At 45.6% G+C, this 71,710-nt stretch overlaps 2 protein-coding genes across 3 annotated transcripts in view; one reads left to right on the top strand and one right to left on the bottom strand.

The window, feature by feature from the left end:
• The window catches only part of SLFNL1 (schlafen like 1), a 7,907-nt gene extending 2,570 nt beyond the window's left edge, over positions 1–5,337 (top strand). The window contains exons 2-3 of the mRNA XM_054012073.1: positions 648–1,337; positions 5,206–5,337. Of these exons, the coding sequence (XP_053868048.1) occupies positions 648–1,337; positions 5,206–5,337 (822 nt within the window). The remainder of the gene's footprint in view (positions 1–647; positions 1,338–5,205) is intronic.
• A 9,693-nt stretch (positions 5,338–15,030) lies between these two features.
• On the bottom strand, positions 15,031–42,960 carry CTPS1 (CTP synthase 1). 2 transcript variants are annotated; one of them, XM_054011900.1, is made up of 18 exons: positions 42,783–42,960; positions 40,985–41,155; positions 39,938–40,038; positions 39,167–39,283; positions 37,154–37,237; positions 36,812–36,892; positions 34,396–34,547; positions 30,437–30,569; positions 28,974–29,062; positions 28,492–28,586; positions 27,214–27,276; positions 26,658–26,701; positions 25,486–25,582; positions 23,958–24,013; positions 23,770–23,866; positions 22,799–22,943; positions 20,180–20,288; positions 15,031–16,318 (listed from the first exon to the last, which is right to left on the bottom strand). In XM_054011900.1, the coding sequence occupies exons 1-17, from the start codon at positions 42,946–42,948 to the stop codon at positions 20,204–20,206; spliced, it is 1,776 nt and encodes a 591-aa protein (XP_053867875.1). In that variant the 5' UTR covers positions 42,949–42,960; the 3' UTR covers positions 15,031–16,318; positions 20,180–20,203. The 2 variants fall into 2 exon arrangements, with proteins under 2 accessions (XP_053867875.1, XP_053867876.1); XM_054011901.1 differs by having other exon boundaries at positions 20,198–20,288.
• Positions 42,961–71,710: the final 28,750 nt, after the last annotated feature.

The following is a 71,710-nucleotide window of genomic DNA, read 5'->3' as shown; positions in this document are numbered from 1 at the left end:
TCCAGCCTGACTCCCTGCAGAACACAGGCCAGAGAATTTCACCCAGTGATTCCTTTATCCAGGACAGTAATTTGTAGTTCTGCTCCGAGAATGGCATCATGGGTTCCATATTTGTTCGTTCTCCGTGACTCCAGCTCAGGCATGCTCAATCTACTGCCAAAAAGACGAGCCGTGTAACTGCCAGCGCTGCCAGGTCCCCCAGGACCTGAGAGTCAAGCTGGGCTCTTTTCCTTCTCACACATCAGCACCAGTTACAAAGACGCTGTATGGAACCCCCAGGCCTTCAATGGGTTTGCCCAGGGACAAGGGGGAGAATGAAGTAAATCGTTCTGTGCATGCTGCACAAGAAGGCATAGGCTCCAGCACCCTCGTCTCTCACTGGGCTGCTCTGACAGGAGTAAAAGGCACAGTAAGAAGTCGGCAGCTCTGCTGATGATTCTCACAGGGGGCAGATCTGAGCGTAGTCACTTGTTGCGGCAGGATTGCAATTAAATAAAAGGGCCCATGTGCTTTAAAGCCTGAATATTATTACGACTAGGGCCCTTGTGCTGCTGTTATAACGCTGGCTGCAGTCTTCCGTGTCGCCCCCACTCTGCGCTGTCTGTCCCTGCATGCACGTGACGTTTAATCTTTCTGGCTCTGCACAGAGTGACACACAGATGAATGGTGCCAGCGCCCCAGAGTCTCCCGTGCTGGGGCGTTTGCAGTCTGGCAAGAGCAGGCTGTGGGGGGCCGAGGAAGCCCAGCCCAGCCCTTGTTGGAAGGGCCCCCCTCAAGCCCGGAAGCTGATGGAGCGGCCGGCAGTGTTTCTTAGTGGCACCAGGTCAGACAGTGCCATCGTTCGGAGGGAGATCGTGGGCCAGGAGCGCTTGTTCTATGGAGCCTTCATGGGGAGCGAGACCAGGAATGTGGAGTTCAAGCGGGGTGGGGGGGAATACCTGAGTGTGACCCTCAAACACCACGTCCGGAAGTATGTGTGCGCCTTCCTCAACAGTGAAGGGGGCAGCCTCTTTGTGGGGGTGGAGGACAGCGGCTTCGTGCATGGGGTCATGTGTGGGCACAAAGAGGAGGACCGCATCCGCCTGCTCATCGACTCCATTCTGAAAGGGTTCAAGCCGCAGGTGTTCCCCGATGCCTACACCCTGACCTTCATCCCTGTGGTCAAAGCAGAAGACACCGGCATCTTCCTGAAAGTGATCCGGCTAAGCGTTCATCTGCCCAGGCAGCAGGGGGAGCTGCTGCTTTATGAAACGGACCAGGGGGAAGTGTACCTGCGCCGGGACGGCAGCATCCAGGGACCACTGTCTGGGAGCGCCATCCAGGAGTGGTGCAGGCAGGTAACTGGCATGCAAGGGCTGCTAATACAGCAAGGCAGCAAACTGCTGCTAAATACAGGGTGAGCCTGAGCTGCAACCAGTGATACTATTGCAGCCTGCCCCGCAGGGGGAACTGCAGCCCCCATGCAGAAGGGATCCGAGGTGGAATTCACTCCTGAGCAGAGTCAGTGCAAGGCTGAATTTCACCCATCTATGGGTCTGCTCTCACCAACGGGCCCTAGGCAATGCCATGGGAGATGGTTTGATCCCCAGACCCTGTCTGTCTACATACACGCCTTCCCTCACTCGCTCTCTCTGACAGTAGACTAGGTCACGTGGCTGGAAACATTTAATCACAGTGCTTTCCGATACCCACTTTGGCCGTTCCTTGAATTTGTCCATGTTTGTTGTGTCTTTGGCCCTTACAGCACATATGTCATGTAAAGGACCCGCATGGGCACAGCGGGGTCCAAACAACCGTGGTTATTAACTAGCCCCAGCTAGGGTGAACAGATAGCAAATATGAAAAATCGGGACAGAGTGTGAGGGGTAATAGGCACTTATATAAGAAAAATCCCCAAATATTGGGACTGTCCTCATAAAATTGGGACATCTGGTTACCCTAGCCCCAGGCAGCTAGCCCAGCTACACACACACATTGCTGATCTTCAAGGTCCTGGTGGTTTCTGAGACTGGAGACAGTGAGCACCGCTAGAGGGCTCACAGACTATTTAAAGGGATGTCACCCAATTCCTAAACATCACAATCTCACAGAAGGGTTAGGAGCAAAAATCAACACAGTGGAAAGTAATGCTCAGAATCCAAGAAATCACTGTTTAATGTAGCTCCAGAAAATGCAGTCATCTACCGAAGTGCCTAACACATTTTGCTTAGAAGTAATAATAAAACGATCACTCTTCATTTGGCAAAGCTGTACAATGCTAATGATCTTGAATTATTATAGTGTTATTAATTTAACCTGTAAAATGTAACTATATATTCCAATCTTTACTTACCTATAGTACAGTTGCTTCCCTCACCGCTGAAATGCAGCCCCTCTGAGGTGAAATATGGCAGATTCGCTAAGGCCTAGGGTTGGATTATGGTTAGGGATCAGGTTGGCGTTAGGTTGACTGTAACGTTAGGGTTAAGGCTCAGACTAGGGTTAGGTTTTGGCCTAAATTGCAGTTAGGGTTGGGGATATTTTACATTAGGTGAAGTTACTGCTCTGCCTAGGCCTAGGGTTAGTTAGGCCCAAATTAGGGTTACTTCTCAGGTTAGGGTTAGCGCGTTACTGCTCCGTCTATGCAGTGTTGTGGTAAACTTTTAGGTTAGGGTTAGTTCTCGGTCTAGATTTAGGATTAGGAGTATCTCTAGGGTTACTGCTTGGCCTACACCTAAACCTGGTTTAAGAGTAGGCACAGATTAAGGTTAGGGTTTGGGTTATTGCTTGGCCTATAGCTAGATTTGGAATTAGGGTTTCTTTCCAGCCTATGTCTAGTTTTAGGGTTAGGTTAGGGTGACTGCTCAGGGTAGAGGGAGCGGTACTGCTTAGCCTAGATCTTGTGTTAGAGTTAGGTGTTGGTTTAGGGTTAAAGTTAGGACTAGATTAGGTTTAGAGTTAGGAATAGTGGTCACCCTACACCCAGCATTAGCATTAGGATTAAATTTAAACCTAAATTAAAGTTATTGTTAGAGAGCATTCAGCCTAGGCACTGGGTTAGGGTTGGTGTTAGGGTTACCTCTCAGCCTAGGTTTAGGGTTAGCATTAGGCCTAGTGCTAGGTTTAGGGTTACTGCTTGGTCTACCCCTAGGATGAGAGCAGGGGTTGGGGGTAGGCCTGGGTTAGAGCTACTGCTGGCCCATATGCAGGATGAGGGTTATTGCCGTAGCATGCAGAAAGAATGGCTCGCCCAGGCCATATCACCCCCAATCCCTGCTCCAGCCATCTGCAAATTCAGGTCAGATGTGCCTGCCTGGGCTGGTTCTGGGACCCACCCATCCCCCATCTTCACTCTCCCCCCAGACCTCTTCCCTTATCGCTCCAGTGTTCAGACATCCTGTGTGCTGACCATTGTCTGGATCTCTTTAGCCATTTCCCCTCCCTGCGTGCCACTGCTCTTTTAATCTCACATCAAAGGCACTGCTCTGCCAGATCTCTCTAGCCTGCCTCTGACAGGCCGAGGCACCAGTGTGGGGGAGGAGTGCTCTAGAATGTAGATTGCCCCCCACCCCTCCAGAAATTCACACTCATCATTAGCAAGAGGGTCACCTTCATATTCTTTTAAGGTTTTTGTACCACCAGCTTTCTTCACTGTTCCCCCGACTCAAGGCTCCAGCACAGAGCTTGTCACACACAACAGGCAGGGCTACTGGTGTGGCCATCGCAAACACTGGCATTTTTACAAGTGTTTTTACCAGGTGTCCTGGCTGACTTCTAAACTGGGGGATTGCACTGTACCTCCCCAACAGGCTTCTCTGATTACAGGGAGGCACTAGCCCCATTTTAAGTGGGTAGTCTGATATTTTGCTTTGGGTCCATGCCCTCCCTTTGCCTTTCTTTTTGGGCTGTCATGTTTAGTTTAGTTAAAAGCTATTATTTTTATCACATAGGGACTAATAAAACCAATCACAGATGCACTGTTTGCACCCATACAGAAGGGGGGGACGCCATCTCTACAAAAAGCAGTCCCTATCCTAGGCAGAAATGGCTGGGCTTTTTCTTTTCTTTTCTTCTTTCCTCAAAAGCTCTTGTAGCCTTGCTCCCTGCTTTTACAAGCGCTGCTGCAGAGGTTGGTTAACACGACACCCAAAACCGGCAAGTCACCTGCTAGAACCTTAGCTGTAATGAGCCTGCAGCGTAGCAGCTTCGCGGCAGGTGTTCACCATGCAGTGTGTGAGGCAGGGAGTTAGGGCTCGATTCACAAAGGGGATGCAGGCATTGCAGTACTATGCGTGACAAGGTTAACTTCTGGGTGCCCTGCCAGCCAGTGGCATTCACAGCCCCCACACTCCCCCATGCCGTGCACAGGAAGTGTAGGGCCCAAGAGAGGGATTCACAAAAGCCAGCACAGGATCTGCCTAAGCTAGCCAGGAAGGAAATGCTGAGGAAAGGGGCAAGGCTTAGGGCTCAGCTCCACAAATGTACTTACGTGCCTAACTCCCCTTGGTCTGGGTCTTAGGCACCTGACAGGTGGGGGAGGGGGTGCCTGTCTCTGCAGAGGGGTCTCAGCCATAAACCCTCTCCTGGAGGTAGGTGCCTGAGCCAGGTCAGCGCTTTCTTGGGAAAAACAAGTGACTCCCTCACAGCCACTGGCCCCATGGGTTGGGCACTGAGGTGGGACAGTCAGGTTCATGTCCTCGCTCCAATGACCATTTAGTAGTTATACACAATGGAACAGCCTCAGTAGGGGAGAGAGACCCACCCCCAATAGCCTAGTAGTGAGGACTCTCACCTGGGTCCAATCCCTGCTCCAAAGAGAGGCAGCTCAGCGATTCAAAGCTGACTCTCCCACAGCCCAGGTAGCCTGGGGGCCAAACAGACAGAGACACACACCTGCTTTTTCCCCTGGCTGCCTTTTGTGCAGGCTAGCCATGCTCACAACACAACTCCCACAGCAGGCCCTGCATTCAAGCTCGTGTGAGACGCGCACTGGGGATTAGGCATAACCTGGGTCTCAGACCAGCTCATTAGCTAGCTACCAGGAGAAACTTAAAGGTTAGATGGCAACTGAATGGTAATTTTGGGAATGGCAGAGGTACCTAACTGTTGGACTTCAGCACCTAAAGAAGCAGTTAGGTACTGAAGTCCTTTTCTGAATCTAGCCTGTAAGTGCTGTGCCAGTGGCTCTTTCAGACAAATAGTGACTGTGCTGTTGTACATCCTCAGAAATGGACAGGAGAAGTGAGGAAGCTGGAAGAGCGGATAGAGAGTTTGATGAAGGAGAAGGAGAGCCTGCAGCAACAAATCAACCAGCAGCGGAGCCCAAATCCCAGATCTAGATTCTGCACCATCCTGTGAGTCACAACAGAGCAGGAGCAGCACTACCAGAGCCAGGGGAAAAAGTAGTAAGGAAAAGAAATCAGTTCATGTATATTTGTATAGATTTTGAAAGTAAATTCATTCCAATACAGAGCACTGGACTCAAGGGTAAGGCCTGCCTTGTTCATCTCTTGGCAGCATGCCGCCCTGCAGCTGATGGCTGTAACACAGCGTATTTGTTGCGAGTTTGACTCCAACTCTGACTAGCTGGATTTCATGCCATTTGGGAACCTGTGCATCACTGATCACTCTGACCATGAAGTTACAAAACCCCCGAGACTATGAACAGTATTTCCCTTGTGAATTCAGGTGGAAACTGAGACAGTCTAAGTCCAGGGGAGAAATGTTTTCAAACCTGGCTACTTAATTCAGCCAACTAAGGAAGTCCTGAGCACCCAGAGATAGTGATTTGGAACGTGGTGTGTTCCTCATCCAAACTGGCAACTGCATGCAGATGTGGTTGCCTCATCTAAAAAAAGATACATTGGAATTGGAAAAGGTTCAGAAAAGGGCAACAAAAATTATTAGGGGTATGGAACCGCTTTCGTATGAGGAGTGATTAATAAGACTGGGACTTTTCAGCTTGGAAAAGAGATGAATGAGGGGGATGTGATATAGGTCTATAAAATCATGACTGGTGTGGAGAAAGTAAATAAGGAAGTGTTATTTACTCCTTCTCATAACACATGAAGTAGGGGTCACCAAATGAAATTAATAGGCAGCAGGTTTAAAACAAACAGAAGGAAGTATTTCTTCACACAACGCACAGTCAACCTGTGGAACTCCTTGCCAGAGGATGTTGTGAAGGTCAAGACTAGGGTTCAAACAAGAACTAGATAACTAGATAAATTCATCAATGGCTGTTAGCAAGGATGGGCAGGGATGGTGTCCCTAGCCTCTGTTTGCCAGAAGCTGGGAATGGGCGACAGGGGATAGATCACTTGATGGTTCCCGGTTCTGTTCATTCCCTCTGGGGCTCCTGGCACTGGCCACTGTTGAAAGACAGAATACTGGGCTAGATGGACCTTTGGTCTGATCCAGCATGGCTGTACTTACTATGCAGCCACTCCAGCTTGAGTAATGATTTTGTGTGGGAAGCAAGGCCAGGCCTGTTTTGAGTCTTGGAGGTGTCTCACCTAAAAGGTGGTGGGGGCTAGGTCGAACTTTTCCTTCTATTTGTAATTTAAATAAGAAAGGTAGTGCTTTTCTTGCAGCACCCTCTACTCCCTTCCTAAGCATCTTGTGAAGGGCAGCATCAATTATCCATGCCCTGACAGGCAAATCTCATTGCCTACCAGGTGGCTTTCCATTGGAAGAGGGCGGGACATATTATGGGGGGGCACACGGTAGTGGGTATTATCATAAAGCAGGTCTATGATTAGTATTTAGAAGTACCACTGCTTTCTGAATATCTATTCTACTGCCTTGGGAGCTCGGCGATGCTCAGTGGCTTACCCCCACCTTCTCACTGCCACTGTAGCCTTGGACATATTTAGGTTTGGGAACTGAGCCTTCTGGAATGCTCCATAAGCAGGGGACCTTGGCCCAAAAATCAATCAGAACAACTATCATAGTTTCCTGTCCATCTGAAGGGAATTAGAGACATGCCATATTGAAGGGCATGTCAACCTACAAACTTTTGCCCATGCAAGTTATAGACTCATAGACTTTAAGGTCAGAAGGGACCATTATGATCATCTAGTCTGACCTCCCGCATGATGCAGGCCACAAAGCCGTCCCAACCCTTTCCCTTGACTCTGCTGTTGAAGTCCCCAAATCCTGGTTTAGAGACTTCAAGTAGCAGAGAATCCTCCAGCTAGCGACCCCTGCCCCATGCTGCGGAGGAAGGCGAAAAACCTCCCGGGCCTCTGCCAATCTTCCCTGGAGGAAAATTCCTTCCCGACCCCAAATATGGCGATCAGTAGAACCCCGAGCATACAGGCAAGATTCTCCAGCCAGACCCTCATTGGCCATTGATACTATTTACCAGCGATGGCACACTGTTCGTTTGACTAAAATCATGTTATCCCATTAAACCATTCCCTCCATAAACTTATCCAGCTTAATCTTAAAACCAGACAGGTCCTTCGCTCCCACCATTTCCCTCGGAAGGCTGTTCCAATATTTCACCCCTTTCACGGTCAGAAACCTTCGTCTAGGTGTATGCCTTGCATGGGTGCTGTGCATACTCACCAGGAGCACTTGTGTCAAAGCACAGTGCAATGCACCATGGGTAGGTATGCCAGTTTGCAACTTGATCGTGTCCAATGCACTGTCTTTTGGGAAGTTTTGGCCACATATGGTGGGACAGAAACAAATCACACAGGGGTGACTGGGCACAAGGGGTCAAGTTTCAATTTTGCAACTTTCTCCACAAAACAAGCCCAGCTCTAGCCCATCTATTTTGAAAATCCCACAAACCCACCTGGGACTTGTTACTGCCTGCGATCTCTGACAGCAGCACAGAGCCAGCACCGCTCTGCACTACTGTCATGAGCACTGCAAGCACAGGATGCATGATGATCCTCTGGTATTTGCAGAGCTGCAAGAGCTATGGGGAACGTGAAGATTTTCTGGAGTCAGATTGCCATGGGACTGGCAAGAACCACTTAGATTGTTGGTGGTGTTCATGGAACAGCTAAAAGGGGGGTGGGGTGCTGCTTCTGCACAGACTGGTGGGATCACATCATAATGCAGGTTTGGGATGAGGAGCAGCAGATGCAGAGCTTTCAGATGCAAAAGGCCACATGCCTGGCTCTGGGTGCCAAGCTCACCCCAACGCTCCCGAGCAGGGACTCCAGAATAAGATCTGCACTGAGAGTGGAGAAGCGAGTGGCAATTGCACTGTGGAAACTTGCGATGCTGGATTGTTACCAATCAGTGGGAACTTATTTTGGAGTAGGAAAATCTACTGTGGGGCTGCTATCATGCAAGGTCATTAATCGTCTCCTGCTGCAGAGGACTGTGATTCTGAGCAATGTAGAAGACATAATGGACAGATTTGCAGCTATGGGGTTCCTGAACAGCAGCAGAGCGATCGATGGCACATCTATCCCTATTTTGGCACCAGAGCACCTCGCCACGGAGTACATTAACAGAAAGGGCTACTTCTCTATGGTTACATAAGCGCTGGCGGATCACCAGGGACGCTTCACTGACATCAACATTGGTGGCTCAGAGGATGCATGATGCTTGAATCTTTAAGGACGCAGGACTGGTTCAGAAAGCTACAAACAGGGACTTTCTTTTCTGACCTCAGATTACCATTGATCATGTTGAAATGCCAATAGTGAGCCTAGGGGACCCAGCCAACCCTTTATTCCCCTGGCTCACAAAACCGTACACCTGCCATCTTGACGGTACTAAGAAAAGATTCAACTACCAGATGAAGACTGAGAGCTGAATGTGCTTTTGGTAGATTGAAGGGACGATGACATTGTTTACTCCATGAGAATGGATCTCAGTGAGAAAAAAACCTCACTGTTACAGCTTCCTGCTGGGTCCTGCAGCCTGAGAGAGGCAAAGGCAGAAAAGTTGCTGCTGGGGTGGAGGTGGAGCTAAGTTTGAACAGCCAAATAGAAGAGCTATTAGAAAAGCTCAATGGCTCAAGAAGGCTTTGAAACAGCACTTGACAGTAAGGCACAGTACCGTGTTGTGGCTAACTGTGCTCCACCTAGGGTGACCAGACAGCAAGTGTAAAAAATCGGGACAGGGGGTGGGGGGTAATAGGAGCCTATATAAGACACAGGCCCAAAAACCAGGACTGTCCCTATAAAATTGGGACATCTGGTCACCCTAGCTCCACCTGGCCTGGCAGTTTGGGGGCCCATTAGGAATTGTGCAGTGCTTGGTGCCCCTCTATCAGTACAATACAGACAATGCACCTATTACATTTGTGGTGCTTGCTATACATTTATGATTACCCTATTTGCCACTGATCCTGTGAGCTGTGTCAAAGCGTATAGACATCAGTAAGTGGATGCTTCAGTACCCCGCTACCCCTTCTGCAGCATATGTTGGGAACTAATAAAGAGGAAATGGAGCTTTATGAGTAACAAACACTTAAAAAAAATTCTGTGCAACTTAAGAGCAAATACTTTAAAATCTTAATGTATGGAACAGACCTGAGAGGGGAAGGAACATTCATGTCCATTTTAGCACATGCACATCAGTGTATGTGAAGTTGTGGTTGTCCTTGATGTCCTCTGCGGTGGAGTGGTTGTGGTAGAGATGTAGTTCCCTGGTGCCATGTGGGATAGTAGGGGGAAGTGTTATACTGGAGGTCTCCATGGACTGCAAAGGGAAGGGAAGTCCACAAGAGTCTGCAGCATCTGCCTTTGCTGCTGGAAAAGCCTCATTAGGTCCTGGTGCATCTCCCTCTCCTTTTCCTGCTGGGACTCCTGGGTCTCTCCCCTCTCTACTCTTTCCTTCTCCACACAATCTGCACTATCCACCCTCTGTGCATAGTCTGATGCCGCACTGGCTTGCAGGATCTCACTGAACAGGTCATCCTCCTTCCTTGGAGGTTTTTAAGGCCCGGCTTGACAAAGCCCTGGCTGGGATGATTTAGCTGGGAATTGGTCCTGCTTTGAGCAGGGGGTTGGACTAGATGACCTCTTGAGGTCCCTTCCAACTCTGATATTCTATGATTCTATCCCTTGCACCCTTTCTTCTCTTTATTTAGCTCAGATGGTCAGTCGGTGGGGAGGGGAAACCTCTCAAGGCTGCAATGGCAGCGGCTGCAGATAAAACCCAGGGGTACCGTTGTCAGTGTAGTCACAACCGAAAGTGAAAATTAAGGTTCAGAACTCTCTTCTCTGGCCCCCTAAAGGTTTCAGCACGACATGCCGATTGACACTTCTGCTCGGAGCACTTGTGCGTGGTGTTGCTCCCAGCTCCAGCTACGGCAAGCATGGCCTGCAGGCAATGATGGAACTATGAGGACAGGGCAGGGGCACTGAACCCTGGCACCTTTTCCACAGGTGGTGGTTCTAGCTGATCTCTCGCTCCTCTGGGGACCACAAGCAGACAGCACTGCTGCTGCTGGTGTCCTGACCGTTTACTGCAATGGTGCCTGCTGACATTATCTCTGAGTGGCGTGGGAAAACCTCCTACTGAGGAGGAAGCAATAAGGCTGCATCCCTAGAAACATTCGGGAGAGGATTGCTAAGTACCTCCATAAATGTTTTATTGAACTCTCTCAGAAGGATTCAAGGGACAGCTCTATGTACCTAAAGAATCTGATCTGCATAGCTTCCCCTGCCTAACAGTACAGGAGAATGAAAAGCAGATAATGCTACTTCTCTGTGTACTGCTACACTTTCTGGTATAAGTAAATTAGTGAAAAGGCAATAGCTGTGTCCTGCTAAGTTGGAGGCACAGTCACTATAATGGAAAATAAATTTACATATTTATCAGAGGAACGAAGCTTGCCCATGCTCAACTGCCAGGACTGCAGTGGAGTCTCATACAAGCCATGACTCATGGCATAGCTGGATCCCCTGCTTTCATGTCCCCCATCCTCCTCCTTTTCTCTCCTTGCTGTTCCCAGAAGGGGCATGCGACACGGCCTCCTCGTAGGTATCCACAGTGGTGTGCAGGGTGCCAGTGAGGTCTCTGGCACGCAGCTCTTTGTAAAAGCAGCAGGTCTGCCTCTTGGCCTCCCTGGCCTTCTGATAAGCCTGTTGTATTTCCTTTGTTTTCATGTGACACTGCTGGTAATCCATGTCACACCCCTTCTCCTGCATCACCCATGCAACCTGCTCATCGACGTCCACACGTCTATTGCTGGTCTGTAGCTGTGCCTGCAGAGCCTCTTCTCCCCACAGGCCCAGGAGATCCAATATCTCCTGCCTACTGCAAGCTGGAGTGCATGTGGAGTGTGTAGTTAGCAGCTCTCTGGTGTTGGCTCTCCACCAACTGCCAAGTGTGCTCACCAAGCTAGATCATCAGGAAAAAGCATTTCAAAAATTTGTGGGACTTTAAAGGATTGGAGGAGTTTTCTGGTCTCCCTGACCCCTGTGCAGTGGAGTGCACAATTGTGACCAGAAAGGTCAGCAGAAGGCAGTGTAGGACAGTTGCTGGAGGACTGTTAGGGTTGACATTGTTAATGCAGTGTTTACTTTGATGCTGCATCAACCTCAGTACAGCAACCATGGTTCAACGCTGCTCAGGGAAGTATCATTATGTCTGCATAAAGGGGCGCTTAAATCACTGGAAGACAAATTTAAGCATATGGACATGCAAGGCACTTTGTCAATCTAACTTTGTAGGCCTAAGAGAAGGGAAAGTACAAATAGGTTGAAGGTCACGCTGACAAGGAAAATAACAGCTATTAGCTACATGGAGAACAGCAGTTTCACACTAACATCAGTCAAGTATCAAAGCTTTGCATGTTAGTATGTGTCATAACTATAAAGGGAAGGGTAATAGCTGTCCTGTGTACAGTACTATAAATCCCTCCTGGCCAGAGACTCCAAAATCCTTTTCCCTGTAAAGGGTTAAGAAGCTCAGGTAACCTGGCTGGCATCTGACCTAAAGGACCAATAAGGGGACAAGATACTTTCAAATCTTGGGGGGGGAAGGCTTTTGTTTGTGTTCTTTGTTTGGGAGTGTGTTCGTTCTCCGGGAATGAGAGGGACCAGACATCAATCCAGGTTCTCCACATCTTTCTAAACAAGCCTCTCCTATTTCAAACTTGTAAGTAAATAGCCAGGCAAGGCGTGTTAGTTTTCCTTTGTTTTTCTCAACTTGTAAATGTACCTTTTACTAGAGTGTTTATCTTTGTTTGCTGTACTTTGAACCTGAGACTAGAGGGGAGTCCTCTGAGCTCTTTAAGTTTGATTACCCTGTAAGGTTAATTTCCATACTGATTTTACAGAGATGATTTTTACCTTTTTCTTTAATTAAAAACCTTCTTTTTAAGAACCTGATTGATTTTTTCCTTGTTTTAGATCCAAAGGGGTTTTGGATCTTGATTCACCAGGAGTTGGTGGGAGGAAGGAGGGGAATGGTTAATTTCCCCTTGTTTTAAATCCAAGGGGTTGGATTTGTTTTCACCAGGGATTTGGTGAAGGTTTTTCAAGGTTTCCCAGGGAGGGAATCCATTGAAAATGGTGGCAGCCGAACCAGAGCTAAGCTGGTAATTAAGCTTAGAAGTTTTTATGCAGGCCCCTACATTTGTACCCTAAAGTTCAAAGTGGGGATCTCAGTCCTGACATGGTGAATAGCGGTGGGATCATTTTAAACCCAAAAGCCAGTGAGATTTTTTTTTTCCTTCTAGCTGCTTGGAAAGCCGAGCTGGAAGTAGATAGATGCATATCTTATCTCTCCTTGCCTGAAGGCAGAGGTGTTAAGTTTTTTTTACAGGTCCTTTGTTAAGAGAAGGGTTCAATTAGCAAATGACTGGTAAAAGGTATTTACAAGCTGAATTGTTTTTTTTTTTTTTTTCTTTTTACATCCTCGGGAGTAGCTAGTTAGAAAGTTACTGTTAACTCTGCAGCAGCCAGAGCTGAGAGCTTCCCAGTTTGTCAACTGCAAAGGGGGTTACCCAGCACAAGAAAACAGGAAAATGACTACCAAAGAAGTAGCTAACAAAATAGAACTGGCCAAACTAGAAGCAGAAGAAAATGAAAGAAAACATCAGAGACTGCTTCAATTAACAAAACTCGAGACAGAGCAGAGAGAAAGAGAAGAAAAAGCCAAAGAGGAGGCCCACAAGAGAGAGATGGAGCTGAAAGAAAAAGAGATGAAGATAAAAGAAAAAGAGATGGAGCTGAAAGAAAAAGAGATGGAGGAGAGAGAAAAACAAAGGAAAACTAACACGCCTTGCCTGGCTATTTACTTACAAGTTTGAAATAGGAGAGGCTTGTTTAGAAAGATGTGGAGAACCTGGATTGATGTCTGGTCCCTCTCATTCCCGGAGAACGAACACACTCCCAAACAAAGAACACAAACAAAAGCCTTCCCCCCCCAAGATTTGAAAGTATCTTGTCCCCTTATTGGTCCTTTAGGTCAGATGCCAGCCAGGTTACCTGAGCTTCTTAACCCTTTACAGGGAAAAGGATTTTGGAGTCTCTGGCCAGGAGGGATTTATAGTACTGTACACAGGACAGCTATTACCCTTCCCTTTATAGTTATGACAGTATGTGAAAGGAGAAAAGATTGAGATCACATGATCAGTGCTGTCACCAATGTGTTAAGGCACCCAGGAGTGTCCCCTGTCCTCCCCCACCCCTCAAATCAGGGGCTGAGTAGTTGCCTGCAGTGAGCATGAAGCCCAGGCCATAGAGAAGCAGGGTGGATGGTTCAGGACAGTACTCTTCCCTCTGACACATAACTCTTGTGGGGCTAGGAAGTACACTGTCCAATGTTCATGAGACAAGACAAAACTGGTCCACTTCTCATTAAAAAGCCCAGAACCCTGTTGTGCAGGAGAATGGGTATTAGGAACAGAGTGCTGGACCATTTCTTCTAATTGTGCCTGGCTGATGAGTTCTGAGAGTAGAGCTTTGCAGGGCACTGCTGAAAAGTTGCCATGTTGTGTGGTAGGATTGGTCATTCTTCACAACTGGGTGATCAGAGGTGCCCCTTGTAATTGGTTAAGTTAAACAACATGGGGTTTTGCTGCTCTACAAAAGCTGAATGACATGGTTAGCACTGGCTACTTTCAGCCCAGCTGTGGAGAAAGCAAGAGTGCTCCAGTACTGGAGCATCTTATGCACGGAGTCTACTAAAAAGGGAAACTGACCAGAAAAGTCCAATCTTCAGCAGGAAAAGCTCATTGCCCTGAGAACCAGGCCCTAGTCCCTGATTCCAGTGACAACTCCTGTTGATTTGAACTGGGACCAGAGTTAGCTGCTCAGCGCTCAAGGGCTACAGCAGGAAGATAAGCCAGGCTGAGGTAGATGAGACTGACCATGCAATGGGAGAATAATAAAGGCAAAGATAGGGAAAATCCAAAACAAAAAGAATCACAGAGGGCAGAGAAGTGTTGATTCCAGTATTTGGGACATACTGATAACGCTGGTGCACTTGAACTGAAGTTCTGCTCCATGGTATCAGTGGGGCTGCACTAGGTGTACTTTAGTACTAAATACATCCAGCATAAAAAGGTGCTTACGCTTGCTAACTAATCCAATCTATTTGAGGCTATGTGGGTGCAGAAAGTTACACTTAGATATTACACCCCACACTGCTTTGGTCCTTTTTCCTGAAATCTGGAAAAAAACATGGTAGGCTCTGAGGTATCTATTAGACATTTTATGACCAAATTTTTAATTTTTCAACCAATCTAATATTAGAAAGGAAAATGATACACTGATAAAGTAAGATCACAATACTAAAGAATTAGTCACTTTATAGCGTCTATTTCAATATATAGAGAGTGTGTGTGTGTGTGTACACATGCACCCCCCACCCCCAACCTGTCCTATAATAGTAATGGCACATACAAACCACTCCAGGAATTCTTACCAAAATTCCTCTCAATAAGATGCAACCTTACAATGGAGATTTCTTAAAATGTTTATTTAGGAACAAAGCCTGGAGGGCTGTGAGTGTCATGAGGACACAGTATTAAGAAGAGTTTTCACACTGTTAGAATAGAGTTTTGAATGAGTTTGAGAGTCGGAAAATGTAAGGGTTAATACTCAATCAGGCGAGACACAGGCACAGCTTTGCCCAAACTTTAATGAACTGAAGAGGGTTTAGGACATATGACAATACAATAAAGAAACTAGCTTCCTTTCTTCTAACTTGCTGAAGACCAAACTTTGTTTCTCACAGTGTGGCAAAAAGGCAGAACAAAAAGGAATCACCCCATTTCACCCATCCCCTCCTCATCTCTGGCAATTTTGAGAATATTGTTAGTGGGCAGTGCACAGTTAAGGACTAAGCCAAATAATACTGTAGGCAAGTTGCTAAGCCCAACTTTTAGGACAATGGCACTTTTTATTGCATTCAGGAAGATGGACATGACAAAGAGGCAAGGGAAAGTTTCCCTTTAATTTAAAGTGTTAATAAAATACAGCACCTTGAACTTTTCAATCCAAGGTGAATAGCAATGAGAGCTTTTAAAGGCAGCATCTAAAAACAGTTCATCGTGTTCTTTTCTATACCACCCCCTTGATGCAAGGAGTTAAGATTTCCCAGCCCAAGAAGCAGCACCAGAAAATGCTGGCATGAAAGGGCTAAAAGTTATGCCTCATTCTGACAAAGATGGGGCTTCCTGACATTGTGGCATTTTTACATGATCTCAAGTTAATTACATCCCTGCAGAGTGACATGTCACAGTTAGGATCAGAGTTGATCATGTTCATGAACAGATTAACTCTTCTGTTCCAGGAACCAGATTTTCCTGGTCATAAGTTCATTGCTAGCACTGAAAGCACAAAAACCACCAGTGCCAAAGAGTTTTAAATAGTAGTTTTAAAAAGATAGGCTGCATAAAGCACAATAAACTGACATCCCACCTTTCCTAGCTCAGCTCAAGAGCTGAATGAAGGAAGCCCCAAAATTTGACCTCCTGCAAGAAGTTCAACTGTATGACCACATGTGGTGCTTGGAGAAAGCAGCCCAAATACCAAGTGTCTGAGACACAAACTCATGCTAGTATTACCGTGCATTAAGAAGCATGTGCAACTGGATTCTCCAGTGAAACTAGAGCCTGTTCCAGCATCTAACCTTCCTGCTTTGATTCTCAGAGATAGTCATAGCTGCAGAAAAGGCCCAGAGCTGCATGCGCCATGGCAAATGCTCCTCGGAGAGTTATAAGGATCGACAGAGGGGAACATTCAACAAAAGACAGCGAAAATTCAGAAAATAAAAAGGGACAAGATTTTGTCATAAAATTATAAAAACATAACTTAAGAAAGCCCATAGCTGACAGCGTTCAGGCTATTGCTGTAAGAAGTCTAGGAAGTCTAACAAAGACTCTGCTCCTCTTCTAGTGAAGATCCACCTGGACAAATAGAGAAAGGGCAAGAGTAGGAATTATTGAAGAACAAGAGCACCAGATTTGAAGTGCACAGTGGATTCCACTCCGCCTGCAGTGGTGTGACGGTCAGTGTACTTGCACCTCCCACCCCCATAGGAGTATGACATGTAGTACCTACCTCACTAGGCTCCTTTTCCCCAGAATAATTATGCCTGCTAGCTTATAGGGGGCATTATGACAATTTAAAAAAAGAAATGCATCATCTACCCCTTTGAAAGCAAGCTTGTTATACAAGACAGCACTAAAGTAAACTAGAAAACAAACACTGCAGAGCTGAAGAATAAAATCAGGAGATTTGCTCTCTTTTGCTAAGCAGTATCACATCTTATCCCAAGAAGCAAAATCCTGATTCCTTGGGCCAGTTATTAAAACAAAAAATGACAACTGAGTTAAACCCAGATTTATGTGCTAATGTCCCCACTAACCAGGCTGTGAGGGACATCAGCACAGAAATAAGTACAATGGCCTCTGGGAAGTCTTTGTATTTCCATTGATGATCTCCTAGAATGTGGCATCACAAGCACCAGAAGTCTCAATGCGATCCACAGTATCTGTAATATCACAGGCTTTCTGATATTTAGCGAGGGGAATTAAAAGTAATAGTAAGAGGTTTTACAGCCATATAAATAGGAAGAAAGCAAAGAAAGAAGAAGTGGGACCGCTGAAGACTATAGCCGGAGAGGAGATTAAAGATAATCTAGGCATGGCGCAATATCTCAATGAATATTTTGCATCGGTGTTTAATGAGGCCAATGAAGGTATTAGGGATACTAGCACCGTTACAGAGGGGCATACGGGATGGGGGATTACCGCATCCGAGGTAGAAACAAAACTAGAACGCCTTAATGGGACTAAGTCGGGTGGACCGGACGATCTTCATCCGAGAATATTGAAGGAATTGGCGCGGGAAATAGCAGGCCCATTAGCGACTATATTTAATGAATCTGTAAACTCGGGGGTAGTCCCGTTAGACTGGAGAATAGCCAATGTGGTTCCTATTTTCAAGAAAGGGAAAAAAAGTGACCCGGGTAACTATAGGCCTGTTAGTTTAACATCAGTAGTGTGCAAGGTGCTGGAGAAGATTCTGAAAGAGAAACTAGTTGAGGACCTTGAAGTTAATGGCAAATGCGATAAATTACAGCATGGTTTTACGAAGGGCAGATCGTGCCAAACGAATCTGATCTCCTTCTTTGAGAAAGTAACGGACTTATTAGATAAGGGAAATGCGGTGGACCTAATATACCTGGATTTCAGTAAAGCGTTTGATACAGTACCCCATGAGGAACTATTGGTTAAAATGAAAAACATGGGGATCGATATGAAAATCCAGAGGTGGATAGGGAATTGGTTAATGGGGAGAATGCAGCGGGTCGTATTAAAGGGTGAATTGTCGGGTTGGAGGGAGGTTACTAGTGGAGTGCCTCAAGGTTCGGTTTTGGGACCCATCTTATTTAATCTATTTATAACTGACCTCGGGACCGATTGCAAGAGTGGGCTGATAAAGTTTGCGGATGATACGAAGGTGGGAGGAGTTGCAAACTCGGAGGAGGATAGGGATACTCTGCAGGGAGACTTGAATGAGCTTGTGAATTGGAGTATCAGAAATAGGATGAAATTTAATAGTAAAAAGTGTAAGGTGATGCACTTGGGGACGAATAATAACAATTTTAGTTACAAGATGGGGACGCATTGGTTAGAAGTAACGGAAGAGGAGAAGGACCTAGGGGTCCTTGTGGACCGCAGGATGACTATGAGTCGGCAATGTGACGTGGCGGTGAAAAAAGCCAATGCGGTCTTGGGATGTATTAGGCGAGGTATATCTAGTAGAGATAGGGAGGTCCTGCTTCCATTGTATAAGGCGCTGGTGAGACCTCATTTGGAGTACTGTGTGCAGTTCTGGTCTCCCATGTTTAAAAAAGATGAACTCAAACTGGAACGGGTGCAGAGAAGGGCGACTAAGATGATCAGAGGAATGGAAAACCTGTCGTATGAAAAGAGATTAGAGGAGCTTGGGTTGTTTAGTCTGACAAAGCGAAGGCTGAGGGGGGATATGATTGCTATGTTTAAATATATCAGAGGGGTTAATACAAGGGAGGGAGAGGAATTATTCCAGTTTAGTACTAATGTGGACACGAGAACGAATGGATACAAACTGGCCGGGGGGAAGTTTAGGCTTGAAATTAGACGAAGGTTTCTGACCATCAGAGGGGTGAAATATTGGAACGGCCTTCCGAGGGAAACGGTGGGGGCGACGGACCTGTCTGGTTTTAAGATTAAGTTGGATGAGTTTATGGAGGGAATGGTTTAATGATAAAACATAGTAGCCAAGGAAAACCAAGCAATGGTACATGAACAGCATAATGGCCAACAAGGGTCAGGCTAGAGACTCTTGCCTATATGCTCGGGGTATTACTGATCGCCATATTTGGGGTCGGGAAGGAATTTTCCTCCAGGGTAGATTGGCTGAGCCTCTGGAGGTTTTACGCCTTCCTCCGCAGCATGGGGCAGGGATCACTAGCAGGAGGGTCTCAGCCGATTGAAGTCACTAAAACACAGGATTGGGGACTTCAACGGTAGAGTCCAGGGAAGGGTCTTGCGGCCTGCAGCATGCAGGGGGTCAGACCAGATGATCATAATGGTCCCTTCTGACCTTAATGTCTATGAGTCTATGAGATACTTTCAGTGACTCAAGGCCCCAAGAAAACTTTATGGAGGGAAAAAGTGTTTTAAAGAGTATTTCTGTTCCAAGTACCATCAATAACCTTTTTAGGGAAACCTACGCATATTAGTCTGGTAATTTTCTAACACTCTTCACTTTTACATTGCAGTTCCTTTGAAATGATAGCTACTGCGAGGAAAATAACTATCCTGATCCTATGTCTTTAAACAACAAAAATCCTCCCTCATTCTTGCAGATACTACATGTACGTGCACAAATTCTGCTTAATTTATTAGAAAAATACCAAATATGCCTACAAGATAGGTAGAAAGTCATAGCTGGGAACAATGGAGAAACTAACTACACCATGTTCAAACACCAACTCCAGGAAGAAAAAGTGACTTCACAAAACCAGTTACAACAATTTTGTTTTCCTGCAGAAGCTTGAATTTTAGGACTTTAATGAGAAAAAAACTGAGGTTTTAGTAATGACAATAAACCCGATTTTCACAGCTGCCTAGCATCTGCAGCTCCTATCTGAGTTGTGAGAGCTCAGCACCTCTGAAATTCTGGTTCATTGTTTTGACATGGGAACCTGTAGTCAGAACAGCAGCTGAAAGAGTGATAAAGACACCTTATCTGCCTTTAAATAAGAGGCAAATAGGCAGGTGAGCCTATAGATAAATACATGTGATCACAGCCTAAGCAGGTTAATTACAGGGCTTTTTTTCCTTCCTTTTGAAATGTTTCTCCACCACATGTTTCTAAGGTAAAGGTTTCCTCATCAAAAACAGCAGCTTTTTAAATCCTCAACTTCTCTCTCTACTTGGTGTAATATCTCATATAACGGTTCTATAGAATTAAATCTAGTAATTGATTCTGAGAGTCTCTTATTTCAAGAGTGCATAGTACATTTATTTAAAGAAAAAACACTCCTACACACCTTTTTGTACTTTGCTGTGTGCCCATTTTGCTAAGAAAGGGGATCAGAACCAGCGACAGCGTTTCCAGACACAAAAATACCATGCATCACTCATAATGCAGCCGGCATATATGCATGAGCAGTGCAAGCTGACTCACATCGTGCCAGTATTTTCCAGACTGATTTGAAGAATTCAGATGTCAGGAGGCAAGGAATGAACAGATAAAGGAGGAAAGAGACTGACCTCATGTTTTAACATTACCAGGAATTAGTCATGATTTACTGATGGGAACTTCAGTTCTGTGATCTCTGAGTCAGGCGAGCTGCTGCCACTTCTGTCGCTGTAGGTGTCCCTGTAGAAGTCAGATAGCTTTAGGAAAGGGAAGATCTAGCAGAAGATTACACCACAGGACTAGCCAGGCAGCCTAGTTCAATGGCATTTGTTGTTTTATAGTGAGCACAGACCCTTTAGAGATCAGTCTGCACATCATGAGTTAGTGGGAGCTGGCTGTAAGCGTAGCAGATTGCGGGTTCTAGATGACACTCCGCTGCTTGTCTTTAAAGGCAGGGATCATTCCATTCAATGGTTTTTACTTGCTTAATTTTGTGGAACAGCCATCAGTGGCCTGGCTGGCCTCCAGGAGCCACCACAGCCTGTCCCCAGGCACTACACAACCAGAACACCAGGGAGCTTGGCCTTTATTTACTTCTGAACAGAGTTTTTTGAAACCTGAAACCCTGCATGAAAGGTTAAGGATTTCTCCCAAGAGAGAAGTGCAAAACCCAGTAGGACACGTGTCAAACAAAGCATGTTAAGACTAAAGTCTGCAGTCTCTATGGGAATAAGGCTAAATCACAAGGACATGGTTTCAATGTAGGGGTCTATGCATTTCAAAAGCTATTTAACCCTCTTCATAAAGGCAAGCACTGCCCCAGTGACATGTCAGATAAGCTAGCCAGAACCTTCAGTATAACCCATTCTACTGCAACCCTTCCAGGGCAGAGGTCCTGCTGCCTTTAATCCGGAGTCAGAGCTATTTCATAGGAGCTTTGAAAACTCAGGAATGAGAAGAGCTGTAAGACAGGCACAGGCATCCTATGTGCACTGTCAGCTCCCCAAGAGCACATGCTAAGCATGGAAGCACATTGTACGTTGGTGCGATGAAATACAGACTCAGCACCAAGAGGTGAAGTGTTTAATCAGCAGTAGATTATAATGACCCAAGATGTTTCAAGTTACTTTTTCCCTCCCCACAGCAAACCGACTGGCATCGCCTGTTCTCAGTGCAGCCATTCCCAACAGCAGGCTTTGAGAAGGGAAATCTAAGGCCTTTTCTACAGTGTGGGGGGAGATTGATCTAAGTTACGCAACTTCAGCTACGTGAATAATGTGAATAATGTAGCTGAAGTCAATGTACTTAGATCTACTTACCGCAGGGTCCACACTACACCATGTCGACTGGAGACGCTCTCCCGTCAACTCCACTTGCGCTTCTCATTCAGGTGGAATTCAGGAGTTGATGGGAGAGCAATCTGTGGTCGATTTAGCGGGTCTTCTGATGCTGTAGACAAGCCCTAAGACACGTCATCTCAATATTCTCAACGTCTAGATATTTCGCCTTTACATTCTCTTAGTATTTTGGTTATGTGCCCGCATAGTTCAGAGATTCAAATGAGCAGGGTTGGAGTACGACTGCCAGCCATTTCCAGGTACTATTACAGAATCATAGAATGTCAGGGTTGGAAGGGACCTCAGGAGGTCATCTAGTCCAACCCCGGCTCAAAGCAGGACCAATCCCCAGACAGATTTTTGCCCCAGATCCCTAAATGGCCCCCTCAAGGATTGAACTTACAACCCTGGGTTTAGCAGGCCAATGCTCAAACCACTGAGCTATCCCTCCTCTCCTCTCACTGCTGTATGCAGGATCCTTGCAACTCCACCCAAGAGCTTCAACGCTTTTCTCATTGTAGTATACTATTGGGCCCACTTGTAAAGGACACAGCTTTTCCTGACACAGTCACTTGTTCCATGTGCTTTCTACTGTGCTTAGCTCAGTTATCAAGCGGTCTGTTGCCTGCTGTGCCCTGCAAGCATCATTTCCCTGTGTGTCTGAAGGACACGACTGCTTCCTCTTTTAAACCAACAATATCTGTTGATAAAGGGAGGTGTCACCAACCAAAGGGTGGACTTTTTTGTATATTGGCCACAGATCTGCTGTCTGTACTTAGAGTGCAGTACATGGGAATAAATGGGAGTAGGTATGTTATTAGAAACTTATTCCAGCATATCAATCCCTCTGCAAACTGGGTCAACAAAAAGCCAGAAAGGAATCTATTCTTACTCTGGACCCAGCAAGAGGACAATACAGAGAACAGTGTGGAGATTATCTAGGCATGCTACCTAGGCCAACAGCGGTCATGTTATGCCTGGTAATTGTTTGAGTGTGGGGAGGATGCCAGCAGCTGTCCTTACCTTACGCAAGGGCCAGGCCCAAACGCAATGCCTGAGCACCCTGGCATACCCGTTCCCCAAGGAATGGTACAACAAGCATACCCCTTGTTCTTTGCAAGCATCTGATCCCCCTTAAAGGTAAAACCTTCCAAGGTTCTGTGTTAGGCAGAAGGACTCCATAGCTCCCATGTAGGCTAGAGTCTTCAAGGCACAGTCTAGCCCAAGATGAAGGAGATGAAAGAAGGAACGTTGAAAGTACGCACTTGATGCCTTTGTGCCAGACATGCTGGGATCCCCATTCCTGTCAGGTCATGGAGTCCCCAGCCCTAGCATTAAAGAGTCAGCCATGGCTCAGAGAGCTCTGTACTATGGAAAGTCAGGCACTGAACTAGGATATTAATTCAAACCTACCTGGGCGAGAGCCTGCAGCCCTTCTGTAGATAATGTGTGAGCCTCCCTGCAGAAGCCAGCAGGAGGCCAAAGTATGGGGGAGATGGCTTTATGGGTCTGGATAGGAACTCTGGGTGATACTGAACACCAACAAAAAATGGATGCTCTAAGAGGAGAGAGAAAAGCAGGGAGTGTGTTAGGTTAATTCTGAATAATGAGTCTCTGAGAAGATCATTGAGCTGCCACATCTCATGTTGGAAGGCCTTTCTGGATAACCTCCTCACATCTCTCAGCAGCAGATGCTAGCGGTCAGTCTAGAGCAGGTGTTCTCAACCTTTTTCCTTCTGAAGCTCTCCCAACATGCTATAAAAATTTCACAGCCCACCCGTGCCACAACAGTTTTTCAGTAGGTTAAAATCCGGGACCAGCATTAGGGAGTAGCAAGCAGAATAATTGCCCAGGATCTCACGCCACAGGGGGTCCCATGAAGCTAAGTTGCTCAGGCTTCAGCTTCAGCCCAGGGTGGAAGGGCTTGGACTTCATCTTCAGTCCTAGGTAGCAGGGCTTGGGATTCGGCTTTCTGCCCTGGGTCCCAGTGACTATCGCTGGCCCTGCTCTCTGGTTTATTTGGGCAGACCCCCTGAAATCTGTTTGTGGCCCCCAGGCCAGTGGTTGAGAACTGCTGGTCTAGAGAACATCACTAGGATCTGAGCTGCACGACCAAGCTGACAAACTCAGGATCCCTGAGTTCCAACCCCAGCTTTGGTTCCTTCTGTGCTCTGGGAGGTCACCTCCTTGCTCTGTCCTTGGTATGCCTCTGTCCTCTAACTCCTAACTGTCATTATTATTTTGCACTTCAGTAGCTCTGTTTGGGGAACAGACTTGAGATATTGCAATCTTGCCCTGAGCCCATAGAGAAACTGCCATGTCAGACAAAAAACTCTCTCCCTGACACACACACCAACTCCCAACACAGCTGCTCAAGTGCTCACCTTCCAACTCAACCACTTCCATTCGCTCTCCCTCCACATCCTGGCCTACGAATTTCAGGCCCTGCTCTTCAAAGAAGCATTTCAGTTCTGGATTCACCTGAGGAAAAAGCAGCAAAGTACACATGATCTCTCACGCTCATGCTCTTCAGTGAGAAAGCTTACAAACCCCAGAACACACCAACTGATACCTCAAATCTGTGTCTGTGTCTCTCTTCCAAGAAGTCATGATCTCCATACAGTTTTCCTGCCCAGAAAGAGAGGACTTTTACATTCTCCTTAATTACATCCAAAATCATGGTAAACTCCACTTGATGATGTTTCTACTCCTCTTTAACCAATTAATGTATAACCCCAGCCTATTTCCCCACCATCTTCCCCCTGTGTTATCCACAAATCACGCAATCTGCACTGCAGCATTGCAACTGAGCATTAGCCAGCATTAACTCCTAGGCATCCTGCCACCCAGTGGAATTTACAGACCTGAATTAGGTACCTAACTCTGGGGAGCCTAGGCACCTACGAAAGGGATTCACAGGCCTTGGCTACACTGGCAATTCACAGCGCTGCACTTGCTGCGCTCAGGGGTGTGAAAAAACACCCCCCCTGAGCACAGCACTGTAAAGCACCAGTGTAATCAGCGCTCGCAGCGCTGCACGCTCGCTCGCAGCGCTGCACGCTATTCCCCTCGGAGAGGTGGAGTACTTGCAGCGCTGTGAGAGAGCTCTCACAGCGCTGGCAGCGCGACTACACTCAGAGGTAGTCAGTCACCTGTCTTCACTCAGTACTCACAGCTGTGAACACTCTCCTGGAGTCAGGCACTTGGCCAGGTCAGACCCCCTCCCCATTACTGCCAACAGCTGAGGGATTAGCACACTCACCTGTGATCTGGGAGACCTGTTTTCAAATCCCCACTCTGCCGGTTTTGGAGCAAGGACTTGAACCCAGGTCTCACATTCCAGGTGAGTGTCCTAGCCACCAGGCTATTCAGTGAGTCTCTCTCTCAATCTCCCCTGTTGAAGTTGTTCCATTTTGTATAAATAATTAAATATGCATCGGGCCTGAGAGAGAGAAGGGAGAAACGGACTCTCTAGTCTGGTGGTTAGAGCACTCCCCGGGGACATGGGAGAGTCAGGTTCCAGTCCCTGCTCCAAATCAGGCAAAGTGGGAATTCAAACCTGGGTCTTCCACATCCTAGGTGAGCCACTGGGCTATTTGGGTATCATGGGACAGAGACATGTGTCCCCCCACGTGTGTTCTGAGCACGCCTACTGGATCAGGTCCCACAGGCGAAACAGGCGAGGAGTGCCTTGCCTGAGAATGGTAGTAGGGATCAGGTATGAGCTAAGGCCCCAACAAGCAGAAACTTAGCCATCTATGAAATGCAGGCATCTACAGCATAAGGCAGCAGCTGAGTATCTCAATGGCACCTGAAGTGACAGTTCTGGCTTAAGGACCTTTGTGGATCTAGCCCAGTGACTGGTTTCCACCAGAACCTACTTCTTCCGCAGCACAAGGGGGCTGATGTTTCACTTCCACCACAGAAAGTCTAAGGAATGCCTAGCAGATAGTCTTAGACCCCTTTTTTTTTTAAACCATTAAACAATCTGGCTAATTTTCTATATCTCACTTCTATCCCAGTCGACACACTGTGTTCTCATGAATCATTTCAGACACTAGAAGGACCGAGAAGATATAGCAGTAAAAAAAATCCCATACTCATGATCGAGTTCTTGGTTTGGAAGAGGGTTCTCCTTTTGCCAAGCCTCATGGTCCCACCCATTTGCCCAGGATTATGTTCTGGCATGTCTATGACCTAGGGGAGATTATTAAAACAGTGAACTGACTGAAACAGGAAGAAAAAGAAAAAAAACCTGAAACAGGATTCAAATGCAAACATCCATAGGACAATGCAAGAAAGACAAACAGTGAAATATGTCTTAAGCAGCCACTCCAGGGGCCCAGCACAGACATTTAATTGAGGTGTTCTTTTAATGAAGACGCAGAATTGTATTTGGTAGGTTTGGTGATACCAAATTTGGTGGGGCAGTCTCAGTACAGGAGATAACAAGGAGTCTGGTGGCACCTTAAAGACTAACAGATTTATTTGGGCAAAAGCTTTCATGGGTAAAAAACCCACTTCTTCGGGAGATAGTCTCTTAATGGTGGTATCTGTACAGATCCCAATGTAATCAGGGTAATAGGATTCTAACTGCAGGGCTCTAACTGCAAAACTAAGTCACCATCAGCATGTGGTGGCTAGACTTATAAACATACTCCTTTCCAGAGTCGGAGAGAAAGGAGCACTGTAAATTATTGTAGCCGAGGTCAAACAATCCCAATACTTTGGGTTGTTGACTGGCTTACCTAGCTGAGATTTTTATGGACTTGCAGCCCTAGTTCTGGGTGGACAGAGATTCAGTTGGCTCAAGAAGAAAATGTATGAAGTTAACGTTTAGGTAGGTTAATATTTGGCACTGTCACCATAAACTTTTTCTCTGTTTGGTCATATCCACCATTCCACTATAAATGTTGTTGATTGCTCTGTAAAAAAGTCATCCATGCTGAAAACTGCCCTTTAAACTCTCAGGAGTAAGTTCTTTGTTTTATAAAAATGCATAGATGGAAAAAACCCTCAGTGTCTGTACATTCTACAGTGCGTGAATCTGCTGCCAAAAAGATGAAAAATGGACTTAAGGTAAACCAAACTAGGATATTTACTTCCAAAATAAAAGTGCCCATACACAGACTTGCACCAAGATATCAAGAGATGTAAATTCCAATTTCAGATATTTCAGTACAAGTTTGATTGGCTTTATCTACGCACAGAGAACACTTCTAGCTTTGAAGGGGGGTCAGAACAAGCCACATTTGAATCACACCATACTCACCACTGGATGAGTAGTTTTGGGGTCAAATTCTGTAGAATTGGCATCTGTAAAATGACATTCTTAGATTAGAAGCAAGAAGTCACACACTGAACATGAGTAAGATCGAAATGAATCCCACTCCCACACTCATGTGAGCAGTACCAACTTATGAAGGGACCACTTGTGAGAGCAGAATCTGTCCCAGACACCAAACAAGCCCACATGTATTTATTAGACTTCTGAGATAGAAATATTTCTGAGTCTAGGTAGAAGCTGCCATCTTCCTGAGGACAGCAAAATTATTTGTGACATAAGCAGTATGGGAGACCATTATGAAATACCGTAAATCGGTTTCCAATTTGCCTTAAGCATCAGAAAAAAGTATCTCCTACCTGGCTAGCTTTCAGCTTGATGGACTGAGCAAAGTGGGTACAGTTTTCCTTAGACTGGTTCTTGGAGACAGATTTTTCCCCAAAAGCCATCTCCTACCCACCAAGAATGGGGAGTAGTTACAGCCATCATCCCAATTAATCCATTAATAACCTGAACTCAGAAAGTTAGTTATCACTGCAATTACCTTGCCAGCCGAGAACATTGCGCGCAAACTCCACAACTGCAAGCTGCATCCCCAAGCAAACTCCTGTAGAAAGAGCAGAGAGTATGAAAATGACACCGGGTAGTGAACTGTGAGGGTCTCCCAGATCATACAGTAATGCAAAGCTCTGCACTTTGGCACCTGCATAGAAGTCTACAACACACAGAAACATACTGATTTCTAGAGGAAGCATGTCTTGTGGCTACAGCACTGACTGGGACTCAGACCTGGGATCCATTCCCTGCTCTGTCTCAGACTAAGTGAGACTTTGGACAATTCAACTGATCTCTCTGGGCTTCAGCTGCCCATCTGTAAAATGGGGATAATTTTTCCTCTCTCATACTACTTGTCCATATGGTCTAATTCAATTGTAAGTAAGAATCTCTGCCCAGAACAGCGAAGTGTAAAGCCCAGCACAATGGGGTCCCCATCTCATTTTGGGCCCTATGTGCTACCTTAATACATATCTTAACAACTTCTTGATCGACTCTGGCAGCAGTCACTGATATGCCAGGGCTGCACTGGAGAGTAAGGTATCTTCCTTTAGTATATGGAGTCAGAACACAGTGGTTTAAAAATATTTATCTATATTCACACACAGTGTCACACAATTGTGAATCAAGAACAATGTTGAGTGCCGTACTGGTCTCTCTGTTAGTTTCTCTTATCTTTTCTCATTACATGCATGCATTCCGAGAATTAAATCATGGGGGAAATTATTACAATCAACCACATCCAGAAGAAATTCAAGTTTCCTTGGGAATATTAAAAAACATTTTAAATGCTGCCTTGGTGCTCTGTTAATTGTAAGTGTTAGTCATTAGCTATAGTATAATATACAGAACACCTGCATCAAGAGAACACTATGGGGTTAAGATAGGTTTCAGAGTAGAAGCCGTGTTAGTCTGTATCCGCAAAAAGAACAGGAGTACTTGTGGCACCTTAGAGACTAACAAATTTATTAGAGCATAAGCTTTCGTGGACTACAGCCCGAAGAAGTGGGCTGTAGTCCACGAAAGCTTATGCTCTAATAAATTTGTTAGTCTCTAAGGTGCCACAAGTACTCCTGTTCTTTTTATGGGGTTAAGAAAGCATTAGCATGTAACAGTCTAAAGCAAGAGCTTCATTGATCCACAATAGAGATGTCTCTGATCAGAGGGCTAGGGTGGGATTCAGATTTTGGATGTACACCTGTTGGCTCCTTGCTTCCCTCCTCCTCCCATAATTACTTCATGCTGTCAAATACGTTCTATTTCTCACCTAACAAGGGCTTTTTCTGTTTTCTTGCCCAGGAAATAGCTTGAATTTTCCCTTCTGTTCCTCGAACGCCAAACCCACCTGGAACCAGGACTCCACTGTACAAGGGAAGGGGAAGAAAAAAAAAATCCAGCTACATGAGACTTGCAGTTTTCTATACCCTCCAAACAAGTATTGCAGCTCTTCTGCTTTAAGACCTTGGAGTTACAAGACCTGACCAATTCATTTTACTACCAAGATTTCTTTGAATATAACTGCGTGCACAGTAGTGAAAAGCCTTAAGGTGCTTATAAATGACAAAGAATATCTGTACTAAAATAATCTGATGAATGGGATTAAATGACAAGATAGCCTATGACAATAGGGGACTCTCAGTGCACAGCACAATGGGGGGAGGGTCCCTGAGTACAACTGTGTAAATGTCAGCAATACCAAGGGAAGTCAGATCCTCTTTGAGGAAAGGCCTATGGTTATGAACTGCTTACTCAGCACTACAGAGTTTCTGCCAGGCCTCGTGGTATCGGACTGGTTCTTCTTGTAGAGTAGCTGGTTCCAAGTCTGCAGAATCGATATACTAGGAAGAAATCCAGGAATAATCACAGTGAGAGACTGGCACAAGACCCCCGATACCAAACCCTGCTGTTCAGTTTTCATTGAATCTAGATGTATGAGACTCCCTCCCTGCCAACACAGTCTTGTTTCTTATTGTATATTTACTAGTGTTTGCTTGGTCTGATTTTCCACTTGCTAGGCAATACAGCTTCTTGTTCCTAATCACTACAGTCTTTAGTTACATGTGCAGACACCATGCTGTCAGGAGGTCCTCTGCCTCTCGGAGCAGTTTGGATGGTGGCTGATGAGGCCTGAGTGGTAAGTGAGGCGGAGGTCCATAGGTTTTAGATTGCATGCAGCATATGAGCCACATTTACAAGAATGAGGATAAAAAATTCAAACTAACAGTCTCCTTAACTGCATGTTCGATTTACACTGAATGTGGCAGGCGTTCCGGAGAGCAATTAGACTGCATTGTGATGGCACATATGAAAAAGAGTTAAGTTCTGCAGGCACTCTTATCCTTAGCATCTCCTGACTTTGGGGAGTTTCACTTTTCTCTTCTCTCTCTTAGATAGCTCTTTGAGCCCCTGTGTACCACCTACATGCACGGGTCCCCTGCAGCACTTAGAATCCTGTGCCCATCCCCAATGACAGACTACTGTTACAAGCACATCCCATCAATAATCAGAGAAGGGAAATGATGGAAGGCAGCCCAGCCTTTGTACAATGCTGCAATAAATTAAGTGACAGTGCACAAGACATACTTCACTAGTCCTATTACAAACAGTGGTGCTACACACCTCTTGGGGAATACTTCATATTTAGAGGTAACATGGTTTAAAGAAATTTTTCTTTAAAGTTTCAGATGAAAGATGGCAGACATTTCAGTACTCCGAGAATGTTCATGAAGTTCAAATATGTTCCAAGAGGCTTACAGAGACAATCAGTTTCCAGCTGGTGTCAAGATCACAGTGGAATACTAGGGCAGAGTACCATGAAGCTTGACAGTGCCACCAAGTTAAGTCAGACTACCCTACAAAGAATTGGTTATAGTAATGGCTAGAGGAAATTCAAAATGAACGCTGGCCTTCCCAACACCACCACTCAGGTTCAACACTGAACTCCTGAAAAAACCACACAGTGCACATGTATTATGTAGATCCCCTGTTCTGAAAGCAGGAGGTTGGTTTGCTATTAAGTTGTATGCATGTAACAGATGTTTGGACGCTGTAATCCAAGGAGAATGAATGAAATATTATATTCCTGGCTGCTGAATCATTCTGAAAACGGTGAGGTGTTTCCTAGATGTGTGCAAAACCGTAAGCAAGAACAATCTGGTTAAGACAAATACTACTCCAGCTAGGAAGGGGGGGGGGGGAGAGAGAGAGCATACCTTTATCTCAAGTTTGTGGTTGATGGCCAGTGCAGAGTGTTCCAAAGCTTTAATGACAGAAGCATAGGAATCTGAGAACTTGGTGTATTTGCCAACAAGTGCAATGGAGCAGGTCTCTAGCAAACGGTCATATCTAGAAACACAAAACCAAAACACAGGGCTTGTTCATTGTTAATGGGAATTGATGGGTACTGTGTACTTTTAAAAATCTGGCCTAATGGGAGCTGGCAGCTTGAGAGCCTGGCCGCGAGTACTTTTAAAAGTCTGGCCTTTAAACAGTTATTCTGAATGAATGACAGTAATCTGGGGACTTCCATTATTTGATAAAGGAAAGAAAAATTCTGCTAAGTAGCCACAGAGAAGAATAATGGTATGGGAGAACAAATAACTTCTTACCTTTATTTCCAATTATTTTTGGTAGGTTTTAGGTTTGTTTTGCTTTGTTTTTGATGAGCTTAGTTGTACTAGGTCCAAAATAGGTATCAAATTTATTAAATAAAAGTCAGAGGAAAGCATAGTCAATCTTGCACAGTACTGTCCTCTGTGCATTCTAACTCAGTCCATTCCAGTGGAGGGAAAAGAGACTTCTAAATCCCATAGAAGTGCAGATTTCAACAGCCTGGCAGTGCAAGATGTTACATTCTTGTTTGCAGGATCTGGAAAGCCACAGGACTCTCTGGGCCTGATCCTGATCGTTCACACTCGCAGTGAAGTCAATGAAAGACGCAGGTACTCATCACTTCTGAAATTGGGCCACTTACTGAGGTTCCAAAATATGCCTCAGAGTGCCTAACTTCAGGCACCCTGCTTTGAAAATACTGACCCAAGTTATTGTAAATGTGGAGAGCACAACTCTTGTCAATCTGAATCCCTCCAATCCTTCCATTCTGGTCACTCAGACACCTTTTTGTTTCGCCTTTAACAACAGCACCCATAAATAGTAAAGGGAACATTGAAAGGCAGCCCAACTTTGGTACAATGCTGCAATTAATTGTCAGTGCACTAAACATACATCACTAGTCACATTAGTACCCAATACACCACTATGTATACTTTGCTTTGCCTTTGTAAGCATATTTATATTGTACAGTCATATTTAATTTAGTTTTCACCATCCAGGTGATTAGAACATACACCTCTACCTTGATACAATGCTGTCCTCGGGAGCCAAAAAATCTTACCGCATTATAGGTGAAACTGTGTTATATCGAACTTGCTTTGATCCACCGGAGTGCGCAGCCCCGCCCCCCGGAGCACTGTTTTACCGTGTTATATCCGAATTCGTGTTATATTGGGTGGCGTTATATCGGGGTAGAGGTGTATTAGAATTCTAGAGCACTAGAATACTAAAGGAGCTGAAGAGATCTCTGAGCCATTAGCAATTATCTTTGAGAACCCAAGGAAGACAGGAAAGATCCCAGAGGACCACCTATCTATGAAAATGGGAACACAGACAACCCAAGGAATTATAGATGGTCAGCTTAAATTCAGTACCCAGAAAAATAATGGAGCAAATACTCAAACTATCAATTTGAAACCACCTAGAAGACAATAAGGTGATGAATAACTGTCAACGTGGATTTGTCAAGAATAAAACATTTGGCTGATTTGACATGCAATTCTTTGACAGGGTAGCAAGCCATTTGGACAGGGAGAAGCAGTAGATGTGATATACCTTGACTTTAAAGCTTTTGATATTCTTTCACGTGGCTTTTTCATAAGCAAACTAGGGAAATATAGCCTAGATGAACCTACTATAAGGTGGGTGCACCACTGTTGGAAAACCATATTGAGAGAGTAGTTATTAGTGGTTCACAGTCAAACTGGAAGGGCACATGGAGTGGGGTCCTGCAGGGATCTGTCCTGGGTCCAGTTTTATTCAATATCTTCATCAGTGATTTAGATAATGGCCTAGAGAGTGCACCTATAAAGTCTGCAGATGATACCAAGCTGGGAGGGGACTGCAAGCGCTTTGGAAGATAGGATTAGAATTCAATACAATATTGACAAACTGGAGAAATGGTCTGAAATAAATCGGATGAAATTCAATATGGACAAATGTAAAGTATTCCACTTAGGAAGGAATAATCAATTGCACAACTACAAAATGGGAAATGACTGCCTAGGAAGGAGCAATGCAGAAAAGGTTGCTATAAAGAGGAGGGTGAAAAATTGTTCTCCTTATCCAGTGAGGACAGGACAACAAGTAACAAGCTTAAATTGCAGCAAGAGAGATTTAAGTTAGGAAAAAACTTCCTAACTGTCAGGGTTAAGCACTAGAATAGCTTACCTAGGGAGGTTGTGGAGTTTCTGTCACTGGAGGTTTTAAAGAACAAGTTAGAGAAACACCTGTCAGGTTGGTTTAGATAATACTTAGCCCTGCCTCAGTGCTGGGGACTGGACTAGATGACCTCTCGAGGTTCCTTCCAGTCCTACATTTTTATGACTACCCTCAACCACCGTACTAGAAGCTGCTGAATCTTAAATACATCAGTGAAAATTTGAGTTTGTAAAGCTAGTGGAGAAAAACAGCTAAACTAAGTAGTTCTGCAAGGTCACACACTTCTCACCCAGACACATGCAAAACGGATTGTATCAGTGGCCTCTATTAGCTGCACTGGAGCAGGGATGAGTCTGTATGGTAAAGGTAAATCAAGGTTTGTTCATTTAGAAGTTTCTGAAACTTACCATTTTCTTATACCTAGGGCCCTACCAAATTCACGGCCATGAAAAACGCGTCACGGACCGTAAAATCTGGTCTCCCCCTGTGAAGTCTGGTCTTTTATGTGCTTTTACCCTATACTATATAGATTTCACAGGGGAGACCAACGTTTCTCAAATTGTGGGTCCTGACCCAAAAGGGAGTTGCAGGGGGTCACAAAGTTATTTGGGGGGGGGGAGGGGTCGCAGTATTGCCACCCATACTTCTGTGCTGCCTTCAGAGCTGTGTGTCTGGAGAGTGGCGGCTGTTGGCCGGGCACCCAGCTCTGAAGGCAGCGCCCCGCCAGCAGCAGCGCAGAAGTAAGGGTGGCAATACCACACCATGCCATCTTTACTTCTGCGCTGCTGCTGGCAGCAGCTCTGCCTTGAGAGCTGGGCTCCTGGCCAGCAGCCGCTGCTCTCCAGCTGCCCAGCTATGAAGGCAATGCCGCCGCCAGCAGCAGCGCAGAAGTAAGGGTAGAAGTACCCCAACTTCCCCTACAATGACCTTGTGACCACCCCCCATAACTCCTTTATGGGTCAGGAGCCCTAAAATTACAACACCATGAAATTTAAATAGTTGAAATCATGAAATTTTCAATTTTTAAAATCCTATGCCCATGAAATTGACCAAAATGGACCATGAATTTGGTAGGGCCCTGCTTCTACCCCATGGAACATACAATGTTGAAAGCTTCAGTACATGCCTGGATGTTGACTAAACCCTGACTTCATCATTTCCCTAATGGCGGGATATGTGTTACCCTGCTCTCCACAGGGGTACTGATATGTGCCAGGGAGTCCAAGACAGAAGATACATCAAGAGACAGCTGCTTTGCTGGGTTGGAAGTGGAAAAAAAAAAAAAAAAAAGGATGATGTTGTTGAAAAGCCTCCTGAACATGCATCAGTAATTTCTAGCAAGGCTGGCCTGTTCAGAATAAAAAGAAAAATCCTAAAGCACACATTCCTGTTCCCCTTTACATTATTTTAGACATGTTTTGAAGTAGTACCAGATTACAGGCAGAGGATACAGTTCTAAGGAACTCAGTAAATAAACTGCCCAACAGTATCTTAGTTCTCTGTGTTGTTGTTTTTAATAGTTAATGATCTAAAAATAAAATGTATTGTTGTGAAAACAGACAATGGAGTTTGGGGGGAATTTGAAACAACACAGGCCTTCTGGGGAACCATTCCCCAGCTGACCACTGAAAGCCAGGGCACAATCCAATTCCAAACTATTCCCAATTGTGGCGCCCACCTGTCAGCCATCTCCTTCCACTTCATGAGCATCCTCCTGGGCTGCTTCTCGATGGGAAGGTCAAGCCTGCGGCGGAAGTAATCAACAACTCCCTGCTCCTCTAGTAATAGAGGAACCCGGTAGATGGAAGAGACATCATGAACACAAATGACCTGTTCATAAAAAGTGAGGGTCATTAAAATATATCCATATGTATCTAGAAATGATCCTAGCAGAACATCAGACAACTGGACATTACTACTTCTTTCTGCCTCCAGAAGACAACTGCGTGATCATTTAACACACATTTACTCAAAATTAACAAAAACTGATTTTGAATTCAAACAGTTTATAAGAACATTCTTCCTAAATGAATGGTCTAGCCACAGCAGCTAGTACTTGCTGATGGCACCTCATAAAATGTGCAACTAAGTAGGAAGTAAGAATGAGCAAATCCAGTTCCCACTTGAAGGCACAAGGAAGCAGAAATCTCAAGACTGTCATAAGGTAAGATCTACTATTTAAAATAATAAATGACACTGTAAGCCAGTTCCCAGTGACTAAGTGTGCACTTTACAGAACACCCAACATAACTTGGCTGTCCTCATCCTTGGCTGTTTCAATAGAGAGACCACTGACTGAATGGGCCATAGAGGTTGAACTCCCCCCCTTGCTCCGTTTGTTTTGCCCAATTGCATCTGGTCTTGAACTGATATCACAAGCTCTTTGGGGTAGGGACTATCTTATTTTAGGATTGTGCAATGCCCAGTACAATAGAGCCATTTCCTGACTGGTGCCTCTAGGTACTACTGTAATATAAACCAGTAATAACTGATCTCTCTAGACCAAGACTGAGGCATGTATGCAGGGCACAGAGAAGCTTGTATTGTTATCGAGAGAATTTGACAACTTTTACCACCACTAAATTTACAAAAAATGTTTTAAAAAATAGTTAATTTAAGACTAGCCAAACCATTCTGTAGGGCTGAGAAGGGGGGTTATTTCAATATCTCTAGTTCATTCAACTCTTAGTGTTTCCGATGAAGGGATTTGACTTGTGACACTTGTCCACTGGGAATAAGACTGCACTTCATCTCACAAAACATTCCATTCCAACTTTGAAAGTCCTGCTTCCTCCTGGATTCAAATGGAAGCTGAATTCAGTTCTCCACAGAAAGAATTAAGCAGCAATTATTTCTTCTTATATAGTAAATAGCATTTAGCATTAAAGTGTGATTATGGTTCAAAAGGACAATATGTAAAAAAAAATGGCACCTACTTAGTCACTTTACTGAAAATTCAATACATTTTACTTCTATCTGCCCTGCAGCTAGATTTTATTCTAGTTTACACAGCAACAGAATTTTTAGCCAAGATCCAAATGCAGAACTGGGGACAATGCATGAACCAGTAAGACTCAGCTTGACTTCGCAGTGCTAGAATTTAGAAAACTATTTTTAAAATGAACAAACTTAATCTGGAATAAATGAGACAAATATGGTTCCCCATGAGGATTTCATAAATGTGATACTTCAAGGTGCTATCCCCTTTAGTCTACAAAACACTTACTGGTCTAGCTTCATCTTTTGTTCATACTCAATGATTTATCTACTGACAAATAAATGATTGCCTATCATTTAACAAGTATCAGGGGGTAGCCGTGTTAGTCTGTATCCACAAAAACAACAAGGAATCCAGTGGCACCTTAAAGACTAACAGATTTATTTGCATCTGAAGAAGTGAGGTTTTTTACCCACGAAAGCTTATGCCCAAATAAATCTGTTAGTCTTTAAGGTGCCACCAGACTCCTTGTTGTTTTTATCATTTAACAAGGAGTTTCTTGTACAAGACAGACATCACACTCTGGAACGAAAAATAAATGCGTTGCAGATAGCATTAAAATTTCCCTGGATATCTCTTCTTGTGCAATCTGTCACTAATGTGAACAGGCAGATATGAGCAATGCCCAAGTATGACCATTAGACAGCATATTTGTACAAGGAGCAGTGTGCAAAACACACTCACAAATCCCATTACTTAAGATAGTGCAAATATTTTTTGAGCTCTAAATGCTGATTTTAGAAGCCATAGTCTTTCCTAAATGCAGAAGGAATTGGGAAGGTTAACAGGTCTCAAGAATAACCATTGGGAAATAATCTGTACAATCTGATTTAACAATTGTAAGAGGTTTATTGTACCTAGTGTACTTCTGCCTAGTCAGCCAGGTATCAGGCTGACACAGAGAGGAATTGACAAATATGTGAGACATGTATTTAAGAACAGGAGAGAAGACAAACATGTAGATGTTTTTTTAGTCTATAAAAAACGTATAGCTAACACAGAGGAACTCTAGGCACCAAATACAATGTTGCCCTCAGCATCTGACAGATGGCAGAAATACTGGTTACAGAAAGGGAGAAAGTACAGCATTTTTTACCTGTTCTGGTTCTACATGACAGAACATAGAGATCTTCTCCTTTACGGAGGTGTCCAGTGGAGTGGAGCATCTGCACACAATCTAGCAGAGAAAGCAGCGATATCAAGGTTGTGAAGCAGAACAGCAGCACTCGGGCATTAATCTGACCAGTCACTAAAAACAGTTTCTATGCCAAAGTTCCTATCATGGATTATTTGTTAATATAGTTTATTACTTCTATACCACCATTGGTATGCAGCAGCATCCTATCATCCCAAGTCCAATTTAGATTAGGAAAGGTTGCTGAAGGTTGCCAGCCCCACAGTTTCCAATACAGCAAAATTGTAATACAGCAAAACTTACCAAGTCTGGTGAGAGACCAAGTCCTCTGAGTTCACGAACACTATTCTGGGTAGGTTTAGTTTTCTGCTCTCCTGTAGAACTTGGCTAGTAGTCAAAGAAGACCAAAATATATTATTGAACTAATGTCTAGATGTGCATATGAGGCGTTCAATAGTCATTCAAGCCTTCAGTTCCTATGCATCATATTAAGTTTTAATTAGGGGTCAGGAACCCTGAATTTATGATAGTCTTTCCCTCATTTCACTGCCAATTTAATCACACACAGACCCAGAGGGACTGCACGGTATTGGGAAAGGGAGAGGCAAAATACGAAGACTTTAGCTGGATAGAAGCTCAAGGTACCTGTCTAGTGCGTGCTCCCTGTAAGTAAATAACATTTTACTCTTTGAGTGCATGGAGTGCGGAAAGTGAGAGAAGGGGGCCTGAGTTAGTTGTTCCCCACCCCCAGGAACTTTTAGCAAATTAGTTGGCCTGCTGTACTCATCTACATCCAATAGTGCTGGATAAATCACATCAGGTAGATGTTTCTGCTAAAATGATCACCAGTGAAATATACAGTGGTATTGTAGCAGTGTTGGTCCCGGGATACGAGACAAGGTGGGTGAGGTAATCTCTTTTGCTGGACCAAGTTCTGTTGGTGAGAGAGACAAGCTTTTGAGGTTACACAGAGCTTCTTCATGACCTGAAAAAGAGCTCTGTGTAAACTCGAAAGCTTGTCTCTCTCACCACAGAAGTTAGTTCAGTAAAAGATCTCACCCACCTTGTCTCACCAGTGAAATAGTTAGCGTCAACATTAACTGTCACTATGCAGAGTTAAGAGGATTGTACAGCAACTTCAAAACAGGAGAATTTGTGCAGCTTAATTGCACCACCAAATTGTTATATACTGGCTTTGGGATTATGCTGTGGAGATTATAAAACAATTACTAGTGACTATGACTAGGTTTTAATTTAGCTTTTAATCTTCATTTGTAGGACCCACAATTTATTTCCTTATCCATTTGGCATACATTGATTTAGCTTTTCTTTTGTATGGAGTCTATCAACATCATTTTGCCTTGTTTATTTGATTCTCATCTGCATCAATGATTTCAGTTTCTGCACAGTCTCAGAATAGCTTTTCTTAGCTAACTTTAGATTCCTTTTTAAAGCTGCCATGGTCCTCAGGAAACTTCTCTGTCAGATCATCATGAATTAAAGGACACTCAAATCTTAGAGTCTATGCAAGGTTATAGTGTCAATTAAACCCTCCTACTGATGGAGACAGTTTAATCAAATTTAAAATGTACATTACATCAGAACTATTCAACTTTGTAACTAAAACCACTAAAAAAAAAAAAAAAAAAAAAAAAACACCACACACTTTAGGGACTGCCTGAGAGAATATCCTGGAAATTACTGTTTTAAAGTTTGAGAAGTTATCTGATTTATTTTGTAAGTCTGAAATAACACAGACTCTAAGACAACACATGTAAAAGAGAAGCTGTTAGAAGGGTACTAATAAACATAGAACCCAATTCTCTGTTCTGTTGCACCTTGTGTAGTCTACACCAGCACAAACTGGGTGAAAATGGTATCTACTCTGATTGACAGCATTTTACAATCACTTTACTGAAGTGTAAATGACTGCTCAACATGCAGGGAAATGGGACACTAGGCTCCCAGAGTGCACTCAGTTATGAAAGACAACAGAAATAAATATTCCAAAAATTGTGCAACAAAAATACAAAAGAAATATATAACTTTACATTTGCTGAAATTCCTAACTATTTGCTAGGCACACAACAGTATCCTTTGGGAGGATACAGCTATTGTAGCTAGTTGTGAACAGCTATGTCTCTGCATGTTCTGAATTCTTTCCTTATGTACACACTTATGTTCTGCATTACAAACACACACTATGCAGATATCTTTCAGTATATGTGTATCTATACTACATCTCTAAACACATTTATAAAATAAACCCTAATTATAAAAGAAATCCCTGGCCAACACAGCTTTCCATGGACTTACCTGGGGAACTAGACTGACATGAATATTACAGAAGTTCTCTCTTTTGGCTTTGAACTGGAACTGGCGGAAAGCCTCGATGAAGGGCATACTTTCTATATCTCCCACTGTTCCACCAAGCTAAACGAAAGAAGACCATTTAGAATAGCACCAAACTTCTCGTAACTGATACTACCCAGTATCTTTCTGGTCTCTTCACTTGATTTAAGAAAAAAAGGAAAACAGCCTACTGCACAGCCAATATCATTGTATCTCTGAAGAAACAGCAGCAGGATTTTTGCTGGGCATATGGTTTCCTTTAATAAGATGCTGGGTATTGGATGATGTGTTCCATGGCATTTTTCTGTTCTTCTCAGACAACTGTACATGGCCAGATGCAGTGTAAGCAAAGCTGGCCAAGAGAGGGTCCTTGGGACTCCACTCGTCCTTCTAGCCAACCATTATTTTAACCCCTTAATGCCCTCTTCTTATGACAGTTTGGATTGCAGAAGAAAAGCAGCTTCCCACAAGGCCAACGTTGCTCTAGGGATTCATCCGTAAGGACATTTGGACAAAAGTACCACCATTTCACCCTGCTAAACACCACGCTGACACGCACACAAAATGGGGTTTGTTCTTTTTGAATTGTCCCAATCAATAGGATGAACAATTGTTTAACAAAAAAACAAAACAAAACAACAAAAAAAAAATAATTCTCTACAAGGTTTAACTGCCAGTGCACAGTTCAATTTACTCTGCATGAGAATCAAGACTAAGGAGGGAAATGCTACAAACCTCAATCACACACACTTGGGGTTCAATGCCATCTTCATCCACAGGAATTCGTGCCTGCCTCATTACCCACTCCTGGATAGCATCTGTGATGTGGGGGACAACTAGAAGAGAAATAGGGACAAAGGTTAAAACCACAGTCTACATAAATTGCGGTCTAAAACTCATTGTGTAGCAAATTGAGATTAACTGGCCATTGCTTCTCATTCACATCTAATGTTGTTGATATTACAAGGAATGCTTTGATTAAAAAGACATAAGTGGTAATTCCTAGCCATGACCTTTCAGATGAGGAGATGTAGTCCCACTCCACATCTCAGACAACTGTAAGTGATGTTTTTCAGTTGAAAGCCTCCAATACAAACTGTATTATATGCAGAGCCTCGAGAGTTTTTTTATTTTAGAACTGTCTATGAAAGGAGTTTTATGCAAGCAGACAAAGATGACATAAAAAAAAAACGGCAAAAAGACTAACTCGGTCCACAGAGAATGCAGCTTCCATACTGAAATCACAAGAGCAGGAAGGCAGTTTTAAATGTTACTAGACTGTGTCCTACAGTATTATTTAATGAGTTATAAAAAAAGCAGTGGCACACCTTAAATCAGCCACAAGATGTACATAATCCACAAGATACTGGTCTGAAAATGAGATTATTTATATTCAGTGTAGTTGTAGTCATGATGGTCCCAGGATATTAGATTGACACTTTGGGTTTCATTACACTAGAAAGTTGTCCCGCTTTAACTACAGTGATACAGTTAAAGCAACACCACTAATGTGGGCAGTTATATGAGTATAAAGGTATAAACCTCTATACCAGTTTAACTGCACCCACACTAGGACTTGTACCAGTATAACTATATTGGTTAAAATGTCATACCACTGACTGATATAGGTATTGCACTACAACTTTCAAGTGTAGACCAGTCCAAAGAATTATTCAATGTCCTCTTTGTAACTCAAATGAGACGAGAGAGACATAGAAATACACAAGATAGGGGCAGATTTAAGTTTATATCTACAGAAGGTAAAGTGAAGCATTGCATCACCTTGGACAGTTTTGCCCAGGTAATCTCCCTTCCTCTCCTTGTTGATGACATATTGATAGATTTTCCCAGTGGTCAGATTATTGTCCTTGGTGAGACGGATATCGAGGAAGCGTTCGTAATTGCCCAAATCCAGGTCTACCTCCCCTCCATCATCCAGCACAAACACCTCTCCTGCAGCAAATGGTAAGATGCAAAAACATCAGAGTCAGCTAGACAAAGTACATGCAAGCAAGTTGTTTTTCTGAGACAACTGAAAGAGTTCAGTGTAACAAGACAGCTTCTTGATAAAATAGTTTATTTTATACAATTAAATATTTTAAAAAGAATAGCTAATAAAAATAAAAACCTCATAGATTAGAAAGTGGAATAGGATTAACATGTTAAAGAATAAATCACTGCACAGCCTGTGTATAACAGACAAGATTCTGAGCTTATTTATGATGACATAATACTGAAATAAAGCCCTTGAGATCGGACTTTCACTGAAATGTATTCTAACCTTTAACATCAATTCAATAAATCTGTAAGGAAATATTTACAAGTCCAGCATAGTCATTTTTTAATGGAAATTACTAGCATCAATATTTGTTCTACATACTCTCAAGGTGAATCTACACATTACAAAGGCTTTAAAGAAAATATAGAATTGGACTCCCTTTAGAGCAGTGGTTCCCAAACTGGGGTTTGTGAACCCCTGGGGGTTCACAAAATGTTACAGGGGGTTCTTGGGAAAAAATTCCCTAATGGTGGACAGAGCTGTCCCTAGGGACCCCGGACAGCACGGGGCCAGCAGCCTGGAGCCCCTGGACTTCCAAGAGCTAAGCAGATCAAAGCAAGGATGTCTATCACACTGAGGAGATTTAAACTTCAAGACTCCTTATAAGAAATGGAAAGGGAGGTGGATATTTTTTGCTGTTTTTAAAATGAAATAGGCAGCTAGAAGAACAAGTTTAAGCTTTGTTGTAATGTGCGTTGTTTGCCTGGACTGCTCAAGACCTGAATGCTTGTGTAGGAGGAACTCTTTGAGTTGGCTTCTTAAATACCTTCCTGCTGTTTCACATCTGATACTCCTTGATGAAACATAGGAGCCTTGTCTTATAACAGGCTTATTCAAAGTGATACAAGCTACGAAAGTGAGATCTTGGAAGAGTGTTGCTCTTTTCATAATGTAATAATACTGTAATGATAAATATTAATAATAAATAATGTGTAATAAGCATGTCATAAAAACAAAGTGTATTTCCAAGATCACTGCTTTTATAATTTATATTCAGGTAAAGGAGAAAATCCCTGGAAATATTCATTTTTAGGAGGGGGTTTGCGAGACTTGACATTTTCGTGAAAGGGGTTCACAAGTTGTTAAAGTTTGGGAATGACTGCTTTAGAGGCAAACAGTCCTCAGTACGCCTTTCTAAGAGATGTTTGTTTAAAGATCACAAAACCCTCACCAACATTGTCTTATCCACTTTCTCCAGCTATTCATCTCTCTCTTTTCCCTCTCAAGAACCTTATGCAGATAAAAAGGTTTGGGCCCCCACTAGGCAAGTAGCCAGGTCCTACAACTGCAACAAAAAGGAGCTATCTGACAATACACAACTTTCACCTGAAATCACTGATGGGCTTGTCACGGATAAATGGGAATTAGCCTTTGCTAATTTCAAACCTTCATCCTGGAGAAGGTGTAAGAGTGTACAGAATAAGTTGTTTATATCAAAATATTTCCCTACTCCCCACAAAAGCCTTAGGACCATAAAAAATTTAAATTAGAGGAATTTTATGACTGAAGAGTTCAGCTTACCATGCTCATACGGAGAGAAGGTCCCTGCATCAATGTTAATATATGGGTCAATTTTAATGGAAGTGACATGTAATCCACATGATTTCAGGATTGTCCCAATGCTGCTTGCAATGATCCCTTTCCCAATCCCTGAGATGACACCACCTGTGACTAGAATGTACTTCATTTGTCTAAGGACCTAGAAAAGAAAATATTCTTTGTTAGACAGCAAGATCTCTGTCAATTTAAGTGGACCAAAACATATGGCCAAACCAAAATAAGAATGTTCTCTGAAAATATTTGTGGAAGAATAAGAAAAGTATAGGAAGCTTAAAATCTCTGCTCTGTGAATATGTTCAAAGCAAGTATTCACAAACAGAAGAGGTGCACTAGCGTCTACTGGACTATCAAGAAACTAGGTCTAGTCCTTTTCGAACTGTATGCTTCGCTACCAGATGCTGTGTGTCATGGAAGTCTTGCTGCTCCAGTTAAGTGAAGTACCCCCCATATTACAGGAGCTGAGTAAAAGAGCAACAGAGTCCATATTTAAATGGCTGGGGAAATTAGGCAGAGCCCGACGTCTACACTGCATCTGGGAACGGCCAGCCGGAGGTTGCAGGGCTCAGGCTAGAGCACCTAAGACACTGCAGCTGGGGCTGGAACAGAGGCTCTTACGCCTGGGAGGAGTAAGGGGGCAAGGGGACTGCAGATCCTGGCGCGCTGCAATGTCAAAGCACCGTCCCCACAGCTATGTCTAGCCCACTGGCACCCGCCCTGCTGCATTACCACGGGCAGAACCCATTGCGCTAGGCGCTGTACAGTGACCCCCTGCCCCCGGGAGCTGGCAATCCAGAGACCCAGGCACTCTGCTGAGGTGGCCAAGGGCTAGTACCCAGCGGGCTGGGGGGGGAGGGTGGAGACACGGGGCATTGGGGCAACAAGACACCCCGCCCCTCCCCCCAGCGACCCCCAGCCCGCGCCACGCCGCCAACACACCTTTGGGCGGGCCCTGTCTTAGCCCCGCCCCCAGCTGGGCCGCAGCCCGCCCTTCCCCGGCCCGGAGCTGTCAGTGCCTGAGGGTCCCCCTGCCGCGGGCGGGCGGGCCCTCCGAGAGACACCCCATCGCCTGGGGCCGCACCCCGCCGGCCCGACCCCCTCATCAGCCCCCCGGCTGCCCGGTCCCGTCCGCACCCCCCCGCCTAGCCGCTTGGTCCCGTCCGCACCCCACCCCCGCCTAGCCGCTTGGTCCCGTCCGCACCCCCCCGCCTAGCCGCTTGGTCCCGTCCGCACCCCACCCCCGCCTAGCCGCTTGGTCCCGTCCGCACCCCCCCCCCGCCTAGCCGCTTGGTCCCGTCCGCACCCCCCCCCCGCCTAGCCGCTTGGTCCCGCCCGCATGTTTTCCCACCCAGCTGCCGCCATGGTCCCGTCCTGCCCCTCGCTCTCACCGTGCCCGGTGGCGGCGGCGCGAGGCAGGTGTGCGCGCGCGCTCGAGCCGGCTTGGCAGTGAAGTGAGCGCATGAGGCCGGCGTGCTGGGAGCGCACGCGCGTCGATGAGAAGACGCGCCTGCGCAGTGAGCTCCACGGGTTCAGAATCAGCCGCGCTCATCACTGTTGGGCGCTCTCGGCGAGGGGGCGGGGCCTGGTCGGGGCGGGGCCACTGTCGGTGGGGCGGGGCTGGGTCCTGCAGTGGCAGTGAGAGCTGGGTCTGGCGGCCAGCTCGGGCCATGCCAAGCTGCCTGCCCTGCTGCAGAGCCTCTGCCTGCAGTCTGCCCCTTGCCTGCACCCAGCCGGTGCCCTGCTCTGGCTGTGGTGCCCCCATCACAGCCACCAGGCCGGGAAAATGGCACTTCAGTTACACGGTCACTTTAGCCTTGTCCCAAGAGCCCAGCACCCGGGTTCAGGGCAAGGCGGTAAGATGTGCAGTGACCGAGCTACACTCTTCTCCAGTGAGCCTGCAGGCAGGATTGCCTCCTCCTGGGTCCTGTGCCTCTAGCAGGCAACCATCATGCAGGATTCTCCTCTAGCTCAGCGGTTCTCTTCTCAAACTGTGGGTCGGGACCCCAAAGTGGGTCTCGACCTCATTTTAATGAGGTTGCCAGGGCCAGCATTAGACTTGCTGGGACCCAGGGCAGAAGCTGAAGCCCAAGCTTCACCCCCACCCGGGGCGGCAGGGCTGGCCTTACCATGAGGTGCCTCAGGTGCCAGACTCTGTGTGTGGGGGGGAGGGGGGTGCCACTAGGACCCCGAGTGTAGAAAATTGTGTCTGCTGCTGGTGCATATGTATACTTTCTGCTCTAGAGGCACAGAGATGGTGGAGTGCTGTGCTGGAGGAAGGAGGGCACAAGAGACATAACAGGCAGGCAGGAGAAGAGGTGAGAGGGAATAACAGAAAGCAGGAGGAGCTGCAGGGAGAGAGAGGAGGAGGAGCGTCTTATGTACCTCTCCAGCACCCCCAGGAGCCTGGACTGATTAACACCAGCTTCTCAGGGAGCTTCCTGTCTCCTGCTGCTTCCCTGAACCCACTTGAGGAGAACAGGCAGTCAACTGAAGTAGTAGGAGCCAGTTAGGCCCTTAAGACACTGATATCTTCCCTCACTCAGGCCCGGCTACCAGCCTGCTTATTTGTCCCCTTCAATTGAGTGTTAAGAGCCACTATAGCTGGCACAGAACAGCAGTCATGAGTGAAAGAAGAAGCGCCTCTGTGGGGCAGCATTCAGAAAAAGAAAGCAAGCAAAGGAAGCTTTTCTATCTAAGCAGGAAGGAGCTCTCCTGAGATACATAAACACAAATGTTTACGGTGAGCCTTCCGGCCCCAGTGAGGATGTGAGTGGTGTGGAGATGCCTGATCTTGCAGTTAGACAGAGTGCAGGTGACCTGGCAGCTACTGCAGTATCCATATCTCCATCTCAAATGGATGTAACCATGCACATTCCTGAAGAAAAGTGTAGATCAGAGAAGAGTGTGGTGGAGGCGCAAGAAACAGCTGCTGCTGAGTTTAGTTCCTTAAGTCAAGATGATCCAGGACTGTGGACCCACTTGAGCAGTAGCCTGAGGGACTTCCTTGTACTGCATGGGCCACAGCAAGTGAAAAACGTCATGTTCCCCAAAGACAATGAAAATAGAAGTTTCCATCCAACACATTACTAGTGTGAAATCTCCAATGGTAACAAAGTGGAGAGGCCATAGCTTATATACTCAAAAACCCTGAATGCTGCATACTGTTTTTGTTGCAAACTCTTCCAGTCTAATGTTCCAGCCACATCGGGTTCTACAGGAACAAAGGGCTGGAAAAATCTGGCTAGAAATTTGGCATGCCATGAGAAGGCAGCAAATCACCAGAGAGCATTCCATTGGTGGAAAGAACTTGAGATGAGACTAAGGTTAAAGGCCACCATAGATGATCAGCATCAAGAGAAGATTGCATCAGAGTCTCTTTACTGGCAAAATGTTCTGAAAAGGCTCATTGCCATTGTGAGAATGCTTGCTACCCAAAACCTAGCACTGCGTGGCACTTCAGATCAGCTGTATGTGCCAAACAATGGAAACTTCCTTAAAATTGTGGAACTGATGGCTGAGTGTGATGCTGTACTCCAGGAGCATCTAAGAGTCACCACCCAAGAAATGTACACACACCACTACCTTGGAAAAACAATTCAAAATGAGATCATACAGTTACTGGCAACAAAAGTCAAACAGAAGATTGTGGCACATCTGAAGTCAGTAAGGGGGGTGGGATAGCTCAGTGGTTTGAGCATTGGCCTGCTAAACCCAGCGTTGTAAATTCAGTCCTTGAGGGGGCTATATAGGGATCAGGGGCAAAAATCTGTCTGGGGATTGGTCCTGTTTTGAGCAGGGGGTTGGACTAGATGACCTCCTGAGATCCCTTCCAACTATGATATTACTCTGTTATTCTGGACTGCACACCTGACATCAGCCATACAGAACAAATGACTTCAATGGTGTATTTTGTAACAACAACAGAACCTAGTGAAAATGTCCCTGCAGTGGTGACTATCAGAGAGTATTTTCTAGAATTTATTGACATTGATGATACTACAGGAGCTGGTATGACAAATGTGCTTCTTAAAAAGCTGGAAGATACGGGAATTGCAATAGCTGACATGAGAGGTAAGGGTAATGGTGCCAACATGAGACGAAAGAACAGAGGAGTGTTCTTTCACGGATCCGAGAGTTAAACCTTCGAGGTTTTTTTGTCCCATGCAGTTCTCATTCATTGAACTTGGTGGTCAGTGATGCAGCATCAGCTTCTAGTGAGGCTGCTGAATTTTTTAATGTAATTCAAAGCATCTATGTATTTTTCTCTGCATCAACTCATTGATGGCAAATTTTGAAGCAACATCTGGGAACATCCTCTCTGACCCTGAAACCACTAAGTGCCACATGAGGGGAAAGTCGAGTGGAGATGATAAAGCCGATCAAACACCAAATTGGGAAGATAGATGATGCCATAGTTGCCATTATGGAGGATAATGCTATGACAGGAACTGTTCATGGGAGAACAGTGGCAGAGGGAAATGAAATCACCAGAAACATACATAACTTCAAATTTCTGTATGGCTTAGTATTGTGGCATGACATACTGTTTGAAATAAATGTTGTAAGCAAGATATATGTGGCGCAGTGGAACCACTGGACAAAGAAAAGTCATACCTACAGTCTTACCGATCAGGTGAGGGATTTCAAAACATTCTGAAGACTGCACAGAAGTTGGCAGACGACCTTCACACTGAAGCTATTTTCCCACCCATTCAAGAATACAAGAGTCACTGAAGAAGAAGACATTTTGATTACGAGGCACGGGATAATCCCATAAGAAACCCCAAACAACAATTCAAAGTTGAATTCTTTAACCAGGTGCTAGATTATGCAATGCAGTCAGCTGAAGAACGTTTCATGCAGCTCAAAGAACACAGCAGTATGTTTGGGCTGTTGTATGATATTCCAAAACTCCTCACTATACCTGAAGAAGAGCTACACCAGCAATGTAGGGCACTAGAGACAGTGTTGAGACATGATGACATGCGCAATAGTGATGCGAATGATTTAGGTGATGAATTGAAAGCCCTTTCAAGATACATTTCAGCAGGATCAACTCCAAAGGCTGTTCTGGAAGATATATGCACAAATAAGATGACCACCTTCTTTCCAAATGCTTTTGTTGCTCTGTGCATATTTCCAACACTTCCTGTAAAAGTTGCCAGTGAAGAACGCCGCTTCTCCAAACTAAAGTTTATAAAAACACATCTACGCTCCACAATGACACAAGAGAGGCTGGTCGGCCTTGCAACCATCTCAATAGAGCATGAGCTGGCCTGGACTGTGGAAGCAGTTCAAATCTTTGCAACCAAGAAGGCACGGAAAGCACCACTTTGATTATTCAAACAGATAAAAATGCCAGTGTTTACTATGCAGACAAAAAAAGTTACATTTGCTGTTCAGGCGTTTGAAAGTTAAGTATCAGAGGGGTAGCCGTGTTAGTCTGAATCTGTAAAAAGCAACAGAAGGTCCTGTGGCACCTTTGAGACTAACAGAAGTATTGGGAGCATAAGCTTTCGTGGGTAAGAACCTCACTTCTTCAGATGCAAGTGAAGAAGTGAGGTTCTTACCCACGAAAGCTTATGCTCCCAATACTTCTGTTAGTCTCAAAGGTGCCACAGGACCCTCTGTTGAAAGTTAAGTGTTACTTAAAATTTTTGAACAAGGCATTTTAAGTTGTTAGTTCTCCTTTAAAGGGGTAGGTACCAGAGGAGTACCATCAGAGGAGTAGAACAGGAAGAAGGCAGTGTTGAGACCTTTCAAAGTTTTGTCCCAAGTGAGGAGGTTTGGGGGCGTCATTTGAGCTCCCCCCCTCAGATGCCAAAATGTTGTGTGCTAGCCCTGGGGGCTCGGGCTGTGGCTCTCTCTCCCGCAACCCAGGGCAGTGGGGCTTGGGTTCTGTCTCCCTTCCCCTGCCCTGGGGTCATGTAGTAACTTTGTTGTCTGTAGGCGGTCGTGGTGCAATGAAGTTTGAGAACCCCTGCTCTAGCTCTCTGGATATTTGGCTCTGTGAAACACAGATTAGTCTGGTTCAAGATCTTTGACCTGATTATGAAATAAACGCAGAACCTTAGATGCTCCAACCCATTCCATCCAGCTCCTTTGAAGAGTGGGAAGTTCCTCTAAACTTCAGTTACGTACAATCCAATGTTTAGAAAGTGCCTAGCATGCTAGGTTGTTACCAGAAAAATATTATTAATAATAACAAAACACGAGTCATTTGCAGTATTGTTGTAGCCATGTCAATCCCAGGATATTAGAGAAACAAGATGGGTGAGGTAATATATATTTTATTGGACCAACTTCTGTTGGTGAGAGAGACAAGTTTTTGAGCTGCACAGAGCTCTTCTTCAGGTCAGGGAAAGGTACTCAGAGTGTCACAGCTAAATACAAGATTGAAGAGATAGTTTAACATAGTGGCCTGTTAACACCCCTGTAGTCACAGGAGGAAAAGGGGCATAAATCCAGTGTCTTTATTATGACCGTGATTTTTAGTGTCTAGCAAAGTTATGAATTTAAGCTCCCAGGCTCATCTTTTGAAAGTGTTGTGCAGGTTTCCTTTGAGGATGAGGACTGATAGGTCCTCTAGGTAGCTGAAACCAGACAATCACTATGCTCTTGAATGAACTCACACAGGAAAATGATATAAGACAAGATCACCACATTGCCTCTGGGTGAGCACCTTTCACAAGGCAATCACTATGTCTGACCTATCAGTTCTCATCCTCAAAGGAACCTGCACAACACTTTCAAAAGACTTATAGTGTAAGTAAATGTTTCCCTTCTCAAAAGATATCAGCAGGGCAGGGATATATTTCATTTTCAACAGATGCAACCTTCACTACTACTAACATGTCAGATGCCTATAGGAAATGGGTGAAAAGCAGCTCAAGCTGAATCCACGCAGGTCCAAAATAATGCTGGCTGGAAAGGGGAAACACTTTGTGAGCAGGCCAAAATGTTGTCTCCATCTTCAACTGAAGCCGCACAACCCCATTCACCAAAGTTATGTGAAGCCTTGGGGTCCTGTCTGAGTCCTCACTAAACTGGGATGATGACCATAGAATCATAGAATATCAGGGTTGGAAGGGACCTCAGGAGGTCATCTAGTCCAACTCCCTGCTCAAAGCAGGACCAACACCAACTAAATCATCCCAGCCAGGGCTTTGTCAAGCCTGACCTTAAAAACCTCTAAGGAAGGAGATTCCACCACCTCCCTAGGGAACCCATTCCAGTGCTTCACCACCCTCCTAGTGAAAAAGTTTTTCCTAATATCCAACCTAAACCTCCCCCACTGCAACTTGAGACCATTACTCCTTGTTCTGTCATCCGGTACCACTGAGAACAGTCTAGATCCATCCTCTTTGGAACCCCCTTTCAGGTAGTTGAAAGCAGCTATCAAATCCCCCCCTCATTCTTCTCTTCTGCAGACTAGACAATCCCAGTTCCCTCAGTCTCCCCTCATAAGTCATGTGCTCCAGCCTTCTTGGCAACAAGGGCACACTGTCGACTCTCATCCAGCTTCTCGTCCACTATAACCCCTACCTAGGTCCTTTTCTGCAGAACTGCTGCCTAGCCATTCGGTCCCTAGTCTGTAGCAGTGCATGGGATTCTTCCATCCTAAGTGCAGGACTCTCCACTTGTCTTTGTTGAACCTCATCAGATTTCTTTTGGCCCAATCCTCTAATTTGTCTAGGTCCCTCTGTATCCTATCCCTACCCTCCAGCATATCTACCACTCCTCCCAGTTTAGTGTCATCTGCAAACTTGCTGAGGGTGCAGTCACGGCATCCATCCTCCAGATCATTAATGAAGATATTGAACAAAACCGGCCCCAGGACCGACCCTTGGGGCACTCCACTTGATACTGGCTGCTAACTAGACATGAAGCCACTGATCGCTACCCATTGAGCCCGACAATCTAGCCAGCCTTCTATCCACCTTATAGTCCATTCATCCAGCTCATATTTCTTTAACTTGCCGGAAGAATACTGTGGGAGACCATATCAAAAGCTTTGCTAAAGTCAAGGAATAACACTTCCACTGCTTTCCCCTCATCCACAGAGCCAGTTATCTCGTCATGGAAGGCAATTAGGTTAGTCATGCATGACTTGCCCTTGGTAAATCCATGCTGACTGTTCCTGATCACTTTCCTCTCCTTTAAGTGCTTCAGAATTGATTCCTTGAGGACCTGCTCCATGGTTTTTCCAGGGACTGAGGTGAGGCTGACTGGCCTGTAGTTCCCTGGATCCTCCTCCTTCCCTTTTTAAAAGCTGGGCACTACATTAGCCTTTTTCCAGTCATCCGGGACCTCCCTGAATCGCATGAGTTTTCAAAGATAATGGCCAATGGCTCTGCAATCACATCCGCCAACTCCTTTAGCACCCTCGGATGCAGCACATCTGGCCCCATAGACTTGTGCTCATCCAGCTTTTCTAAATAGTCCTGAACCACTTTTTTCTCCACAGAGGGCTGGTCACTTCCTCCCCATGCTGTGCTGCCCAGTGCAGTAGTCTGGGAGCTGACCTTGTTCGTGAAGACAGAGGCAAAAAAAGCATTGAGTACATTAGCTTTTTCCACATCCTCTGTCACTAGGTTGCCTCCCTCATTCAGTAAGGGGCCCACACTTTCCTTGACTTTCTTCTTGTTGCTAACATACCTGAAGAAATCCTTTTTGTTACTCTTAACATCCCTTGCTAAATGCAACTCCAAGTGTGATTTGACCTTCCTGATTTCACTCCTTCATGCCTGAGCAATATTTTTATACTCCTCCCTGGCCATTTGTCCAATCTTCCACTTCTTGTAAGTTTCTTTTTTGCATTTAAGATCAGCAAGGATTTCACTGTTAAGCCAAGCTGTTCACCTGCCCTATTTACTATTCTTTCTACACATTGGGATGGTTTATTCCTGCAGCCTCAATAAGGATTCTTTAAAATAAAGCCAGCTCTCCTGGACTCTTTTCCCCCTCATGTTATTCTCCCAGGCGATCCCTTCCATCAGTTCCCTGAGGGAGTCAAAGTCTGCTTTTCTGAAGTCCAGGGTCCGTATTCTGCTGCTCTCCTTTCTTTCTTGTGTCAGGATCCTGAACTCGACCATCTCATGGTCACTGCCTCCCAGTTTCCCATCCACTTTTGCTTCCTCTACTAATTCTTCCCGGTTTGAAAGCAGCAGGTCAAGAAGAGCTCTGCCCCTAGTTGGTTCCTCCAGCATTTGCACCAGGAAATTGTCCCCTACACTTTCCAAAAACTTCCTGGATTGTCTGTGCACCGCTGTATTGCTCTACCAGCAGATATCAGGGTGATTAAAGTCTCCCATGAGAACCAGGGCCTGTGATCTAGTAACTTCTGTTAGTTGCCAGAAGAAAGCCTCGTCCACTTCATCCCCCTGGTCTGGTGGTCTATAGCAGACTCCCACCACGACATCACCCTTGTTGCTCACACTTCTAAATTTAATCCAGAGACTCTCAGGTTTTTCTGCAGTTTCATACGGAGCTCTGAGCAATCATACTGCTCTCTTACATACAATGCAACTCCAACACCTTTTCTGCCCTGCCTGTCCTTCCTGAACAGTTTATATCCATCCATGACAGTACTCCAGTCATGTGAGTTATCCCACCAAGTCTCCGTTATTCCAATCACATCATAGTTCCTTGACTGTGCCAGGACTTCCAGTTCTCCCAAGCTTCTTGCGTTTGTGTATAGGCACTTACTTTCTCAGTATGAGACAGGAGTCCTCCCCTCTTGCGCTCTCCTGCTTGTGCTTCCTCCTGGTATCCCATTTCCTCACTTACTTCAGGGCTTTAGTCTCCTTTCCCCAGTGAACCTAGTTAGCATCAATTTCCAAAAGTGCCTTCTTTCACCTCCAACTTGCTAGGAAATTTCATCCCTTCCTCCTGGACAAGGACCTGGCACAGTGATCCATGTTAGGATCAGACATGTTAGACAGGCTACATGACTGAAACTCATTGTATTAGAAGCTGAATGTGAAGACGATGCAGAGGCTCCAGCTGGCACAGAATATGGCTCTGGCTGCCGTGAGTACAGCAAATCCCTCCACTGTGCTCACAGTGCTCAAATCCCTCCACTGTGCTCCCAGTCAGCTTCTGAAGCCAGTTTAAGGGCTAGGTCCTAATTTTCAAAGACATTTACGGATCAAGCCCTAGCTACGTCAAAAACCAAAGTTTGATCTATGATCCACTGCAACAGCTGCACTCCTCTGGGACAATGTAGTTCACACAGGTCAGAATGAAGCATATGAAAACTGGGGACAAGGCATTATTTGTTGAGGTGATCCTGTTATACCAATAAAATAAAAACCAGCCATATCTTATTAAAGGGGATAAGGCAAAATGCCACGTTTATTGTGAATACAGAAAGAATCATAGTAAGCAGTCAGTTATAGCTATAACATTCCATTCAATTTCACATTCATTCATACACACACAGGTTCTGCAAAGTTGTTATCATAGTTACCAGCTTTAGAGTTGTTCGTGCCAAGCCACTGGCCAGGTGGCCTGGACACGAGGATGGAGCCGAGTCTTGTCAGATGCGCGTCCGATGCTCCTGGAGGGTGGTTGCAGAACCAGACTCAAAGTTCTCAGTCTTCAGAGTCTGTTTTTATAGGGATTCATCCTCATTCAAATCTATAGGGTTTGTTTTGTCATGCTGCTCTCAGATTTGAAGTGATAATCACCGTTCTCACGTTTGAAGTGATAGTTCATCATGCAGATGGCCCAACAGTGAGGGCTTGTTGTTATCTTGTTCTTCGGTTCTTCGGCCCCTTCGTCCTTGGGGCAGTTGGGGGTGGATTCCGGTTTGCCCTATGGGGTCATCTGGTTATCTCCATCCTGCGCATTCTTCCGCCGAATGTTCCTGGGTAGTTGTTATTTATTAGGCTGGCACTTCAACCTTTTATTACTCATTCAAACATTCAAACATACATTTACACTCACACCCTATTTCACTTAACATAATTATTCTCTAATCATTAGGGCATGACAGACTCCAATGAATCTATTCATGCCACTTGTCGCACATGAAAAGAAAACAAGCAAGATAGGAATGTAAAAGTGGAGGAACAACAAATCTTGTTCCTGAGTTTAGAAAAAATATTTGTAGTGTTGTTATCTTATCACTTTTAGGACAAACTCATTGTCTCTGAATGTTTTTCTACAATTAGCACAGACCTTGCAAACTGGCAGGCCTGTTTCAATTAGCACACACTCAGCAGGTTGAGAGAGAGCTGAGAGACATATTTCTTTCTAATGATCAGGCCAAATCCGGGGTCTGTTGTGGAATCATTCTTTCTTACAAACCAGCTATGGAACAATCTTCTAGAGAAGATCAAGGCAAATTCAGAGACTGGCCATCTTTAGGAAATGTTGTAAAGACTTCCCCTGAGAAAGCATTTCCACCATAAGTGAGAGGCACAATTCAAACATTGCTTGTATTCCCAATTGCACCCAAAAATACAAAAACAGAAAAAGCCTACCCCAAGCAGAGTTTTGACCCTGTAAAGGGAGAAGTGTCAGAGACTCCATGAAGTCCACTGGGGACTTGGCTATTATTATTGATTTTACATGGATGTAGTGGGGCGGCTCCCCCACTCCAGCGGAAAAAGGGTTAAAGTCAGCCCTGGGAGAAAGTTGTGGCTGAGAGCTGCTAAGCTGGGCTGATTTGGGGAAGGGGGGGCAGCTGGGTCAGGCCCCAATCAGGCCACAGCTGGCCTGTATAAAAGGCTGTGAGCCAGCAGGCCAGAAGGCTCTCTCTCTAGGCTGGGAGAGAGCAGGGCCTGGCTGCCTGCAAGAAGGGTACTGGGAGTGAAGCAGGGCTGGGGAAAGGCCAGAGGAGCAGGGGAGCTCCAGGATGGCAACTCCCCAGACTGCAGGGCCTGGTTCAAGGCCCATAGAGGTACGGGGAGGCAGAGGAAAGCAGCAGATCCAAACCCCCTTGCCCATGATGAGTGGCTTTTACACTGCAGTCTGCCCCAGGGAGCGGGGGCTCGGTGATGACTGGCAGTAGCCCAGACTGAGGCGAGGTGAGGATTAGAGGGTTGGGGGTTTCCCAGAGAGGGGAGACCCATAGAGACTGCCGGGGGCAGCCCCAGGGTAAAGAGGCACCAGGGTCCGGGAGGGACACGGGGCCAGCAACAAGTAGGACATGGACCTGCAGAAGGTGCCCTGGCTGGAAAAGAGCTAATTCCTGAGATGACCAGCAGGAGGCGCCGCAGGGGTGAGTCCCGCACGTTTACAATGGAAAGCACTTAGATAAACTCTTGCTTTAGGACAGTAAGTAGCTTGGGAGATATCCTAACATGGTGAAATAAAAAAAACACTGTAACAGACAGTGAATTGGACCAAATCCATTAAGCAATCAGTTTGTGACTAGGAAAACAAGCTCTTCAATCTGGCCCATAGTTAATAACGAATATCCCAAAATGGAGTTTAGGATCCCGGTCCTCTAAGACGAGAGTCTGAAATAGCTCTATTGAGGTCATGTCTGAACAACAGTGCTTGAAAACGTATGGAGTAAGTATTATGTGGCTGCATTACATATATCCATGAATGAGACATCCCTAAGGGATTGATGGGTGCTCTCCTATTTTGGGGATGATCTATGGCCTGTTTTATACAGGAGATCACACTAGATCATCACAGTGGTCCCTTCTGGCCTTGGAATCTATGAATCTTGCTTAGGAAAGGTTAAACCTTGACATTATCCTTACCCCAGACCAGCTAGATCATGACTTGAAGAAATGACCACAGTCAATAATTTAGAAATAGTCCTAGTGACAAAGTAGTGTTCTCTAGTGCCTCATCCACAGGATGGGTGGATGGTACTGTTCAGATCAATGTAGGATAGGTGAGTAGATTGAAGGGGCCAGTATGGAAGCAGTACACACTTCCTCATCTTCCCATTCTGCTCCCATTGGTAGATAATTGTTGAATATGCTATTTATAATCTTCTGCTAAATACACGGGCTGGGGAGCATCATGATGCAGGCTGGCTGTGTTCCATGACATCCATTGAGAATAATACAAAAGGAGTGCAGAAAATTGGGGTATGCTGCTCCTTTCACAGAGAGAAGGGAATCTTCTGGCTCCTCTTATTTAGAGGTTAACTGCTGTTCCTGGTTTGCAAAAGAAGCAGAACAGAAGAAAAAACTAGTTAGGAACAATTGTAGCAACTAAAGAAAAGTGACAAACACAGACAGGGCTGTCAGTTGGCCATACTGTAGCTGAAGTTCACAGTGGAGTCAGCTCCTATGGAAGTCAGTGAGTGTTTTGCCATTGACTTCTATAGAAGCAGGATTGGGCCCTTTAAATGTACAGAAATGGTATAGTGCAGGGGTTCTCAAACTTCATTGCGCTGCAACTCCCTTCTGACAACAAAAATTACTATATGACCCCCGAAGCCCGAACCCGACCAACCCTGGTGGGGGGACAAAGCTGAAGCTCAAGGGCTTCAGCCCCAGTCAGGGGGCCTTACCTGAGTCCTGCTGCCAAGGGCTGAAGCCCTCAGGCTTTGGCCCCAAGCATTGCAGATTGGCCTTTGGCTTCAGCCCCAGGCCTCAAAGTCTAAGCCAGCCCAGGTGACCCCATTAAAATGGGGGTGTGACCCATTTTAGGGTCCTGACCCAAAGTTTGCGAACTGTTGATCTAGTGTGAAATCCTGGCCCCACTGAAGTCAGTGGAAGCTTTGCCGTTTCACACCTAGTATTTTGTCTAGTTTCATTTTAATATGTCATAGAATCATAGGGTTGGAAGGGACCTCCGGAGGTCATCTAGTCCAACCCCCTGCTCAAAGCAGGACCAACACCAACTAAATCATCCCAGCCAGGGCTTTGTCAAGCCTGACCTTAAAAACCTCTAAGGAAGGCGATTTCACCACCTCCCTAGGGAACCCATTCCAGTGCTTTACCACCCTCCTAGTGAAAAAGTTTTTCCTAATATCCAGCCTAGACCCCCCCACTGCAACTTGAGACCATTACTCCTTGCTCTGTCATCAGGTACCACTGAGAACAGTCTAGATCCATCCTCTTTGGAACCCCCTTTCAGGTAGTTGAAAGCAGCTATCAAATCCCCCCTCATTCTTCTCTTCTGCAGACTAAACAATCCCAGTTCCCTCAGCCTCTCCTCATAAGTCATGTGCTCCAGCCCCCTAATCATTTTTGTTGCCCTCCGCTGGACTCTTTCCAATTTTTCCACATCCTTCTTCTAGTGTGGGGCCTAAAACTGGACACAGTACTCCAGATGAGGCCTCACCAATGTCAACTAGAGGGGAATGATCACGTCTCTCGATCTGCTGGCAATGCCCCTACTTATACAGCCCAAAATGCCGTTAGCCTTCTTGGCAACAAGGGCACACTGTTGACTCATATCCAGCTTCTCGTCCACTGTAACCCCTAGGTCCTTTTCTGCAGAACTGCTTCCTAGCCATTCGGTCCCTAGCTTGTAACAGTGCATGGGATTCTTCCGTCCTAAGTGGAGGACTCTGCACTTGTCCTTGTTGAACCTCATCAGGTTCCTTTTGGCCCAATCCTCTAATTTGTCTAGGTCCTTCTGTATCCTATCCCTACCCTCCAGCGTATCTACCACTCCTCCCAGTTTAGTGTCATCTGCAAACTTGCGGAGAGTGCAGTCCACGCCATCCTCCAGATCATTAATGAAGATATTGAACAAAACCAGCCCCAGGACCGACCCCTGGGGCACTCCGCTTGAAACTGGCTGCCAACTAGACGTGGAGCCATTGATCACTACCCGTTGAGCCCGACGATCTAGCCAGCTTTCTATCCACTTTATAGTCCATTCATCCAGCCCATACTTCTTTAACTTCATGGCAAGAATACTGTGGGAGACCATATCAAAAGCTTTGCTAAAGTCAAGGAATAACACATCCACTGCTTTCCCCTCATCCACAGAGCCAGTTATCTCCTCATAGAAGGCAATTAGGTTAGTCATGCATGACTTGCCCTTGGTGAATCCATGCTGACTGTTCCTGATCACTTTCCTCTCCTCTAAGTGCTTTGATGGGATTTCCTCCACTTCCTTTGCTGACAATTCCACAGTCTGATCCATTTTGTTATCCAGAATTTTTTTCTTGAGTCATCACAAATTTTCCCTTTTAAAATTTCACCCTATTATTTCTTGTTCTTGAACGATCCTAAATCAGGAGTTCTCAGACATTTTCATAGAGGGATGCTTTATGTACACTTCAGTCACAGAACTTCCCTGTAGCAACTACTGTTGTTGACATGAAAAAGTAATATTGGGAAATAAATAATTTGATCCCTCAATTTCATATTGCTACACATTATTACCCCAGGCTGCTTTTTCATATTATTTGTTTTTCCTTTTCTCTTTTTTCAGGCACATCTCCTTCTCCTAATTGGATTTCTGCAAGTGAAGAACATAACTTTTTATTTTTGAATGCTAAACTCCACTTGCCACTGTCTGTCCCATCTCTTCAGCACTGTGCAGTCCTCAGATGTGTCCTCTGTTTCTCCAGTTTTTGTTTTTCTATCATAGCTTCATGTCCTTAACATTTTTGTTTTGTTTTATGGATCGTCACTTATACTTCACTTGAATTGTGTATCAAACTTGAGTGTCCTCAACAGGAGTTTTCTAATTGTATGAGGAAATGTTATGATGGTTTCAGAAGTTGAATTTTTTAGACCCTGATAACTGAGGGCTTTAAGCAGTGATCGATCCAGCAGGGGTCAATTTATCACATATAGACATGATAAATCGACTGATGAGCGCTCTCCTGTCAACTCCGGTACTCCACCAGAATGAGAAGCGCAAGCAGAGTCGACGGGAGAGTGTCAGCTGTTGACTTACCGCAGTGAAGACACCGCGGTAAGTAGATCTAAGTACGTCGACTTCAGCTATGCTATTCACGTAATTGAAGTTGCGTATCTTAGATTGACCCCGCACGGTAGGGTAGACAAGCCCCGAGTGTAGTTTTTTCTAGAGAGTTTCCTGACTTTGTACTGTGTGTTATGCACTCCAAAGCTGAAGCACTTACATATTCTCAAATAAAAGGATTAAGATTGAAAGTGCATTACCACTGAGTCCAGGAGCATCCAAAACTTGTATACTTTCCCTACAAAACTTCTACACCTAAAAATACCAGCCACAAATGTTAGAAAATCAGGGAATGAACGGTGAAAGGAGTCCAGCCAGTTCATCAGTTCTTTACAATACTAGAGTGCTCATTGTCACATACTACTTTTTCCACAGGATAGCTGCCTCATTTAATGCACATGATTGTCAGTGCTTGGGAGATGAATCAGACAGGTTATGTAGTGAAGGAGGCTGTAGTCTGTAGGGACCCTGCCTTATTTGTTGCAGAATTTGGAAGGTGTTCACTTAAGGAGGCAAGGCAGGAAGAGAAGGGATGGCCTTGTGGTTAGGCAGTTGCACGACATCCTGGAGAATTGGATTCTGTTGCTGCCTCTGCCATGGAGTTTCTGTGTAATGCTGGAGAGGTCACTTAAATTAAAATGTTCACAGTTGCCATGAACAGTGTGCTCCTCATTCTCTGGATACCTAACTTGAGGCACCAGGAGCCAGATTTGTGAAAGGGCTGAGCACTTACAGCTGCAACTGAAGTCAATGGGAGCTGGGTTTGGAACATATTGTTGCCCCTTTTTGACCCGAGAAAACAGAATTGATGCAGAACTATGATTATTAGGCCTATCCATTTACCCTAATTGTAGTCTTAAATGTAAAAGTATCTAAACATTCATAAGATGTAACAATAACCTATGTTTTTTACCTGCTTGGGAATTAACCAAGGAAAATAGGTCAATTTGTTTTCCATAATGAATATTACGAAAAAGTGCAAGAAAACAAGACAGAGACCAAATTCAAACAAAAAAGGGCCTATGCATATGATTCAAGTACAGTGCTGAGGTTGGACTTCATAAACGAGAAGATATGGGTCTGTAAATGAATGGACCAGAATCAGTGTTGTGGTTATTAGGCCTAATTGGTGGACAAAATAATAAGGGGGTGAACTATGCTACCCACTTTCCCCCTTTTTTGGAGTTCTTAAAAAGAGACTGGAAAAAAAAAATCTCATCCCAATGAATCCCAGCTCATGTCAACTCATCTCATCTTCCCTGACCCCAAGACAGAAGGAGAAGACCAGATTAAAGGATTTCCTTCCTGAGAGGAAGGGCATCAGGCCTGGCTCTTGTTTAAAGACCTGGGGCCACACACTGAATGAAGATTAAGAGAAATATTTAATAACTACCTATTAAGTGAGCACTTTCCACTCTGTATTGAATGAGGCAGGGATCCTGTGGAAAAAATAGTATGTGATCACAAAATTAAAAACTGTTTCATAATACATACCATATGTTCTGCACATTTTGTGACAGCAATTGGATTGGTCATTCCCATTTTATTCATAAAAATATTCTTCCACTCTGCCATGCCATTCCACTCTGGGAACTTCTTTGCTACTGCTCTAACATTACTTAGTGCACCCTGGGAACACAACTCTTTCAAAAGCTTTAGTACACATTGTGGTCAGATGTTTGGCTGCGTGTGTGTTCTTTCAGCATGCTCATCTCAGCTCTATGCAGAGATAGCAGACTCACTTCATAGTGAAGGAACTTGGTCAGGTTTATTGTTGATAAAGCATGGGTATTGGTGCACAAGGTATGGAAAAAGTCCTATCCCCAAGATGATGCATGTCCAGCCAGAGACGCACAATGTAATAAATGCACAACATATGGACATTTTGAAACTATTTGCCACATCAAAGCAGTCAGATAATTGACTCATAAATCGCAGACAATCAAGAGCCATTGTTTCTGGGATCTATCACATGTGATGACAGAGCCTGTCTGGAGAGTGAAACTTAATATTTATGGAAAGACTAGACTTTAAAATTGACTCAGAAGCAGATGTCACAGTCATCTCAGAAGGGACTTCCAATCACCTTTAACCCCTCCCAGAGCTGAAGTCACTTGACAGAACTTTGACTAGCCCTGGAGGTATTCTGAACTGCAGAGGCCAGTTCAGCACAGAAACAACTTACAAAGACCAGAGCTTTTCATTCAGAGTGCATGTGATCAAAGGCCAACAACGTTCACAGCTGCAGCATGCAGCCAGGATGGGTCTAGAGAGAGAGGTGAAAGAACTCGACGGAGGATTTGATGATACTGGAATTTTGAAAGGAGATCTAGTACAAATCAATTTAAGAGACAATGCTGAACTATACACTGTGCAAACACCTCTCCCGGAGAGACCTTGGAAGGGATTAGATGCAGATTTATGTGAATTCAGAGGACATCATACCTGGTTGTGGACTATTTTTCCAGGTATATCAAAATACTTAAAAGACATAACATGTTGCAGTGTTATTGTAGGGAGGGGACATGGCCTTCCTCCAAGATTGACAGGGAGAGACCACTGCCTGCCCCCGGTGGGTTGAGACAGAAAGGCCATGCCTGCCCTGCCAGAAGCAGAGGGGTGTGATAGGAAGTACAAAAGGCGGGCCCTGCAGCTTAGTTGGGCTGGAGCCGCCGAGGGAGACAGATGCTTCCAACCTGCTGCTGGAACAGGAGCCTGCAGAAGACTGCTGCTGTCCCCAGGACTCACCAGAGCTGCCGGACAAGCCTGACTCTGAGGAGTTGCTGGGATTGTCACTGGCTGTGTACCATGGGGAGATGGAGGATGACTCCGGGATTCAGGTACAGTCTGAAGTGAGGATAGGAAGTAGTCCAGGGACAGTCAGCTCTAGTCCAGCTGCATTGCTGTCTTAACCCAAGTCAGCGTGTTGCAGTTGAATTCCCCACTGACTAGGGTTTCCAACTCTCCTGGTTTTGCCAGGAGTCTCCCGGAATCAGGATCTATCTCCTGGAGGCTACTGAAGCCAAGCCGGGAGATTTTAGGACAGCACAGTGGGGCTAAGGCAGACTCCATACCTGCCCTGACCCCGCACCATTCTTGGAAGTGGCTGGCACGTCCCTACAGTTCCTGGGTGGGGGAGCAAGGGTCTCTGCGTGGTGCCCATGCCCTGAGCGCTGACTCCGCAGCTCCCATTGGCTGGGAACTGCGGCCAATGGGAGCTGTGGGGGTGGTGCCTGCAGACAGGGGCAGCCAGCAGAACCCCCTGATCTCCCCCAGGGGCTGCAGAGACGTGCTGGTCGCTTCTGGGAATGGCGCATGGAGGGAGCAGTGCATGGAGCCCCCTGGCCCTGATTACCGAAGGCGGCTCCCAGTTGGCGGCGCAGCAGGGCTAAGGCAGGCTCCGCCCCTGCAGCTCCCAATAGCTGCAGTTCCTGGTCAATGGGAGCTGTGGGGTCGGCGCTTAGGGCCCAGGGGCTGCAGGAATGTACTGGACACTTCTGGGAGCAGCACAGGGCCAGAGAAGGAAGGGAGCCTGCCTTAGCCCCGCTGTGCCACTGACCCGGAGCCGCCCAAGCTAAGTGTTGCCCGGCCGGAGTCAGAGGCCCTCATCCCTCTCATGAACCCCCAGCCCTGAGCCCCCTCCAGCACCCAAACTCCCTCACAGAGCTCGCAATCCAGATCCCCTCCTGTACCCCTACCCCAACCTGGTGAAAGTGAGTGAGGGCGGGGGAGAGCGAGCGACAGAGAGAGGCGGGATGGAGTGAGCAGGGCGGCGGCCTCAGAGAAGGGGCGGTGCAGGGCCGAAACCTCGGGGAACTGGCAAGGCATGGGGTGGGGCAAGGGTGTTTGGGTTTTTGTGATTAGACAGTTGGCAACCCTACCGTGTTAGGACCCTGGGCTGGGATCTGGTGGATTAGGGTGGGCCCAGGTCCCCCTGCCACTCCACCCCTCAGGTGGCAGCCTCCCCACCTTAGGCCAGGAGGCCTGTGTTAGCCTACCATCCACCAGAGCTAGGATGTTACACTATTCACGGCTCTGCATAGCCTGAGGGCTGGAGCCTTAGACTGCTTGGTGCCCCGCCCTGCTTGAGGGCCCAGGCTCCTAGACTGAGTGCTGCTCTGCCCTGTTTGAGGGCCAGAGCCTGTTAGACTGTGTGGTGCCCCACCCTGCCTGAGGGCTCAGCCCCTAGACTGTTGATTGCTCTGTCCTGCTTGAGGGCCAGAGCCCTAGACTGTTGGGGGCTCTACCCTGCCTGAGGGTTTGAGCCCCAGAGACTGGAGGTGTGTGGCCTCCCTCCGAGATTGACAGCGAGGGACGGCCAATCGGCTATGCAACCTTACAGTTATGAAGAAACAAGTGCACTTTTGCTCACTTTGGTACTCCAGAACAGCTAGTGATGGACAATGGACCACAATTCACTATAGCAGAATTTAAATAATTCTGAACAAAATATGATTTTGATCATATCACTAGGGGTAGCGAGTTGTATGGGCCCGTGGTGCCCGGGCTCCAGGAATATTCAGGGCCCGGGGGCCTGGCTCCACCAATGTTCAGAGCCGGGTCTCTCCCCTTGCCCTGCCTGCTGCCCCCGCGCGCCACCCCCAGGCCTTGGAGTGTCCCTGCCTCAAGCGGCGGCTGCCCTGCCACTCTGCACTGAGTTCCCTCACCGCAGCCGCCGACCGCTGCTGCCTACAACACAAGAGTGGTGCCGGCGGCAGGCTGAGGTGGCTGCTGCACCTGTGGAAGGAGAGGGGAGGAGGCGCACACATGATTGGCAGCCCTCCCCTCTCCTAGCACCCACTGGGAGGCGATGCCGAGGGGCTTCTCGGTGACGGAGTCTGGACCTCACCTGAGCCGCTGCTGGGGCTTCGGAGTGTCCGACCGTGTGATCTGTGCCCCCGCCCGCAGCCACCACTCCAGTCCCACACTGGGAAAGGGGCAGCCCCATCCCCCGTGAGGCTACGGTGAGGGGCAGCAGGCTGCAGCAGGGGAGGAGGCCACATGTGATGGCAGCCCCCTCCCCCCTGGCACTCACCACAGGGGAGGCAAGGGGGCTTCCTGGACCTGAGAGGGGCCTGTCCCCTAGGGCCACGTACAGTGCCGATGCTGGGTGAGTGTGCTGCTGGGGGATCCCTCCCACGGAGCTCACTGCTGCTGGCAGGGAGAGGGCTGGGGGCCTGTGGCCTCCTCTCTGGCCCCAGCCCCGGGGCAGCCTGCCTGCATCCCAAACTCCTCATCCCCAGCCCTGCCCCGCCCCACCCCAGAGCCCTCACCCCCAGCTAGAGCCCTCACCCCCCTGCATCCCAACCCTCTGCCTCAGCCCTGAGCCCCCTCCTGAACCCCTCATCCCCAGACCCATCCCACAGCCCTCACCCCTGCACTCCAACGCTCTGCCCTAGCCCTGAGCCACACCCAAACCTTAAACCCCTCATCCCCAGCCAGAGCCCTCACCTCACACCCCAACCCTCTGCCCTAGCCCTGAGCCCCTCTCACACCCTAAACCCCTAATCTCCAGCCCCACCCCAGAGCCCTCATTCCCCCCCCACACACACACTCCCACATTGTGCAATATAGGGAAACTGTTAAACGCTTACTGTTTCCAGTCCATTTTTACATGATTTAAAAAAATATATATCGGCTTACAAGGCAGGTTTTGGGGTGGGGGGGGAGTGGGACTTGGACCCGTTCTGGGCACCACCAAAAAATTATACAAACCTGTTGCCCCTGCATATCACAAGTGACGGGAGAGGCTGAGAGAGCTGGACAGACAGCCAAGAAAATCCTACTGCAGGAAGATCCATTCCTTGCTCTCCTGAGTTACAGAACAACACCAATAGTGGCTACTGGATATAGTCCAGCACAACTCCTGATGGGAAGACAACTCAGAACTACGGTTCCAATTCTGGAAAATCTCCAAAGTGGCCAGACATGAAGAAAGTAGTCAAATTGGAATAAAACGCTAAAAGAGATTATGAACATTTTTACACCAGACGAAACTCAGTGAACCGCTGGGTCTAGATCCTGGTGACCACGTTTGTGTCAAACTGGATGGAGAAAAATGATGGACAACTCCAGCTGTCATAAAGAAAAAGAATTCAGCACCCAGATGATATGTGATCGAGGTCAACAGTAGACAGTTCAATGGAATGCTGCAGAGGAGCATGTGGATCGGACAGAGACGTCTCTTAGAGGAGAGTCTATTGATAGAGATTCTCTAGGTTATAGTCAGGAGCACAGGATGGAAGAGGATAATGTAAGGGCCAGATCAGATGAGAAACATTCACATAAAGAATCGGACACATCAGAAAAGGGCAGACAAATAAACAGTGACAAGTTTTTAAAGTGCTTGTACACAGATGCTAGAAGTGTAAATAATAAGATGGTGAACTAGAGTGCCTTGTGATAAAGGAGGTTATTGATACAATATACATCACAGAAACCTGGTGGACTGAGGACAATCAATGGGACACAATCATTCCAGGGTACAAAATATATCGGAAGGACAGAACAGATTGGGGGTGGGGGAGTGGCACTATATGTGAAAGAAAATGTAGAATCAAATTAGGTAAAAATCTTAAGTGAATTCAGATGTTCCATAGAATCTCTATGGATAGTAATTTCATGCTCTAATAAGAATATAACATTAGGGATCTATTATTGATCACCTGACCAGGACAGTGATAGTGATGATGAAATGCTAAGGGAAATTAGAGAAGCTATCAAAATAAAGAACTCCATAATAGTGGGGGATTTCAATTATCCCCATATTGACTGGGAACATGTCAGGACGAAATGCAGAGACAAAAGTTCTCGATACTTTAAATGACTGCTTCATGGAGCAGCTGGTACGGGAACCCACAAGGGGAGAGGCAACTCTCGATTTAGTCCTGAGTGGAGCGCAGGAGCTGGTCCAAGAGGTAACTATAACAGGACCGCTTGGAAATAGTGACCATAATATAACAACATTTAACATCCCTGTGCTGGAAAGAACATCTCAACAGCCCAACTCTGTGGCATTTAATTTCATAAAGGGGAACTATGCAAAAATGAGGGGGTTAGTTAAACAGAAATTAAAAGGTACAGTGACTAAAGTGAAATCCCTGCAAGCTGCATGGGCGCTTTTTAAAGACACCATAATAGAGGCCCAACTTCAACGTATACCCCAAATTAAGAAACACAGTAAAGAACTAAAAAAAGAGCCACCGTGGCTTAACAACCATGTAAAAGAAGCAGTGAGAGATAAAAAGACTTCCTTTAAAAAGTGGAAGTCAAATCCTAGTGAGGTAAATAGAAAGGAGCATAAACACTGCCAAATTAAGTGTAAAAATGTAATAAGAAAAGCCAAAGATGAGTTTGAAGAATGGCTAGCCAAAAACTCAAAAGGTAATAACAAAATATTTTTAAGTACATCAGAAGCAGGAAGCCTGCTAAACAACCAGTGGGGCCCCTGGGTAATCGAGATACAAAAGGAGCACTTAAAGATGATAAAGTCATTGCGGAGAAACTAAATGGATTCTTTGCTTCAGTCTTCACGGTTGAGGATGTTAGGGAGATTCCCAAACCTGAGCCGGCTTTTGTAGGTGACAAATCTGAGGAACTGTCACAGATTGAAGTGTCACTAGAGGAGGTTTTGGACTTAATTGATAAACTTAACATTAACAAGTCACCGGGACCAGATGGCATTCACCCAAGAGTTCTGAAAGAACTCAAATGTAAAGTTGCGGAACTATTAACTATGGTTTGTAACCTGTTCTTTAAATCGGCTTCTGTACCCAATGACTGGAAGATAGCTAATGTAACACCAATATTTAAAAAGGGTTCTAGAGGTGATCCCGGCAATTACAGACCGGTAAGTCTAATGTCAGTACCGGGCAAATTAGTTGAAACAATAGTAAAGAATAAAATTGTCAGACATGTAGAAGAACATAAATTGTTGGGCAAAAGTCAACATGGTTTCTGCAAAGAGAAATTGTGTCTTACTAATCTATTAGTTCTTTGAAGGAGTCAACAAACATGTGGACAAGGGGGATCCAGTGGACACAGTATACTTAGATTTCCAGAAAAGCCTTTGACAAGGTCCGTCACCAAAGGCTCGTACATAAATTAAGTTGTCATGGGATAAAAGGGAAGGTCCTTTCATGGATTGAGAACTAGTTAAAAGACAGGGAACAAAGAGTAAGAATAAATGGTAAATTCTCAGAATGGAGAGGAATAACTAGTGGTGTTCCCCAAGGGTCAGTCCTAGGTCCAATCCTATTCAACTTATTCATAAATGATCTGGAGAAAAGGGTAAAAAGTGAGGTGGCAAAGTTTGCAGATGATACTAAACTGCTCAAGATAGTTAAGACCAAAGCAGACTGTGAAGAACTTCAAAAAGATCTTACAAAACTAAGTGATTGAGCAACAAAATGGCAAATAAAATTTAATGTGGATAAATGTAAAGTAATGCACACTGGAAAAAATAACCCCAACTATACATACAATATGATGGGGGCTAATTTAGCTACAACAAGTCAGGAAAAAGATCTTGGAGTCATCGTGGATAGTTCTCTGAAGATGTCCACGCAGTGTGCAGAGGCAGTCAAAAAAGCAAACAGGATGTTAGGAATCATTAAAAAGGGGATAGAGAATAAAACGGAAAATATATTATTGCCCTTATATAAATTGATGGTACGCCCACATCTTGAATACTGCGTACAGATGTGGTCTCCTCATCTCAAAAAAGTTATATTGGCACTAAAAAAGGTTCAGAGAAGGGCAACTAAAATGATTAGGGGTTTGGAACGGGTCCCATATGAGGAGAGATTAAAGAGGCTAGGACTTTTCAGCTTGGAAAAGAGGAGACTAAGGGGGGTTATGATAGAGGTATATAAAATCATGAGTGATGTGGAGAAAGTAGATAAGGAAAAGTTATTTACTTATTCCCATAATACAAGAACTAGGGGCCACCAAATGAAATTAGTGGGCAGCAGGTTTAAAACAAATAAACAAATAAAAGGAAGTTCTTCACACAGTGCACAGTCAACTTGTGGAACTCCTTGCCTGAGGAGGTTGTGAAGGCTAGGACTATAACAGTGTTTAAAAGAGAACTGGATAAGGGATGATGGTGGTTAAGTCCATTAATGGCTATTAGCCAGGATGGGTAAGGAATGGTGTCCCTAGACTCTGTTTGTCAGAGGATGCAGATGGATGGCAGGAGTGAGATCACTTGATCATTGCCTGTTAGGTTCACTCCCTCTGGGGCACCTGGCATTGGCCACTGTCAGTAGACAGGACACTGGGCTAGATGGACCTTTGGTCTGACCCAGTACAGCCGTTCTTATGTTCTTATGAAATGGCCAACATCTACAGTTTCTTCCTCATAAAGAACAGTCAGCAGAGCAAACTGTACAGATGGCAGATGCAGAACAAGAAGAAGACTCCAGGATTCCAAATCGACCACAGCCAGATGACCAAATTGTAACGCGTTCAGGTCGTGTACTTAGAAAACCAGTACGAGTCAGAGACACTTAACAGACTGAACAGTACTGAACTTCAAAGATAGTGTGATAGTGTCCATATAGCGTACATAATGGTAGGAATGCAGAACTAAAGGGGGAGATGCAATGGAATGTTAAAATGTGTTATACGTTTAACACAATGTGTAACGTAGCTTATGTAAGCTAACCCCAGCCGTGCCTGGCAGAGCATTATATGATCTTACAATGAACACATCCGGTGTATACCTTGCTCAGAAGGAAGCTCTGTGACCAGAGAGGTTAAAGGAGCGTGACATGGACATCCCTCATCTATATTGCTCTCTCGCATTCCATCCATGGTCCACCAGTCTTCTGTCCTCCATTTGGGACCCTGGCGGGCCGTGGGCCGAAGGTTGCTGATCCCTGCCCTATCCCCTTCTCTTCGCCATCCCATGCCACTTCCTTCCCCACTGCCTTTGTCCCCCTGCCCTGCCTGCCCCACCACGGGCACTCACTGTTGTACAAGATGAAGGATGGCTCCCAGCACACAGAAGGGAGCTCAACCAGCACTAGGACCCAGAAGGTGGTGTCCAGCTGCAAAGTCCGGGGAGCTGAGCAGCACCTTCTTTTTTCAGCCTGGCTGTGCAGCTCTGCAGTCACAGAGTAGGTCTGCTCGTTCCACCCCCCTCCCTAAGGCCCCACCCCCGCCTCTTCTCTGCCTCCTCTCCCCAGGTGAGCATGCTGTGGTTGTGCTCCTCCCCCACCTTCCTGCCGGCAAACAGCTGATCGGCAGCAGGGAGGGGGAGGGCAGGAAGGGAGCAAGCTGTGACAAGAGGCAGGGGAGGGGGAGCTTGGCTGCCCTACTGCAGCAGGATCCTCAGTGCCAGGAGCACCAAGCTTCTGCCCCCCGCAGGAGAGAGCGGGGGGCAGAGAAGACTGGGCCTGGGCGGGGCCCCCCTGGAGTGTGGGCCTAGCTCCATGGAGCCACTGGCTCCATGGTAAACCCGCTACTGCGTGGAACCGTATCAAATGCCTTACTGAAATCGAGGTAAATTAGCTCCACTGCGTTTCCTTTGTCTAAGAAATCTGTTACCGTCTCAAAGAAGGAGATCAGGTTGATTGGCATGATCTATCTTTTGTAAAACCATGTTGTATTTTGTCCCAATTACCATTGACCTCAATGTCCTTAACTACTTTCTCCTTCAAATTTTTTTCCCAGGACCTTGCATACTACAGATGTCAAACTAACAGGCCTGTAGTTACCCAGATCACGTTTTTTTCCTTTCTTAAAAATATGAACTATGTTAGCAATTCTCCAGTCATACGGTACAACCCCTGAGTTTACAGATTCATTAAACATTCTTGCTAATGGGCTTGCAATTTCATGTGCCAGTTCCTTTAATATTCTTGGATGAAGATTATCTGGGGCCCCCGATTTAGTCCCATTAAGCTGTTCGAGTTTGGCTTCTACCTCGGATGTGGTAATATCTACCTCCATATCCTCATTCCCATTTGTCATCCTACCATTTTCCCTAAGCTCCTCATTAAAGACTGAGGCAAAGTATTTGTTTAGCTATTGGGCCATGCCTAGATTATCTTTAACCTCCACTCCAGCCTCAGTGTTTAGCGGTCCCACTTCTTTCTTTGTTTTCTTCTTATTTATATGGCTATAGAACCTTTTACTATTGGTTTTAATTCCCTTTGCAAGGTCCAACTCCTCATGGCTTTTGGCCTTTGTCACTTGATTCCTACATGTTCTGACCTCAATAAAGCAGCTTTCCTTGCTGATCACTCCCATCTTCCACTCCTTGTAGGCTTTCTGCTTTTTCTTAATCACCTCTCTGAGGCCTTGGCTATACTGGCGCTGCACAGCGCTGCAACTTGCTGTGCTCAGGGGTGTGAAAATGCCCCCCCCCCGAGTGCAGCGCTGTAAAGCACCAGTGTAATCAGCACCTGCAGCGCTACACGCTCACTCGCAGCACTGCACGCTATTCCCCTCGGAGAGGTGGAGTACTTACAGCACTGCGAGAGAGCTCTCACAGCGCTGGCGGCGCGACTACACTCGCGCTTCACAGTGCTGCCGCGGCAGCAATGTGAATTCTTAAGTGTAGCCCAGGCTTTAGATGCTTGCTCATCCAGCTTGGTCTACAATTCCTGCCTATGAATTTTTCCTCCTTTCTTGGGATGCAGGTTTCTGATAGTTTCTGCAACTTTGACTTGAAGTAATTCCAGGCCTCTTCCGCCTTTAGATCCCCAAGTTCTTCAGTCCAATCCACTTCCCTAACTAATTTCCTTAATTTTTTAAAGTTAGCCCTTTTGAAATAAAAAATCCTAATCACAGATCTATTTTTGTTTACCCTTCCATTTAGTTTGAACTAAATTAGCTCATGATCGCTCAAACCAAGGTTGTCCCCTACAACCATTTCTTCTAAGAGATCCTCACTACTCACCAAAACCAAATCTAAAATGGCATCCCCTCTTGTTGGTTCAGCAACTACTTGGTGAAGGAATCCATCAGCTATCGCATCTCAGAAAATCTGAGCCCTATTATTATTACTAGCACTTGTCCTCCAGTCTATATCTGGGAAATTAAAGTCTCCCATGATCACACAATTCCCATTAGTATTTACTTCATTAAAAACATTAAAGAGGTCTCTACCCATATCCAAATCAGATCCCAGTGGTCTATAGCACACCCCAAGCACTATCCCAGGGGAGGCTCTAGTAGCTTTCTTCCCCAATGTGATTTTTGCCCAGACAGACTCTGTCTTATCCATTCCATCCCTTCTTATTTCTTTACAGTCTACCTCATCATTGATATACAATGCTACTCCACCACGTTTGCCTTTACTTCTGTCTTTCCTAAACAGCCTTCTACCCTTCAATACCTGTACTCCAGTCATGACTACTATTCCACCTTGTTTCTGTTATCCCTGTAATATCCGGTTTCACTTCCTGCACCAGTAACTCTAGTTCCTCCATTTTGTTACCTAGGCTCCTCGCATTGGTGTACAAACATCTTAATTTTTGCTGTTTGGCTTCACTCACATTCTTTACCCGATTAGGCCCAGACATTCTATCGCCAGTATCACCCATTAGACTGGTATCTACACTACCCTTCCTCCTTATGTCCATTCTCCTACCCACGGCTGTATCCTTTCTTACTTCGTTTTCTTCCCTCTCAATGTTAAAATCTGGCGTGGAGATTACCTGGACATCTCCCAACCATCTCCCTCCAATTCCTAGTTTAAAGCTCTCTTAATCAGTTGTGCCAGCCTCCATCCTAGAAGTCTATTTCCCTTCCTACTCAGGTGAAGTCCATCCTGAGAGAACAGTCCTCTGTCCATGAATGCTTCCCAGTGGTCATACATCCCAAAGTCCTCCTTATAGCACCATTGCCTGAGCCATCTGTTGATCGTCATAATCTTGTCACACCTTTGTTGCCCTTCTCTAGGAACAGGCAGAATCCCACTGAAGATCACCCGAGCCTCAATTCCTTAAGCGTCTTCCCCAGCCTGGCATAGTCTCCCTTGATACGTTCCAGCGACAATCTAGCCGTATCATTTGTTC

Source organism: Malaclemys terrapin, chromosome 22 (genome assembly GCF_027887155.1).
Source record: "Malaclemys terrapin pileata isolate rMalTer1 chromosome 22, rMalTer1.hap1, whole genome shotgun sequence".
Lineage (NCBI taxonomy): Eukaryota > Metazoa > Chordata > Testudines > Emydidae > Malaclemys > Malaclemys terrapin.
The sequence above is the reverse complement of the archived record's forward strand: the minus strand, read 5'-3'. Positions and strand labels throughout refer to the sequence as shown.

What these genes read in the sequence shown, in the direction of transcription:
- CTPS1 (XM_054011900.1), bottom strand. Translation starts at nt 42,948, where the DNA reads ATGAAGTACATTCTAGTCACAGGTGGTGTCATCTCAGGGATTGGGAAA. An exon ending in CCTGGGCAAAACTGTCCAAG is followed by an intron (nt 40,039 to 40,984) that starts GTGATGCAATGC and finishes TTTCTCTTCTAG; the next exon opens with TTGTCCCCCACATCACAGAT. An exon ending in GGAAGTGGTTGAGTTGGAAG is followed by an intron (nt 22,944 to 23,769) that starts GTGAGCACTTGA and finishes CTCTCCTCTTAG; the next exon opens with AGCATCCATTTTTTGTTGGT.